A 72,089-nucleotide genomic window follows, 5' to 3' on the forward strand; every position below is an offset into this window, starting at 1 on the left:
CCAGTCCTGCCCCTCCTGCACCCACGTCTCACTGATTGCTACAATATCATAATTCCAGGTGCTGATTCAAGCCGTGAGCTCATCCGCCTTTCCTACAATACTTCGTGCATTGAAGTATAGACAGTTCAGGATACAATTTGCACCCTGCTCAAACTTCTGATGTCTGGAGTCTGTCTCCACAACCACTGTTCTGGCACCCTGGTTGTCATCCTCCTGCAACCCTAGTTTAACCCCCCTCTCCCAGCAGCACCAGCTGGAATACCAGGGGCAAAATTGGTCCTTTGGAAGATCAGAATGGTAGCCTATGCCTGGAGCTGGAAGTTACTCAGGAGATGGACACTGGGTCCATAGAAGTGAAGCAAAGCAGCACTGAGGTCATAGATCCCATACAGATTGCAGAGGAGGGGGTGTTTACTGTCTTGAGGCAAATTAGGGTGGATAAATCTCCAGGGCCTGACAAAGTGTTCATTCAGACCCTACGGGAGGCAAGGGCAGAAATTGCAGGGGCCCTAGCAGAGATATTTAACCCATCCTTTGTGGCAGTTGAGGTGTCAGAGTACTGATGGTTTGCTGATGTTGTTTTGCTGTTTAAGAAAGACTCTAAAAATAAACCAGGAAATTATAGGTCACAGTGCCTGACATCGGTAGTGAGAGGGTTATTCTAAGGGACCAGTATTGGCAGAGAGGATAGTCACCATGGCTTCATGCATGAAAGGTCACACCTAACCAACCTGATTGAGGAAGTTACCAGGAAAGTTGATGAAGGCAAGGCATGGACATTTGGTAAGGCTTTTGGCAAGGTCCCGCATAGCGGGTTGGTCAAGAAGGTCCAATTGCTCTGCATCCAAGATGAGGTATTATATTCAATTAGACATTGGCTTTGTGACATTGGCTTTGTGGCAGGGTGCAAATTGTGAAGTAGGTGGTTGCAGCTCTGACAGGTGACAGGAGGCCTGTGACTAGTGGTGCACCATAGGGATTAGTGCTGGGTCTATTGTCATCTATATTATTGATCTGGATGATCATGCGGTCAACTGGATCAGCAAATCTGCGGACTTTACCAAGACTGGGGATGTAATGGATAGTGAGGAAGCCTATCAAGCTTGCAGTGGGATCTGAACCAGCTGGAAAAACGGGGAGAAAACTGTCAGATGGGATTTAATGCAGACGAGTGTGAGGGTAGGTCATCCAGGGTGGGTCCCACACAGTGGACACCAGGGCACGGAGGAGTGTGGTGGAACAAAGGGATCCGGGAAGACAGGTACACAATTTGTGGAAAGTGATGTCACAGGCAGAGAAGCGTGCATAGAAAGCTTTTGGCACATTGGTCTTCATAAATCATAGTGTGGAGTACAGGAGATGGGATGTTATGTTGAAATTGTATAAGATGTTGATGAGGCATAATGTGGAGTATTGTGTGCAGTTTTGGTTACCTACCTTAAGGAAAGATGTAAATAAGATAAATATGATGGCAGAATATAGTATTAATGGTTAGACTCTTGGCAGTGTGGAGGATCAAAGGGATCTTGGGGTCCGAGTCCATAGGACACTCAAAGCAGCAGCGCAGATTTACGCTGTGGTTAAGAAGACATACGATGTATTGGCCTTCATCAACAATGGAATTGAATTCAGGAGCCGAGAGGTAATGTTGCAGCTATATAGGACCCTAGTCAGACCCCACTTGGAGTACTGTACCCAGTTCTGGTCACCTTACTACAGAAAGGATGTGGAAGCCATTGAAAGGGTGGAGAGGAAATTTACAAGGATGTTGTCTGGATTGGGGAGCATGCCTTATGAGAATAGGTCGAGTGAACTTGGCCTTTTCTCCTTGGAGCGACGGCGGATGAGAGGTGACCTGATAGAGGTGTATAAGATGAAGAGAGGCATTGATCATGTGGATAGTCAGAGGCTTTTTCCCAGTGTTACATACCCCATGGGTATCTTGTGATTGTCTTATGACCCTGATGTAATTGAGTATCTAGTGAGCATGATGATGGTGGGGTGATGTAATTTCCCTCCAGTGTGAGGTCTCATGATGTAATTTTCCCGCCAGTGAGAGGTCATGTGATGGCCTGTTCTAACAGGTATAAAATGGGAAGGGTTAGTTCATTGTTTAATTCATCAGTTACTCCGTTATGCTGCATATTCTTTTCATGATGCAGTTTTGTTTTAAAATGGAGTTTTAATTTCTATCTTAAGTCTCAAAGGTTATTGCTGGCAGTTTTGCTACAACGCTGCCAGTTTTAGTCCAGTCGGAGAGTGAAGAATTTACTGAAGTACGGAAAACTGGAAGGACTGAGAAAAGTTGGAGTAGTCGGCAGTTTACTACAGGATATACATTACTGAATCCTCGTTCAGAAGGTCATAACCTGCATTCGAGATAGCCCCTGCATTGTGAAAGCAGAAAGGGTTGGATGCAGTGTTATTCACCAAGGAAAAGGTCAGTTCCTTTAAGACATTTTTATTTCCTTCATCGTAAATCCTTCTGGCAAGGCATATTCCGTCTGGGATCAGCAGTAGCGTCACATCATCAAGGAATTTGTTACTTCAGGAAAGTCTCTCCTAATTGACTGTGTAAATCATTTAGACTTTTGCATTTACCACTTTTAAGAACTGTGTTCGCATTTATTGCTTTAAGAACTGTGTTTGCATTTATTGCTCTAAGAACTGTGTTTGCATTTATTGCTTTAAGAACTGTTTGAGTTGCCATATAGCAGTTAACTTCCTGTTAAGTTAGTCATTTGTTGACAGTGCTTCTCCTTATAGATGCTGCCTGGCCTGCTGTGTTCCACCAGCATTTTGTGTGTGTTATTTACTTTTAATTTGTTGTTGAGCTGAGTTTAAATAAATATTTCTTTGGTTATAAAAAACCAGTCCCAGTTCTATATTCATTGTTGCCGTACCATAACAATTGGGGGCTCGTCCGGGATATGTTCTGTTTTGCGTTTAAGTGCTTGTTTAATTATCAGTCTGATTTGAAAAGGGACATAACCAATTCTTTTGTTTGATTGGTTTCTGGGTGGTATTTGGCAACAATGAATATTGACGACTTTCTGGCATCACCAGACGTGGAGTTATTAGCGAAGGCAAAAAAGAGTGATGCATCTGAGATTGCTAGCAGGTTGAATTTAAAGGTATTCTGAAGGCTACAACAAAGCCTGCAATTCAGAGGAAAATTGTGGAACATTATATAGATTCTGGTGTTTTTGATGAAGCAGTGTTAGATAGGTTCCCTGTAAGTAAAGCAGTGATCCAGTTACACCTGGAACAGGTACAGTTAGAAAAGCTTAGGATAGAAGCTGAGTTAAAACAGAAACAATTGGAAGCTAACTTGGAACTAAGTTGGTTAGAAGCTGAAAATAAAAAAAGGGAATTTGAACTTCCGACGGCGAAATTAAGGTCTGGTAATCAGTCCTCTGGTTCTAGGAAAATGTTTGTTGTTAGTCAGGACATTAAATTGGTTCCTCCATTTAATGAAACTGAAGTAGGGAAATTTTTTCAACATTTTGAAACTGTTGCTCTGATTTCAGAGTGGCCAAAAGAGAAATGATCAGTGATGTTACAGAGTGTAATTAAAGGCAAGGCACAACAAGTTTATACAGCTTTAACTGCTGAGCAAGCACTTGATTACGATATTGTGAAACAGCATATACTGAAAGCGTATGAACTGGTTCCAGAAGCATACAGAGATAGATTCAGAAATTTGAAGTGTTATGATCTGGCAGCAATGAATATAGAATTGAGACAGGTTTTTTATAAGCAAATAAAACATTTATTAAATACTGCTCAATAAAAATGATAAGTAAACAAACGACTAACTTAACCGGAAGTTTATTGCTATATGGCAACTCAAACTGTCCTTAAAGTGATAAATGTGAACACAGTTCTTAAAGTGGTAAATATGAAAGTTCAAAATAATTTATACAGTCAATTAGGAGAGACTTTCCTGAAGTAACAAATTTCTCAATGGCGTGATGTTACTGCTGATCCCAGCCAAAATGCCTTGCCCGAAGGACTTACAATGAAGGAAATAAAAATGGCTTAAAGGCACTGACCTTTCCTTGGCCAAATACTGCGTCCAGCTCTTTCTGCTTTCACAATGCAGGCGCTATCTCAGATGCAGGCCACTACCCTCTGAATGAGGATTCAATAAGGTCACTGCTGTATTACTGATGACGACACCAACTTTACTTGTTCCTTTAGGTTTTCCATACTTTAGTAAATACTTCACTCTCTGACTGTACTGCAAAGGTAGGAACCAATAATGCCGGCAATAACCTTTGAAACTTAAGACAGAAAGCAAAACTCCACTTAAAAACAAAACTGCGTCATGAGATGAATACGCAGTATAAAGGAGTCACTGACGAATTAAACCATGGACTGACCTGCACCACCACAGGGCTTTCCCGTTATATACCTGTTGAAACAGGCCATCACATGACCTCTCACTGGCGGGAAAATTACATCATGTGACCTCACACTGGTGGGAAATTACATCACCCCACCATCACAAGAGCATTACATCATGCTCACCAGATACTCAATTACATTATGGTCATGTGACAGTCTCAAGATACCCATGGAGTATGTAACAGAAGAAATCCATGGAAAAAACTTACATGGAATTTGCCTACCATAAAGCTGTGTGTTTTGAGAGATGGGTTTCCTCTAAAAATGTGAATGGGGAGTATAATAAATTGAGTTGATTGTAATGGAAGAATTTAAAAGGAGCATCCCTGTTGAAGTAAGGACGTACTTTAAATGAGGGACACAGCTACGTTGCAGGAGTCTGCTCAATTAGCTGATGAGTAGGCTTTAATCCACAAGAATAAATTTTCTCAGGGTAGAACTTTTAAAAGGAAAAATAGCACAGAGAGTCAAGGTAAACCAGAAATTAAATCAGAAGTTAGTGAGAAAGGCAAGAATGAAGGAAAAATGTGAAGGAAAGACAGTTTGATCTCATTTGTAATTATTGTAAGAAACCTGGTCACGTAATAGCTAACTGTTTCCGATTGAAGAAGGAGAAGGAAGCAGTCCCAGATGCTTGTGTGCAACATACTGAAACACCTGTAAATCCACAGGGTTCGATAAACACAAATGAAGCTTTGTTAGAGTCTGACCAAGTGAAGGGGGGATATGATCATTTTATAACTGAAGGATTTGTATCCTTGAAAGACGGATCCACTCCGGTGCCATTAAAAATCCTTAGGGATACTGGAGCTTCTCAATCACTGATGTTAGACAGTGTGTTAAAGTTTAATGATGAGCCTGACACTGGTGAGGTAAACTATATACGAGGTGTTGGGAGTGCCCTTGTGCCTGAACATTTGCATAGAGTAAATTTGAGGTCAGGGATAGTTACAGGACTTGTTAAAGTAGGACGACAACCCAGCTTACCTGTGAATGGTGTTTCTCTATTGTTAGGCAATGACTTGGCAGATGGAGCATTTGACAATAAAGTCAGAGGAACCACGGATGGATTACAACACAGATTCCTCCTGTGTTGTAACTCGAGCTATGGCTATAAAAATTGATGTGCAGAATGAGGTTGTTACTTACTCATGACTGTTCAACTCAGGATTCGAGTTTTGAGGATGTGTCAGAAACTTTCTTACCTTCACTGTTTGAACAAGATTCTTAGAGTAAGTCTGACCATGAAGATTTGTCTCTGTCTCGGAAAGAGATGATAACAGAGCAGAGACTCTCAGATTATCAAATTAAAAGAACAAGCTCTTCCAGATAGTGAAATTGATAAGGTGCCAGTAGGATATTATTTTGAGAAAGGAGTATTGATGAGAAAGTGGAGATTGCCTACAATTCCTGCAAGTGATGATTGGAAGGTTGTTCACCAGGTAGTTGTTCCTAAAGTTTATCAAAATGAGATTTTAACTTTAGCTCATAGTGTGCCCTTGGGTGGACATCAAGGGGTGAAGAAAACTGTCGACAAAGTTTTTAAATATTTTTACTGGCCTGGTTTGATAAAAGACGTGGCGATGTTGAAGATGTGGCATTCAGTGAACCATTTTCCAAAATTATTATAGGTTGTGTAAGCCCATTACCAAAAACAAAAACTGGCCGTCAGTACTTGCTGACCATAATGTGCACTGCACGTAGGCCTCCAGAGGCAGGATCATGTGGGAATATAATGACTAAAACTGTAACAGAGGCTCTGATAAAATTGTTTACTTATTTTGGGTTGCCTATGGAAATACAATCTGATCAAGGTAGTAATTTTTATGTCTGGATTGTTTCAACAGATAGTTTATAAACTGGGAGCTAAGCAGATTACCTCGACTGCATATCATCCAGAATCGCAAGGAGCCTTGGAGAGGTTTCATACTACCCTGAAGACTATGATTAGGACATTTTGTGTAGAAAATGAAAATGATTGGGATGAGGGTATATGCTTACTTTTATTTGCAGTATGGGAGTCCTTAGGTTTCAGTCCATTTGAACATGTATTTGGGCATAGAATTAGAGGACCTTTGGCCTTATTAAAAGAACAATGGATTAATAAAGAGGTACACACTAATTTGCTGGATTATGTTTGAAAATTTAAGGACAGATTACATAAAGCTTGTAGCTTAGCCAGGGAAAATTCAAAATTGGCTCAGGAGAAAATGAAGACCTGGTATGATAGAGAAGCTAGGATGAAGACATGTCTAGGATAATCCAGCAATCCAGCAGGAGGGTGATGTGCACCTCCACAAAAAAGTAACTCGCGGTGTTGTGGCGACGCAGACCGCAACAACTCTGATTGGTCCGCTTGGTAGCATCGCACTTCTTCCTACGCATTTCCGGTTGCTTCTTCTCTGCCATGTCTGTACACCGACGCAAAATAGATGAACCAAATCATCAAATCTACCTGCCGACATGCGAAAATGTTTGAAATGCTTTTCCTCGTCTGTGTCTCTCATGAAGAAACTCAACACAGCGGCATAGAAACCCCACCGCCAACTAGTGTTTTGGCGCACAGCAACGCATGCTCGCTACGGCGTAGGCTGTGGCGTAGCCCATACGCACAAGTATAAATCAGCCTTAAAGTGGTGAGTAGGCTCTCACCTTTCTCCATGGTCTACTACAGCTACTCAGGGAAGCGGCCACTGGAAGTGGTGCACTCAGATGCAGAAGCACAGTAAGCACGACAGTTTTAAAGTGAGACTTAAAGTGGATCCCTACAGGCCTGCGCTCCTGTCAAACAAAGTGGATTACCTGCGCCTATTTCTGAACCAACGGGAGATGGTCTGGACAGAAGCGTGGTTTCAAGACACCATTCCAGACTCGGCCATCCAGCTGGAAGGCTCTCCTTTTGGGTGGACAGAAATGCTGCGACCTCCTGCAAACCAGCGGGGAAGGTCTGTGTGTCTACGTCGATAAGAACTGATGTGTGAATGCCTTGGTAGTAACGTCCCACTGCTCACTGCAGATGGTTCTTAATAGTGAAGTGCAGGCCCTTCTACTTAGCGAGTACGTTCACTGCCATTGTGATTATTGTTACTTAACACCCCCCCCCCCATCCCAGTGCTAGTGCTGGGGAAATGCTACAGGAGCTCTACGGTGCCATTTGCAATTCAAAACCACTCACACCGATGGCGTCTTCATTGTTGCTGGCGACTTCATCATGCCAACTTAAAAACAGTCCTGCAGCTTAAAAGCAACATGTCAACTTCACCACCAGTAGAGAGAATATATCAGACCTGGTTTCTACAAGGTTTATGGAGCCTAACAAATCTATACTCCCATTCGCCCCCACAGATGACATATCCATTTTGCTAATCCCTGCATACAGACCACTGGTTAAACGAGTCAAAGCAGTTCACAGGGAGATCAGGACCTGGCCAGAAGGAGCCAGCTCAGCACTACAGGACTGCTACAAAAGCACGGACTGGAGTATATTCAGGGAGGCCGCTGCCTGCGATCATCATGTCGACATTGATAAATACACAGGATCAGAGTCTGGCTACGTAGGAAAGCGCTTCGAGGGCGTTACTGTGCTTAAGCACTACACTGCTGGGGCAAACCAGAAACCATGGCTGACTGCAAAGGTTTAGGGTTTGGGATGCTGCCTACAGATCAGGGGACAGGACAACTCTAAGGTCAGCCAGAGCTACGCTGTGCCGTGCTATCAGGGAGGCAGAGTGTGAGCATGCACAGAAAATCCATGTTCACCTTTGTGATACCCAGGACACGCGGTGCATGGGGCAAGGTACACAAGTCCGTCCTGAGCTTAACGACAGCACCGCCTCCCTTCCTGATAGGCCGACAGCACGCTTTGACCAATTGAATGATGTGACATCAGGGAAAGCCCCCAGGCCTCCTGCTTCCTGAGGTCTTGCAGCCCAGGTGATGAAGTTCCTAGCCTGTAAACTGCAGGGCCGGACGACATACCTGGTCAGGTGCTGACGGGCTATGTGGCCCAGCTAACAATCAACTTCTTTCCTATCTCTCTGAAATGGCCCACTGTCCCTGCAGCCACCATCATTTTGGTGTCCACGATAACCTCCCAGTGGCATTGGCTCTGGTTTACTCACCACTCAAACTGGTCCACCGATGATGTCATAGCCTTGGCCCACCTGGAAAACGATTCTTTGTCCCCCAGGATGTTGTTCATCGACTTCAACTCGGCGTCTGACGTGGTCATCCTTTAGAGGCTGGTGGGTAAATGGAGCTGGCTGGTACTCAGCACCCCTCTCTGTAACTGAGCTTGGACTTCTTGTTGGAAAGATCCCAGTCAGTCTGAGTTAGCAGCAACACCTCAAGCTCCATCACTCTGAGCCCTGTGCCCCAGGGCTGTGTGCTCAGCCCACTGCTGTTCACACTACTGAAGCTCCACTGCGCTGCCAGACCCAGCTCAAACCGCATCATTGAGTTCCCTGATGATACAACGGTGATCGGGCTCATTGGCAATAATGATGAGTCGGCATACAGAGAGACCGTAGAGAGGCCTGTCAAATGGTGAACAACAACAACCTGACTCTCAACGTGGACAAGACAAAATGATCGTGGATTTCAGGAAGGCACATGTTGACTCCTCACCATTGCACATCAATGGCTCTGCCACGGAGAGAGCAAAAAGCACAAAGTTCCTTGGTGTGCACGTAACGGACGACCTAACCTCGACCCACACCACCACCTCACTAGTCAAGAAGGCACGGCAGCATCTGCACATTTCTGAATAGACTGGGGGATGCCAGGCTCCTGCCTCCATTCTCACAACTTTCTGCAGGAGAATCATCGAGAGTGTTCTGTCTGGCTGCGTCACTGTGTGGAATGGAACCTGCGTGACGTTGGACTACAAGATCCTATAGAGGATAATCAGTGTCTCCCTCCCACCCTATGTGTGACATTCACCAGGAACATTGTGGACGAAGAGCCCAAAGCATTGTTGAGGATCCCTTCCACCCATCTCACAATCTCTTTGACCCACTGCTTTACCCATAGCCCTCTATTTTTCTAAGCTCCATGTAGCCATCCAGGAGTCCATTCCATGCACTCATCACTCTCTGCGTAAAAAAACTTACCCCTGACATCTCCTTTGTACCTGCTTCCAAGCACCTTAAAACTATGCCCCCTTCTGCTAGCCATTTCAGCCCTGGGGAAAAGCCTCTGACTATCCACATGATCAATGCCTCTCATCATCTTGTACACCTCTATCAAGTCACCTCTCATCCTCCGTCGCTCCAAGGAGAAAAGGCCAAGTTCACTCAACCTATTCCCATAAGGCATGCTCCCCAATCCAGGCAACATCCTTGTAAGTCTCCTCTGCATCCTTCCTATGATTTCCACATCCTTCCTGTAGTGAGGCGACCAGAATCAAGCACAGTACTCCAAGTGGGGTCTGACCAGGGTCCTTTATAGCTGCAACAGTACCTTTTGGCTCTTAAACTCAATCCCACATCCCATTTTGAGAAAGAGTTTCCTTTGCTAAGATTCTGGCATAAGACTCATTGGAATCCCTAAAAGACAGTGTTAAACTTTAAGGGTTTTATCTCCTGGTTTCCACAACTTCCTCCAAGGAGCTGAATCCTTCAAGAAATTTATGTTCTCCAGTATCATGCTGGTGAAGAAAGATGCACGGTAGTACTGTCACTGACTCCAAACGTCATCATTTCGAGTGCAACTCCAGAGATGCAAGCACAAAGTTCTTTGCTGGCACTTTAGTGCTGCGTGATTCGAGGGATGTTTCAGTCTCAGAACAGTGATAAACTCAAACTGTCTGTTACAATAGGGAAGTACTCCCTTGTTCCTGACTAATATTCACTCAGTGGCCTCTTTATTATGTACAGGAATGAAACCTGGTGTGATCTTCTGCTGCTGTAGCCCATCCACTTCAGGGTCCAATGTGTTGTGCGTTCAGAGATGCTCTTCCACACCAGTTGTGACGTGGATACTTCAGTGACTGTTGCCTTCCTGTCAGCTTGAACCAGTCTGGCCATTCTCCACTGGCCTCTCTCATTAACAAGGTGTTTCCACCCACAGGATTGCCACTCACTGGATGCTTTTTTGTTTATCTGTAAACTCTAGAGACTGTCCTGCATGAAAATTCCAAGTGTTTCTGAGATACTCAAACCACCCCATCTGGCACCATTGTCAGAGTCACTTAGGTCTCAATTCTTCCCAATCTGATGTTTAATCTGAACAACAACTGAAACTCATGACCATGTCTGCATGCTTTTATGCATTGAGTTACTGCCATAAAATGATATTGGCATTAACAAGCAGGTGTACAGGTACACCGAATAAAGTGGCACTGGTTCCTCAGTCAACATCCAAAACAGATTACGGGTCAACCCTGGGTAACAAACAAGTTCTGTTTTTACAGATATCCATGTCAATATTACCCATAAGATGGAAAATATTCAAAAGTCACTCAATATGGCAACTACACCTCCACAGTATTGTAATGAATGGCCTAATTCTATTCCTATATCCTATAATCATATAAGACTGATAAAGAAAGAGGAACTAAAAGTGGAGAGGTTGAACGTCATTGTTCAGTACACAAGTGTAAAGGAGGATGAAATAATTGTTACTCCAGATCCAATGTAGCATAAAAAACCTAATAAACATGAGGTACACAATAAATAAAAATATAAAAGCAATCCTATAAAATGCAATGTGCAAGAAACTTATATACTACACTAATTAGTGTGCATTGACTTTTGAACTTCATAATATTATGGGGGCTTGTTTATACATAGGGGTATGCACATGTCAGTGTTCTTAGCCCAAAGGTGGCCTGACCTGATCAATACTTGTATTGCTGCTCCTGGGAGCTTGTTGTGCGCAAGGATTGTTGTCTTGCTGTATTTACAGTCGTGACTGTATTTGGAAAGTGCTTTGGGACATCCTGAGCTTTGGAGAAAATGCTAATCTTTTCAGCTGTAAACAATCAGAGCAGATGATGTAGTCTCTGATTACGTCAGTAGGGGGCAGCAGGAGTCTGTTGGCTGAGTTCACAAGCAGCGTGTAATATGAACAGCTTTAAGTCTGGACTTTTTTATTGCCTATATTACTCTCCAAGGTATGCAGTGAGCGTGGCACTTACAGGAAAAGAAACAAAAATTGGCTCAGATCTGCAAATGAAAGAGAGTGGAAGACTATTATTATCATGCAGGGGATAAAGATAAAGAACCTGCTGGAGGAACTCAGGAGATCGAGTAGCATCAGTGGGGGTAAATTGACAGTTGGAGGGGCTCAAGCTGAAAAAAAAAGTCTATTTCCCTCTACTGATACTGCTCAACTTGCTGAGTTCCTCCAGCAGTTTGTATTTGCTCCCGATTCCAGCATTTGTAGTCCCTTGTGTCTTCAGGGAATAGAGAGGTGCAGGGAGAGGGGATTGGTTTGGTTTGGCGTCGATCAGTGCAGAATTGTTGGGCTGAAGATTCCGTTCCAAGTGTCCTGTGTTCTATGTTCTGTATCACTTTGCACAAAGTGCAGAGCCCAAAATCCATGAGTGAAAGGTGCAGCCACAGCAATTAAAGATAGTTCATTCTTAGTGTCGTTTGTCTTGTTTTAAGATAACAAAACCTTTTCAAAATTGTGGTCTAAGGCATTAGTTCTTGTAAAAAGTACTTGCTGTAGCTGGAAGAGTCATGCAAGTTACAAATTAATACAGGCATACAGTTATTAAAAACTTTTTATAGATATAAAATACTGGAATATATTGTATTTTAACTGTAGGGGAAATGGATGTGGGTTTTTCCAACTGAGCTCGAGTGAGATTAGAACTACTCATCATCGGTTAATGGTGAAATGTTTAGGGGGAGCTTCACTGAGCATGGAATGAGCTGCCAGCGGAAGTGGTGAGTGCAGGCTTGATTTCAACATTGAAGAGAAGTTTGGATAAGTACGTGGATGGGAGCGGTATGGAAAGCTATGGTCTGCTTGCAAGTCAATGAGACTCGGGGAAAATAATAGTTCGGCACAGATTAGGAGGGCCAAAAGGCCCATTCCTGTGCTGTCATGCTCTATAACTCTAATAACAGGTGGTAGAAAATTATTATTTCATTTGTACTTGGGATGACAAAAGAATTGATCCAACTTCAATGGGATTTGTGACATTGAAATCTTCTTATCATATTATAACGTTTAACCTCAAGCCATTCATAATTCCACATTTATCTGTAGTATTACCAACAGTACAAAAGCATGTTTCACTCAGCAATATTCATAAACAACCCAATGCGACATCGACATTCATTTTAATGACATTCAGAAGGTAAGTGACAACAGCAATCAGAAAGAAGTGAAGCTGCAGAGAATCGGTTGGAAGCTTCCTGAGTTCACACTCCATCTGTAGTGCTCTGTAAATTCTGACCATGTCTAATGAGAGTGTGACCATTCTCTAACTGAGCAATCGTGACTTTCTGCATTTGGACTACAAATTCTATTTATTCTTCTTGTTTAGTTTATATCAGGTGCAAATTTTGAAGTGGGCATTTGGTAGAGAAGCAGAAAACTAAACAGGTGTTCAGTGATGCTTTAGTGCTGATCCCTGGATTGGCAGTATTTTAATGAAATATCTAATGCCTAATATAGAACTGTTCCATTATATACACACTGCAGTCTGATTTCCTCGAACCATTCAGTAATGAGATGATAAATTACTTCCTTAATAACATCATGAATAACATATTAATATCACAAGGACTGTTATTGATGTTATAAAAAGTAAGAAAAGATGGAGATGGAATGAAAACAAGTTGTATTAGGCATTTAGCCTGAAGCTGCAGTACTTTTTAATAGCATTAAAATCTTTTGCAGAGGTTTTATTATAACTCTCTCTTTCCATTCACCTATATTATCAACCCTTTATTTACAACCATATTTAGCATATCAAGGGAATACAATAGGAAACTAACATTCCTAAATCTCTATACATTGCGGAATAGTTTGATGAATAATGTCAACGAAATTGCCATGGCCATCATCTAGACAAAGGAAATACAAGACAAAGTTCATGATCTTGCATTAGGTCATTCTCACTGTCAAAGAAACAAATGCTGTATGTTTTGAGGACATTGTCAAAAGGCGATGCCGCAAAAAGATGGCATCCATCATTAAGCACCACCATCTCCAGGACATGCTCTTTTCTCATTGCTACCATCACACGGGGGTACATGAGCTCAAAGGCACAGCCTCAACATTTTAGGAGCACTTTCTTCCCCTTTGCTGGACATTGAACCAACCCATGAGCAGGTCGTCAGTATTTTTTGACTCGCTTTTTGCTGTACTTATATCAAAAATTACATAAAATTAATCAACTTATTGTAATTTATAGACTTTCGATGTATTGAACTGTACAGCTGCCACAAAACTACAGGTTTCCCAGGATATACCAGTGATATTAAACCTGATTCTGATTCTAAAGCATCAATATAAATGGTGGATCTGATATTTACTGCCATCGTTCACAGCATATGGAAGGGAAATAGCAGGTTAATATTTTGGGGGCAGAGCCTTTGTCATTTATCATATTTCTGTTTCAGGATCATCCACTGATTATCAGTCAAATTACATCAGTTGTAAAAGAAAAATGATTTCGAATTGAAGTTGCTTTAAAATTTTTACACTTTTCCTTTTGATTTTCCATCAAATCAGCAGCAGGATTTGGTAAAAAGTCAAGTGGCTCTACTCAGACTGTTTGAGGGCAACCGATTCTAGAGAACGTAGAACAATCTGCGGTGTTACAGCAGGACAGGCACTGGTGGGGGAGGTTTACCTTGGTGAAGAGGTGCCCTCCGCAGAAGGATCTCAGCACATTGATTTCCAGCTCTTAAAGTGAGAAAACAATGAACCAAAGACACCTGGGCTTCGGATACTGACAGATGTTCAGAAAACGGGCTGCTTTATATTTCTCAACTCCAAATACAACATGTTCTCACCAGGGAAAATGAACACTATTGCAAGTTGTTCCCCAGATCATTTTGAAGTAGGAAGTGGAGTGCATTCTGACTATCTGGAACGGAGGATTGGAAAAAGCTGCAGGAGGTTCATGGGCACCAGCATCAAAAACATCTTCAGCTGGCAATGCCTCAAAAAAGGTGGCGTTCATCATTAAGGACCCCTTCATACAGGACAGGCCAGCTTTTCATTTCAGAGAGGAGGTACAGAAGCCTGAAGATACACACTCAACGTTTCAGGAACAGCTTCCTCCCCTCTGTCATCACATTTCTGAATGAAAAACGATCCCATGTACACTCCCTCACGATTTCTGGCTTGCTTTTTGCACTACATATTTAATTCAATTTATTTATATAAATCCCTGCAATATCATTTTTCCTTTTAAAATGCTAATAAGTATCATCTTTTGCCATTGCCAGAGTTGCCTAATGCTGGTGGTTCGGAAAGAAAACCTGAAAATATTCAATACTTAAGCTATTGAAATCAAAGTCTAATTTTGTAATTTGAATTCCCTGTTGGCATGGTCTGGTAACGTTTCTTAACAACTAGGATCATTGACTAATTGCCTCTGGTGCTCCTCTTCCTTCCCTTTCTCCCATGGGTTATCTCCTCTCCAGTCAGATTCTTCCACCAATCACCTCCCAGCTTCTCACTTCATCCTCCCTTCCTCACCCCCTCACCTGACTTCATCTATCACTGCACTCCTTCCCCTCACCCACCTTATTATTCTGGCTTCTTCCCCCTTCTGTTCCAGTCCTGGTGAAGGGTCTTAGCCTGAAACATCCACTGTTTATTCCCATCCGTAGATGCTGCCCGACTAAGAGGGTCTTAATTGCCTTTCAGAGAAAGTGGAATGGAGAGGGCAAATTTCTACCCCGTGATTCTGCATAGATTCTCACTTGCATTGTGAACAGTTTGGTTCAGTATTGTAAAGAACGTCATTTTCTTTGTGTTTTGCTGCACGTGGAGCCCACCCATTTTATGCTGGCTCTCAGACCAAAGAGAAGCAACATAACCCATAAGGGAGAGAAGTGATTAGATTTATTTTTCACATGTACATCGAAGCATACAGAGAGACGTGGTTAAATCAAATCAGCAGGAATTGAGCTGGGCAGCCTGCAAGTGTCACCAAGCTTCTAGAGCCAACAGAACGTGCCCATAACTCACTAACCCTAACATGTATGTCTTTGGAATATGGGAGGAAACCGGAGCACCCGGAGGAAACCCACGCGGTCACGGGGAGAATAGACAGTGACAGGAATCGAACCCTGATCAGTAATCGCTGGCACTGTACTAGGTAAGGGATGTCTGCTGACTTTGGCCCAGGATAGTGCAGCGATGCTTCATGCAGACACATCACAGAATGTGTCTTGGGCAGCCTGGTGAGGTCAGTAAAAAGGTCGTGGCACTGGATAATTGATTGCCCGTGTTCCCTGCCTACAAAGCTGAAGCATATTCGTTTTATGCAGCAGAACAATCCCAACGGCCATGAGTCTCCTGGACCTTGTCCCTGCCAGTGTCAGGTGTTCCACATTGAGAGTTGTGGGGCCAGAATTTGTGAACCTCTCAGATGTGTTCCTGCTTACAGTTCTGCTTTGAAATGTTGAATCTCCCTCTGCACAGAAATCTGGTCAGCTGTCAGCAAGATAACATGGAAGGGTGGCACTTTAACCCTCACATTTTCACCAATACTGTCAGGAATCACGGCCCTTTAATGTGTCGAATGCTGTTATCACATCTTACCTGTATCAGACTGATTCCTATAGTAACACCACCAATGATAGAACTGTTCCTTTTGATCATTGAGGTTACAAAAGATAAACAGCCCTTAAAACAAATATAAAGAGTAAAATTAGCATCTTTGTCACGCAATTTAACAATAAAAAATCTGACTGTCAATTCCACCTTTGCTGACAGTTCACACGGACCCTGTACCTTTGTATAAATGACATTTGCTGATGCGGACAACCCATCACAATCTGCAGAAAATGGGTTTCGGCAGCAACTCTCAGGATACAGACGGCCCTTTTGTATTTGATAGTTTGATCCTTCAAAATCTGTGTAATTGTTTAACCCACAGCAGTGGAACTGAAATTACAAAGAGAACGTTATTTTTGTTTAGTAAAATCTTCACCCCTGTTGTAGACAGCATCTAAAACCAGCTCCATCCCAAAAACTCAAGAGTTCATTTATCTGTAAGCAAGTCCAAGCTTGTGGGAAAGGGAAGGTCTCTAGAATGTCACTGATTACATTCATAGAGCCGTAGAATAACAGTTGTCCAGTGCAGAAAGAGGCCCTTCAGCCCAACACATCCATGTGGACCTTTCTGCCCATCTACACTAATTCTATTTGCTCTTACTAGGTCCATAAACAAACAACAAAACAAATGATCTGCCCCAGCCTCATTGTCACCTGATAAGGAGGTGGAATATATCCAAACAACTGGGAGCTCCTGAAATTATAAAGATTCACAAAGTGGAAGTTAATGTGGAAATTTACAGCTTCAGCTCCCACAGTGAGAGGAGGAAGATGTGCTGTTGTGGTCCTGTAGATCTGCTGTAGGTGGACAAAGGAGGCAAAGGTGATTAGGTTAACTACAGAGCGTTTGTCAGCAATGATGAAAGTCTCTGCCTGGGCTCCTCCTCACCACTTCCTCCCAGAGGCTGAAGAACTGCACCCTAAGTCTCCCACTGGTTTCTCTTCACAGGGAGGCACAATTGGTAATTAGTTAATTGTCAATTAGTTCATTATTGTCACGAGTGCAGAGGAAAACCTTGTTGTGTGTGCCATCCAGAATCATTCCAAGCATTACTGTCGCATGTACTGAGAAATAATGGAAAACCTTGTCTTGCATGCCATCCTCAATCATTCCAACATAAGTAGCTCTCAGTAGTTGAAAGGGAAATGCAGTAACAGAATTGGAGGAATTTTAGACTGTAGTTATGGAGAAAGTGCATTGCCTGTGGGAAGGGGATTTGGAAGGAATCTCATTGAGACTTTGAAACAAATGTCCTTGATTCCATTCACAGGCTCACAGTTGACCATGTGCAGCATAGAAAGAGGCCTTTTGGCCCAGCACGTCCATGCAAATGGTGAGATAGGTTATGAAATCAAGAGTTTATCTTCATCAATCAAGAAGTCCATTCAAGAGTCTTATATTGGTGGGCTAGAAGCTGTCCTTGAGCTTGGTGGTGTGTGTTTTCTAGATTTGTACCCACTGCCCAATGGGAGGGGTTAGAAGAGAGTGCTGGACGGGGTGGGAGGGTTTATTTTTGATTATACTGACTGTTTTCCTGAGGCAGGGAAAGTGTAGACAGAGTCACGTACGGGGAAGTTGGTTTATGTTACGGACTGGGCTGCACACACAACTCTCATTCTATCAGAGGTGAAGCCCTGGTTTCAGTGAGGGAGCTGTGGCTGCAGTGCCCTGACCTTACACCGTGTAAACAGTGAGTTTGCCCCTGACCAAACCCCATCGTCGTTAGGAAGAACTGCACAAAAGAGCTTATTTGGAACCTGCAGTTGTACGGGGTTCTCGTTCCCCACAATTCCAACACACATTTTCCAATTGGATCTCTTCCCCTTTCCTGCTGCATCAGAAACTGACTGTAGATACTGGATTTTCCAAAATAACCTCAATACAGAATTAATCAATGGGTCTTTGTAACTTACTGTTTTCATAAGAGCATCCCATCCAGTACTTGCTAAGTTTTTATCACCAAATCCAGTGTAGTTGTTTTTTAATAATTTAAGGGCCTCATCTTGAAATAGTAACACAATCTAAAGGAAATACAGACACAGAGAGTTGGCAATTACATCTTCCTGAATATTGTTCCCACCTCTAGATCACAAGGTCAATATTTATTGTCCAACCTTACTTACTAAATTGACTTGCCCGGCTACTTCAGAGGCAATTTCATTGTTCACCACATTGATAAGGGATTGGAGGCAGATAGAGAGCCAGATTGGGTAGGGAAAACAGAAATACACTGCACTAATATTTTTTCTACAGCTATTTTATTTTAACAGTATTAAAAATTAATAATTGGAATAGGCCTCTGGAATATTATGTAGTTCAGTAACAACCACAGCTATAGCTCCTTTGATGAACTGTGCAGGCAGTGACAATCAATTTTATAAAAGTCTAGGCCTTTGACAGTCTATTGAAGAATTATTGTAATATGCAGGATGCGGAAAGGTAGATGATAAAAAGTAACCAAAACTCGTGTGTTTTATTTAAAAAAGTGATTTCTTTCTGCATGATAGTGACAATAATTTGCATTTCTTCAGGACTTTTTCTGACGGAAGATGCCACATAAAAATGGACAATATTAAAGAAGTGGAGTGAAAGGGGCAAGTAGAGAGAACAGACACTGTCACTTGTGCAGACAGGAAAGTTGGGCCCTGAGGTAACAGATCTACGGACTAAGATTTAAAAGTTGTGGAGATGGAGACAGAGGCAAACAATTCTATGCACATAGAAGAAATCTGTACTAATGAACACGGGCATGAAGCATAAAGTCGAGGAGATTAAGAATAGATTTGCTCACAGGCAGTGTGTATAAATTACATATGAGAGAAAAGAAAATAACATAAATGATTCTGCTGATACTAGAAATCCAGACCAACATTCAGGAAATGCAAAAAGAGTGATACTGAAAGGCCCGGCTAAAAAGGATGTTTCATTAATAGGAGAGTCCTGGATCCAAAGGAACACCCTCAGAAGGGCAACCTTTGAGAACTGAGATGAGGAGGAATTTCTTCAGCCAGTGAGCGGTGAATCTGTGGAATTTGTTGCTGCAGAGAACTGGTGAAGACAAATCATTGGGTGTACTTAAGGCAGAGATTGATAGATTCTTGATTGTTAAGGGGAGAAGGGAAAAGGCAGGAGAATGGGGTTGAAAAAAAACAGCCATGATTAAGTGGCTGAGAAGTCCTGAGGGGTCAACTGGCCTGATTCTCATCCTATATCTTATGATGTAATAAACACAAGAGATTCTGCAGACTAGCAGATACAAAATTCTGGAGGAACTCAGCAGGTCAGGCAGCATCTATGGAGATGGCAGTCAACGTTCTGGGCTGAGACACTTCATTAGGATTTAGCAGTAATAATAATGGCCTGTTGAGTTCCTCCAGCTTTTTGTGTGTGTAGTGATGTGATTGAAAGTGTAAGCTGACTCAGGTTTTGCCTTTAGAAGAGGACTGAAACCATTGAGTTGTTCAGAGATGACAGACTAAACAATGGTATCAATAGCAATAGAGGGAGCAAGAAAGGGGAAGGTCCATAGGGTGGATAATACAGCTGAGGTCTGTGACAGTCTATTGCTGACAATCATTTCAGAGGAGTGAAAACCAAATTGAGAAAGGAGGGAGTCTTGAATAACAAAAAGAAAAATCTGTGCATGGATAAAAATATGTTCCAAATCTTCATAGGCTGAAAAAAAACTGGGAAGTAAGAAATGAGATATGGAAGGAAGGGGAGATTCAAAACCTTTCTACACTCTGCTTGTAAGCATTTAGCTTGTGAATTATCACACCACTTTGTCATGTGTCTTTTATCTAATGAAAATCAACATTTCTATAAATTGGATGGTAATATTTATTGCAGAGGAATTAGTATTGAAATTATCTTCATTGCAAATCAAATTAGATTGTGAAATGCAATGTACTGCAGGTTGTAAGAATGATGCCAGAGTTTGTATGTTCTGTATTTGGAAATGAATGGGTTGGCTCTGCCTTTAACAATTCAGTTATGTGTGGCATTGAAAGAGTTTTCTTACAATATTACTGTGCTACTACTGATTCCAGAGTTAGAGTCATACAATACAGAAAGAGGCCCTTCAGCCCAGTTCATCCATGCTAACTAAGAAGTCTATCTGACCTAGTCCCATTAGTTGCATTTGGTTCACATCCCTCCAGGCCTTTTCTATCCATGCCTAAATGTCCTCTAAAAATTGTAATTCTACCCACTTCTACAGCTTCCTCTAGCAGCTTGTTACAGATACCCACTACCCTCTACATGAAAAAGTCAACCACAGGTTCCTCTTAAATCTTAGCCCTCTCACCTTAAATCTATGCCCTAGGACCATAAGACCGAGGAGAAAAAGGCCCACTGAGTCTGCTACACCACTCAGCCATGACAAATTTATTTAATTATCTCTCTCAGTCCAATTCACCTGGCTTCTCCCCATAGACTTTGCAGAACCTATCAATTTCCACTTTAAATATACCCACTGACTGGTCCTCCCCCAGCCATCTGTGGCAATGAATTCCATCTGCTCCTCATCTCTGTCCTAAAACAATGTCCTCATAATCTGAGGCTGTACTTTCTGGTCCCTCATTTTAGGAAACATCCTCTCCATGGTCACTCTTTCTAGGCTTTTCAATATTCAATGAGATTCTCCACCCCCCCCCCCCCCCCAACCTCATTCTCCTAAACTCCAGTGAGTACAACCCCAGAGTAACTTGCATTAACCCTTTCATTCCCGGGATCTTTCTTGTGAACCTTCTTTAGATGGCAGCACATCTTTCCTTAGATTGTTACTGCCTGCTATGCCACTACTATTTAGGGTAGCAATGAAGGTCTTTCATCTCTGTCTGTCCTTGGCCATCTTCTCTACTGAGCCCCGCGCGTGGTTCAGGGTCCTCATTTCTGCCTCTATGGTACAGTGCCAAGTTGCCTTTGGTGTCCTGCATTCCCTCCGTCCTTCAGGATTCCAGTCTAGGCTTGCCATCTTGAGAAAAAAATTGTCATCACCCACTTTATCTATGTCTCTCAAGGATTTATGTACTTTTACAAGGTTACCCTTCAACCTGATACGGTCCAGGAATAATACCCTAGTCAGACTCACTGGGGAGTGTACAGAAGACAGAGTGTCATAGGTAGTAGTTTCAAGGAGGTTGTTGCAACAAAGTTTCAGTCAGGTTCATGGATAACTTAAAAAGAAATAATATAGGTGACTAGTTTGGAGAAGCATTATTTTATCCATTGGATGAGATTGATGTGAATCCGGTGCAGATCCCTCTCATTCCAAAAGAGGACTGGGATTGTGAAAATGTAATTTTAAAGGTCTGCAATCAAACAGCATATAATTTCAGAGGAAACTGGTATTTTTCACTTAATATTGTAAATAACTGGACTTGTAAAAAGTCTGTTAAAAATGTAGAGAATTGACCCGGGAACTTTGTGTGAGCTCACTGGCCATCGTGGGTTTACTTTGGATGCTCCATTGGATCAGCGTGGTCTCCGAGGAACTGCATCGGACACACTCCCTGCAAACTTAGACACCGGGGTACCTGACTGCTCCCTGATCTCCAACATCGGCCAATTGCAGCAGCTCGTACTTTACTCCCATAGCATGAAATCTCAAGGATCAACATTTACATCGATTGGGAATTTGCTGTGGTGTGTTGGCGCAACATGCAACGTAAAACAACATTCAGCAATGATAAGAAATAAAGAATTATATAAAGTTAGAGGTTAAAGTATGGATATGGAATAAAATGTACATAAATACACAAATACCAGCATGTATTTAAAATATAACCAACATTATAATATGTGCTTTAAAGTGTTTACAGTGCAGTGTTTCTTAGGGAACTATGTATGTCAAAGGCCTTATTAAAATCTAATTACACTACATCCACTCCACTATTTTACCTTTTACCACATGGTCAAGAGGAAATAAAACATTGAAAAGCTCTTTCATTTCAACTCTTTGACCCTATACTTATGAACATTTTTCATAGGTAAATCACAATGGATAATGACCTCACGTATAGTTCCTGAGTCAATTCTGTCAATCTTTTTAATGGATTCTTTGCAAGTCCAGTTATTTATTTTAACCCCTTTGAATAAAAAAAAATGATTCCCACTGAAATTAAGTGCAGCAACCGTGTTGTTTGGCTGTAGACTTTTAGAAATTGTATTGAAATGATCGGAGTTGTATTTTACAGAGAATGTTTAGAATGAAAGGGACCCAAACTGGATTCATATCAATCTGATCCAATTAATTGAATTCAAGGGATGTGAGATAGCGTTGCAGCTCTATAAAACCCTGGTTAGATCACAGTAGGAATATCATGTTCAGTTCAGGGTAGCCTTGTTTTAGGAAGGATTTCAAGATGGTGCAGAGGAGATTTACCAGGATGCTGCCTGGATTAGAGAGAATGTGTTATGAGGACACACTGAAAGGGCTAGGGCTTTTCTCTTTGGAGCAAAGGAGAATGGGAGGTGACATGATAGAGATGTACAAGTCGATAGGAGTGGACAGCCAGAGACAGTTTCCCAGGGCAGAAACTACTAGTATGATGGGGTATAATTTTAAGGTGAGTGGAGGAATGTAATTGGGAATATCCAGAGAGTGGTGAGTGGGAGAGGCAGATACATTAGGGATATTTAAAAAACCATTAGAAAAGCACATGGATGATAGAAAATGGAGGACTATGTAGGAGGGAAGGGTTAGATTGAGTGGGTTAAAAGGGTGGGCACAACATCTTGGGCCAAAGGACCCATACTGTGCTGTACTGTTCTACTGTTCTATGAATGAAATACCACTGTTCTAAACTAGTTACTTATTTATTTTTAAGTGAGGAAAATTGTGTGTGTATGTGTGTGTGTGTGTGTGTGTGTGTGTGTGTGTGTGTGTGTGTGTGTGTGTGTGTGTGTGTGTGTGTGTGTGTGTGTGTGTGTGTGTGTGTGTGTGTGTGTGTGTGTGTTGGGTTTACTGGACAAAAGTTAGATTCATTTAACTTTTCACAGGATTTCTTTCCATTAGTTGAGGAACAATGAATGCTGGAAGAGAATCTGTTGTGAGATCAGTCCATCAAATACAGTTGCAGAAGAGACATGAATTTGTTTCACATTTGCTTTTTATAAGACCATGAGGTATAGGAGCAGAATTAGTTGGCCCATTGAGTCTGCTCCACCATTTTATCATGGCTGATCCACTTTCCCTCTCAGCTTCAGTCTCCTGCCTTCTCCCTGTATCCCTTCTTGCCTGACCAATCAAGAATCTATCAATCTCTGCCTTAAGTATACATAAAGACTTGGCTTCCACAGCCACCTGTGGCAACAGATTCCACAGATTCACCATCCTCTGGCTAGAGAAATTCCTCATCGTCTCTGTTCTAAAAGGTTACCCCTCTATTTGGAGGCTGCGTCCTCTGGTCTTAGACACACCCACCGTAGAAAACATCCTCTCCACATCCACCTTGATAGGTTTCAATGAGGTCACCCCTAATTCTTCTGAATTCGAGTGAATACAGGCCCAGAGCCATCAAACCCTCTTCATATGAAGCCATTCAATCCTGGAATCATTTTGTGAATCTCCATTAAACCCACTCCAGTTTCAGCACATCCTTTTTAAGATAAGGGACACAAAACTGCTCACACTACTCCAAGTCGGGCCTCACCAGTGTTTCAACATTACATCTTTGCTCTTATATTCTGGTCCTCTTGAAATGAATGCTAATGTTGCATTTTCCTTCCGAACCACAGCCTCAACCTGCAAATTAACCTTCGAGGAATCCTGCACAAGGACTCCCATGTCCCTTTGCACATCAGGTTTTAGTATTTTCTCTCCATTTAAAAATAGTCTATCTTTTCATTTTGTTTACCGAAGTGCATGACCATACATTTACCAACACTGTATTCCGTCTGCCATTTCTTTGTCCATTCTCCTAATATGTCTAAGTCCTTCTGTAACCTCTCCCTCAAAACTACCTACCCCTCCACCTATCTTCATATCATCTGCAAACTTTGCAATAAAACAATCAATTCCATCATCCAAATCATTGACATATAACGAAAAATAATTGGTTCTGACACAGACCCCCGTGGAATACCATTAGTCATTAGTAGCCAGCCTGAAAAGGCTCCCTTTATTCCCATTCTTTGCCTCTTGCCAATCAGCCACTGCTTTATCAATGCTAGAATTTTTCCTGTAATACCGTGAGCTCATAGCTCGTTTAAGATGCCTCATGTGTGGCACCTTGTCGAAGGTCTTCTGAAAATCTAGATATAAGACATCAATCGATCCTTCTTTGTCAATTCTGCTTGGTATTTCTTCAAATAATCCAACAGATTTGTCAGGCAAGATTTTCCCTTGAGAAAATCATGTGCCTTCAAGTTCCCTAAGACCTCATCCTTAATAATCGACTCCAACATCTTTCCACCAATCAGAATAACTGGCCTAAAATTTCCTTTCTTCTGCCCCTCTCCCATCTTGAAGAGTGGAGTGACATTTGACATTTTCCCATCTTCCGTAACCATTTCAGAATCTAGTGATTCTCGAAAAATCATTGCTACTGCCTCCACGATCTCTTCAGCCACCTCTGCTAGTGTTTTCCACAGTGAAGCAAAATAGTTATTCAGTTCATCCATCATTTCATTGTCCCCCTTTCCTACCTCTCCAGCATTATTTTCCAGCAGTCCAATATGCACTCTTGCCTCTCTTTTACACTTTATGTATCTGATGAACCTCCGGCATCCTCTTTAATATTATTGGCTAGCTTACTTTTGTATCTCATCTTTACCTTCTTAATGACTTTTTTAGTTGCCTTCTTTCAGTTTTTAAAAGCTTCCCAATCCTCTAACTTTGCACTATTTTTTGCTCTATTATATGCCCTCTCTTTGGCTTTTATTTTGGCTTTGACTTCTCTGGTTAGCCACAGTTGTGTCATCTTTCCTTGAGAATACTTCTTCCTCTTTGGGACATATATATCCTATGCCTTCCAGAATTGATTCCAGAAATTCCAGCCATTGGTGCTCTGCCATCATCCCTGCCAGTGTTCTTTCCCAATCAATTCTGACCACCTCCTCTCTCATGCCTCTCATGCTCTCATGCCTTTACTCCTCAGTAATACTGATACATCTGACTTTAGCTTCTCCTTCTCAAACTTCATGATGAATTTGATCATATTATGATCACTTTCACCTAAGGATTCTTTAACCTTCAGCTCTCCAATCAATTCTGGTTCATTGCACAATACTCAATCCAGAATCGCTGATCCTCTTGTGGGATCAATTGTGATTTGCTCTAAAAAGCCATCTCATTGGCACTCTAGAAACTCCCCCTCCTGTAATCCAGCACCAACCTGATTTTCCCAATCTACCTGTATATTGAATCCCCCATGACTATTGTAACATTGCCCTTTTGGCACGCATTTTGTATCTCCCATTGCAATTTGTAGGCCATATCCTTACCACTGTTTGGTAGTAAAGGTCTTTTTACCCTTGCAGTTGCTTAGCTCTATCCACAATGATTCAACACCTTCCACTCTGTCACCTCATTCTAATGATTAGATTTCATTTTTTATCAACAGAGCAATGCCAGCCCCTCTGCCTTCCTGCCTATCCTTGTGATACAATATGTATTTTTGGAGATTAACCCCTCAGCTATAATCTTTCAGTCATGATTCTATGATGCCTACATCATACCTGCCAATCTGCAACTGTGAAGTGTTGAGATGTTTTGTTCAGATATTAGTGCAAAACAACTTCATGTTTTACTGATTATAATCATAATTTGACCTTGGTGACATCATGGAAGGGCACCAAAGATTTGAAACATATAGATTACATTTTAAGGCAAAACTGGGCAGGAAAATAGAAAGGGAGAAGCAGATCACTTTTAGGACATGGACATTATTATAGACATTCCACCAGTAAGCATCACTATTATTATTAACTGAAACAAAGGGATTGATACTTACAATTGATTTAAAGATCAAAATAACAATTGCACATATTATTTCTCCAATGAAAATCATTGATATAGCTATGAAGTACTGCAGGTTAAAAAGAGAAAAATGTTAATTTTACATAATTTTATTGCTCTTTAACAGTTTACTATTTTATAAATAACTTGCTTACAAGCCATTATTCCAACACAAAATGGAGACGCAGATTCATCTCTTGTACTTCTGAGCTGGAAGAAATATTTGGATGGATAAAAGAGCACTAAGGAAGTTCATTACAGATGAAGGGTCTCGAATGGAAACTTTGTATGTCCATTTCCCCCCACAGATGCTGCTCAACCCACTAAGGTTGCTCTTTGCTTAGATTCCAGTATCTGCAGACTCTTGTATCATCACAATAACGGGCAGTATGGCAGTTTAGAGGTTAGTGTAACATTACAGCACCAGTGAGCTGTGTTCAATTCCCACTGTTATTGTAACATTGAATCTGTATCTGTAAGAATCTGTACATTCTCCCCATGCCCATGTGGGTTTCCTCTGGGTGCTCAGGTTTTTTCCCACATTCCAAAGGCGTACAGGTAGATGGTTATTTGGTCATGTGAGTGTAATTGGGCAGTGCCAGGCCTGTTGGGCCAGAAGAGTCTGTTACCGTTCTGTATCTCTGAAAACAATAAAGAGTAAGGAAGGAAGTGAAAGCATTTTGCAACATTTGCGATGAGATATTTTTCATAACAGCTACTTAGTAAAGTGATACTCAAGGTGTTCAGGTATATTTCTATAACATCTGAGAGGCTCTTGGCACGTGAGAGGGGAGATTATACACTCCATGGCCACTTTATTAAGTACAGGAGTGGAACCTGGTGTGGCCTTCTGCTGCTGTAGTCCATCCACATCAAGCTTCACCATGTTGTATGTTCAGAGATGCTCTTCTGCACACCACTGTTGTAATGTGCAGTTATTTGAGTTATTGCTGCCTTCCTGTCAGCTTGAACCAGTCTGGCCATTCTCCTCTGGTCTTCCTCATTAACAAGGCATCTTCACCCACAGAATTATCACTCACTGTTTCTTGTTCTTCACAGCATTCTCTGTAAATCTAGAGGCTGTTGTGCACAACAGTCCCAGGAGATCATCAGTTTCTGAGATACGCAAACCACACCTCTGGCACCAACAATTGTTCCTCAGTCAAAGTGACTTAGACCTCTTGACCATGTCTGCATGCTTTTATGCATTGAGTTGCTGCCACGTGATTGATTGATTATAAATTTGCATTGACAACCAGAAGTACAGGTGTAACTAATAAAATGTATTTCAAAGGAAATTTATGACCTAAGTATGTATGTGCTACCATTTATTACCTTTTAGATTCATTTCCTTGCAGGCACTTGAAAGGAAAAAGTAATATAATAGAATTTATGAAAAACTATATGTGAACAGACATAGACTGATAAACAACCAACGTGGAGAAGAAGACAAACTGTGCAATATAAAACATGACTGGCAAACCTTGAAAGTGACCTCCAGATCATAGAATCAGATTCGTAATGATTGATGTTATCCATGCTGGTTCAGGAGCCTGACGGTTGTGGGGTAATAACTGTTCCTGGACCTTATGCTGTGGGGCCTAAGGTTTCTGTGCCTCCTGCCTAATTCTTTAATATTTCTGGTAACAAACAAGGTCCAGGGAGAGGGCACAGAAGGGAGTTATGCCTGTATACAAAGAGGAAGGTGACATTACTGCTGGTAATTGGACCAGAGATATATGACATACTAGTGAGTCACAACCTACGGATGAAATTTCTTCTTTTAAACCTTGTCCAAAGCTTGCACACAAGGATAAGAGATGACTTGATACAGAAATATAAGATTAAAAGAGACATCGATAAAATGGACAGGCCGTGCCCTTTGCCCAAGGCAGCAAGGCTAATTCCAGAGGAGATGTAAGAAGTAAGTTTTTTTTACACTGAGATTGGTAAGTGCCTGTAATGCTTTGCTGGGTGTGGTGATAGAGATTAATACAGTAGGGACATTTAAGAGACTCTTAGGCAGGCATATGGATGTAAGAAAAGTGTGGGATTATGGACTGCGTGGGAGGAAGGGTTGGATTGATCAGGGAGTACGTTCAAAGGCTGGTAGAATATGGTGGGCTGAAGAGCCTGTACTCTTCTCATTTCTCTGTTGTGACCTACAATCCAGTGTCTTCTGAGATTTGAAAGCCACAGATCCGTCACGTCCAACCATGGATCAGCGGAAGTGGTCAGTTGGTAGGCCATCAGGTTAATGGTTCTGGCAGAGCAGAGCAATTCCCAAACCTGTTGGGGGTTAGGAGCTGGGATACCATGCTGGCTGAAGGAAGCATTCAGGGGAAATGATCCAGTGTAGGGCAATTGGCAGTGCTTGCTTGACTATCATTCTGAAGTTCAGGGGTCAGACAAGCTTGACACATCACCCTTGAAGCACAGTGAAAAACCCTTGGGTTATGAAGGCAGGACAGGTGGAAACTGCTCTTATGGCCATGACAGAGGGTTGCTTCACAGACTGCTGCAAGCACTGAGCATCCATAAAATGTAAAGGGATTATTTATTAGTGTGGACACAGACCTCCAGCACTTTGGTGTTTACAGGGCACAGCCTCAGAATACAAGGACATTCTGATAAAACACATAGAAGGTGGGATATCCTTAGCCATTGGATGGGAATCTGTGGAGTTCATTTCCATAGATGGATGCGGAGGCTAAATCATCGGTAAAAGGTTAAAATGTTCTTACTTTTTGTTAAAATAGTGGTGTGCTTGATGCAGCAGCCTCTCCGTGTCCAATAAGTGGTGCAAATGCTTTTCTTAAGCGTTTTCCTTATTAGCTATTGGACATTAGTAGTACAAAAACCACAAATCCACTTCATTGGTAAGACCAATGGTGGGGGAAGCTGGGTGGCCTCAATTCTTGCGTGGACAATATGCTCACGTGTGGCGTCAACTGTTACAGCTACCCGGTGAGGAGAACAGAGACATGGTGGGTATACTGATTGGGAGTTGGCCCCTGCAAGCTGGCTTCCCCATCAGTACTCTCTCCAGTGTTCGCCCTGGAAGATACCCTGTATTGCCTTCATCTGTGGTTGACCCAGCTCGAAATGAGGAACTGCTGCGTACTTGTTCTTGCAGAAACATGGCTCTAGGACAACATCCATGTACCATCAATCTTCAGGCCATCACTCAGGGACTTGTAATAATGTTATTCTGTGACTGTATGTGCTGTCATAACTTCATGTACTGCTTTGCACCTTGGCCCCAGTTTCACTTAGCTGTATACATGTATATGGTTGAATGACAATAAACTTGATCTTCAACTTGGACTTTATTAGTAAGGGTATCAAAAGTTACGGGAAGAAGGCAGCAGATTGGGATAGAGAGGGATGATATATCAGTCATGATGAAATGGGCTGGGCTGAATGGCCAATTTCTACTATGTCATATGGGTCATAGCAGTTGTACAGTGTGACTCCATTGAAAAGTTGGTAGTACTCTCTTAGGGCTGAAACCTGACAAGTTGCAACATCTTGGGGAAGTGCTGTGCAGAGGGCAGAGTGTGAACATGCTGATATCTGTTAGAGATGGGGAATTACTGTTCACAAGACACTGCACTAAAGATAGATGGTCATGCCTGGCGTTGGTACAACACCCGAGGTTCAGTAGTTTTTTGGGTTGTACAAGAACCTGTTCACCAATTTGAACTATGGCATCGTTGGGTATGTGGGGTACACGCACACCTATCCGGGAGTCAAAGCCATTTATTGTTGACTGAGTTTAGTTTATGTCTAAGCTGCAGAGGAATGAGGAGTTGCAAAAGTTATAAATGAATGGGATACTGTTGGAGATCTAGCTCAGTGATTGGACTACCCCTCTGGTTGTGGTTACCAAGGTCACCTGAACCTTGATTCACTAAGTTGTGGTTAACTGTAGAGGACACCTGTGGAATGACGGAGTCATCTTTGTGGTAAAAGAAGATCTGGAGATTAACTGAATCTATAAATGATTGAGTTGATAACTGTGTATATACAGTGTACTTCTGTAAATAATCCCTAAAAATATAATAGTAGTGGTTGTGTGATCGCCCGAGTCGAGTACAATGCTCTCCTAAGGATTTGTCTATTGGTGGCTGTGGAAGCTGATACAGGATCCACACATTTTGGTGCAGTGTTGGAAAGAGGAACTGGTGGCTGTGGTTAGTGGTTGAGTCTCTCCTTTTGCAGCTGCTGCTTGTTCTTGGAGGCACAGCGGAGATTTCAATAGTTTCAACTGGTACATTTAAAGTCGGAGAAAAGTATACAATATACATCCCGAAATTCTTTTTCTTCACAAACATCCACGAAAACAGAGGAGTGCCTCAAAGAATGACTGACAGTTAAATGGTAGAACCCCAAAGGCCCCCAGCTTCTCCCTCCGTGCACAGGCAGATATAGAAATAGAGCTGTTTCTGAAGATGCAAGAAGAGTCGTTGTTAGGTGCCATCGTCCTAAGCTCTGCCCTCCGATCTGATGTAGCACTGTTCCCTCTCGGACATATTTCATCCAGTTGTATCTATTGAGTGAAATATCTTCCCAGTTGTTAGATGTCATGCAGAATTTCCTCAGGCTGGTTTTGATGTTATCTTTGAAGCGATTCCTTGCCCATTAGGAGTTTTCTGACCTTCCTTCAGCTGGGAGAAAAGGATCTGTTTGGGGAGTTAGGCACTCAGATAACGTGACCTATCCATCGGAATTGGTGTTGCTTTATCACAGTGGAAATGCTGCTCATGTTGGTCTCATGTGCTCGTGTGAGTGACCTTCTAGCTGGTGCTCAAAATCTTCTGGCAAAACAGTACAACTGTGGCTGAGAAGAGAAGTTAAAGCTAATATAAAAGCAAAAGAGAGGGCATACAACAAAGCAAAAGTTAGTGGGAAGACAGAGGATTGGGAAACCTACAGAGAGCAACTAAAAGAATCATTAGGAGGGAAACGATAAAATATGAAAGCAAGCTAGCAAGCAATATCAAAGTGGATAGTAAAAGCTTTTCGAAGTATGTAAAAAATAAAACAGAGATGAGAGTGGATATAGTACCTCTAGAAAATGAGGCGGAGAAATAATTACAGGGGCAAAGGAGGTGGCAGATGAACTGAGTGAGTATTTTGCATCAGTCCTCACTGTGGAAGACAGTAGCAGTGTGCCAGATGTTGAAGGGTGCGAGGGAAGAGAAGTGGGCACAGTTACTGTTACAAGGGTGAAGGTACTCAAAAAACTGAAAAACTTAATGGTACATAAGTCACTCTGACCACATGAACTGCACCCGAGGGTTCTGAGAGAGGTATCAGTAGAGATGGTGGAGGCATTAGTAAAGGTCTTTCAAAAGTCATTGGACTGGCAAGGTGCTAGAGGACTGGAAAATTGCAAGTGTCACTCCACTCTTTAAGAAAAGAGGAAGGCAGTAGAAAGGAAATTATAGAATCAGTTAGCCTGACCTCAGTGGTTGGGAAGATGTTGGAATCAATTGTAAAAGATGAGGTTATGGAGTACTTGATGACACAGGACAAGATAGGACAAAGTCAACATGGTATCCTTCAGGGAAAATCCTGCCTGTTGAGCCTGTTGGAATTCTTTGAGGAGATTACAAGTAGGATAGATAAAGGGAATGCAGTGGATGTTATGTTTTTGGACTTTCAGAGGGTTTTTAACAAGGTGTCACACACAAGGCTGCTTACCAAGTTAAGAGCCCATGGTATTACATGAAAGTTACATGGTTATTGCATTGGCTGATTGATGAGAGACAGTGAGTGGGAATAAAAGGATCCTTGTCTGGTTGGCTGCCAGTGACTGGTGGTGTTCCGCAGGGATTGGTGTTGGGACTGCTTCTTTTTATGTATATCAATGATTTAGATGATGAAAAAGATGGCTTTGTTGCCAAGTTTGCAGATGACATGAAGATTGGTGGAGGGACAGGTAGTGTTGAGGAAACAGGCAGGATGCAGAAGGACTTAGACAGATTAGGAGAATGGGCAAGAAAGTGGCAAATGAGATACAATGTTGGAAAATGTCTGGTCATGCACCTTGGCAGTAGAAAAAAATGTGTAGATTATGTTCTAAACAGGGAGAAAATCCAAAAATCTGAGCTGGAAAGGGACTTGGGAGTCCTTGTGCAGAATACCCTAAAGGTTACCTTGCAGGTTGAGTTGGTGGTGAGGAAGGCAAATGCAATGTTAGCATTCATTTCAAGAGGTCTAGAATATAAGAGCAGGGATGTGATACTGAGGCTTTATAAACCACTCATGAAGCCTCTGCTTGAGTATTGTGAACAGTTTTGGGTTCCCCATTTTGAGAAAAGATGTGCTGGCATTGGAAAGGGTTCACAGGGGGTTCACAAGGATGATTCTGGGAATGAAAGGGTTAACATATGAGGAGTGTTTGATGGCTCTGGGTCTGTACTCGCTGGAATTCAGAAAGATGGGGGGGCGGGGTCTCATTGAAACCTATCGAATGTTGAAAAGCCTAGACAGTAGATGTGGAAAGGATGTTTCCCATAGTGGAAGAGAGCACAGCCTCAGGATAGAAGGGAATTCATTTAAAACAGAGATGCAGAGAAATTTCTTTAGCCAGAAGGTGGTGAATTTGTGGAACAGGCAATTGTGGAGGCCAGATCGTTGGATGTATTTAAAGTGGAGATTGAAAGGTTCCTGATTAGATACGGCATCAAAGGTTACGGGGAGAAGGCAGGGGAGTGGGGTGAGGAGGTGAAATAAGGGTTGGCCATGATGGAATGGTGGAGCAGACTTGATGGGCTGAATGGCTAATTTCTGTTCCTATGTCTTATGGTATTGTTCCAGGGCTTTCAGGTGCCTGCTGTAGGTGGTCCAAGACTTTGCTCCATACAGTAATGTATGAACGATGATGGCTCTATAAACCAGAAGTTTTGTTTGGATCTATAGGATGTGGTCTTTAAAACCGCTTTTACTAAAACTGAATATGAATGTTATCACTATAATTGGTAGCTTGAATGGCAGCCCAGAAACAAAATCTGTTATCTAATGTGGCTAAGAGGACACCCGAACAAACTTCAGGATACAAGTTTAAACACAAGGAGGCTTTCCGTGACCCTATAGTAAACCAGCCCGAGCATATTTGTTTACAACTTGACGTTTCAGTTAAAGGAGCATTGGATGAGTCTTTATAAAATAACACATTAGCAGAAATAGGAGAACAAGCTGGAAATATTTAGTAGGTCAGGCTGCATCTGTGGAGAGGAGAAACAGAATGAAAATTTCAGATCAAAGACCTTTCATCAGAACAAGGAATTTGTTTTTCTCTCCATTAGTGAGATCTAACCACTTTTTATTAATTCCATTTTTATTTCAGATTTCCATCAATGGGAGCTTTTGTCCTTTATGATTAACCCTTTTCATGATTAGTTTGGTTATATCTAATCAAAACTTAGCAATATTGTTTTTCACTGGCTCACACGCATAGTTTCACAGATCTGGCATGCAATTCCCTGCCACAAGTTAAGAAGTTTATCATCTCTGAAAGACTAGACTGCTTGGGATCCAAGGACTTCATTGCAGGCCAGACATGGTAAAACTACTTCAGTTTCAAAATCTCTCCTTGCAACAATATCATCAGTCTTGGCTCAGAACGTTGAGTCTTTATGCGTGTGGTATCGTCTCCGAAGATCAATCCTGGGCTCAACCTATTGATGCAATTGCAAAGAAGGCACACCAGCATCTATATTTCATTAGGAGTTTGCGATTTGGTATTTTCATCAAATTTCTACAGAGAGCATTCTAACTGGTTGAATCATCATTTGGTATGGAGGGGCCACTACACAGGATCAGAAAAAGTTACAAACTCAGCCAGCTCCAATATGGGCACTAGCCTCCCCAGCATCGAGGACAATGCAAACATGTATAATATAAAAGCAACAAATTTCACGACATATGCTAATGATATATAAAATAATACTGATTCTGGATTTCTAGCTTCTGCAGAATGTCTCATGAATATGATTAACTTACTATCATCAAAAGTACTTTGCTCTCCTTGATGGTACCACAGCAGCCAAAGATGCCAAACAGTGCGAGGAAGCACCCCCCTATAATACAGAAGTAGCCGACGTTCAGCATATGTCCTGCACGTGATCCCAGAATTTGTAGGATAGCATCACCGTGCACTTTTATCCAGACACCAAATCCAAGAAGTACTAAACCAGCCACCTAGAAAGAAAAATTTCAATATCATAGCCTTATCCATCACAGTAGCTTCTGTGCGTAGTCTTTTTGCATCAGTTCATTTTGCTGTATGTTTATAGAGACTAGAGTACCCTCTGATTTCATACGTCAGTTTTTGATGTTGCACCACCAAGCATACAGAAGCTTTAAAAACACATAGAACATAAAAGCTTGTTCTATGTGTACAGTAAGACCCTTTGGCCCATAACGTTGTGCCAAAATTTAAACCTGCACTATTGTTAATCTCAACCTTCTCCCCCTAAATAGCCCTTCATTTTTCTATCATCATATGCCTATCTAAGAGTTTCTTAACTGCCCCTAATGAATCTGCTTCTATCTCCACCCCGACAGGGCTCTCCATGAACTCGACACTCTCTGCATAAAGAATTTACTTCTGACGTCCACCCCCTACTCTTTCCTCCAATCACCTTAAAATTATGCCTGCTGCTTATGTTTGAGATTGGAGCTTATTAGCTTAAGATAACTGAGAGAAATTCTGTTCCTAGATTCTGTTGTTTCAGTTCGCTTTTCTAAACAACATCGGAACTCACTGGCAAACCAACGATAGGTTTAGAACATGTGCCTGTGCTCTCAAAGAAATGGGATTAGATCACCCCTTCATTATGCAAGCAGGTCGAAGACGTTCATTAGTCTTGACTGGCCTCAGAGCTGTAGTTACCACTCAGACAGCGAATGCCTCTCACCATACTCTACTCTTGGCTTCACAGATTTAATTTCATCGCACATTTGGAGAAGTCTTCTTTGATTTAAAAATAAGCTAGTAAAATTTAATATGCAAATATCATGTTAAAATCAATAAAAAACAAGTTATGATTAAAATATGCCTACAAAATTATATGGGATCTACATTCACAGATGTAAAAACTAATCTGATGTAAAAATTAATATAAATTAATTAATTTACATTCACAGATGTAAAAATCAATCCAAATTAGTTTTAATTATCATTAGCTGCATGCCATTTGAGTATGTAAAGTTTTTCCATCAGCTCTGTAATAAATTAAAAGGTGTCTAAGATATTCTACCTGACAGACGTTGTTAGGTTTTTCTTACATTAAGGAACAACTCTATTAAACCAGTACTTGGAAAACAGGTCTGGAATGTTAATAATTAGATTGTAATTCAGACGATAGCTGATGTATGAATACTATTGAGAATATTGTGATAAATAAAAGAATGCCTTTTTTTAACCCATTCACTCAAATCACTCAAAACTTCCCTTTATAAGATCGTAAGATCATTGTGAGCAGCAGCAGGTCAGATGATTGTTGAGCCATTCATTAGGATCCTGACTGTTCTCACTGTCCATTTTCCAGCACTCTTACTGTAAACCCTTGTTCTGTCAATCTATGTTTTGACTGAATATACTGCTTCCATAACTGTCCAGGATAGAGAACACCAAAGGTTGCCACCCTCTGAGTGAAAGAAAAATCTGATCTCATCTTAATCCTAAATACCCTACTCTTATTGTCAAACTACAACCTCTTTATTCTAGACTTCATAGGCTAAGAAAAATTCACCTCTGCATTTAGCACATCAAGGTCTTTAAAATTCTGTAAGCTTTGATAAGATCTCCCCTCATACTTCCAAACACAAAAGGACTCGATCCTGGTCTACACAATTGTCCGATTTATGGCAAACTCATTTTCCCTGGAATCAGTCTGAGATCATCACTGAATGTCCTCTGTAGGCCATATATAATTTTGCAGGTATAGAGACTAACAATGTACATGATACTTTGGGTCCAGTCTCACTATGGTCTCTTGTAAGTACAGTTAATACTTGGGAAATCAACCAAAAGCTAACATTTCACCTGCACTTTGACCTTCAGTATTCTGTTCTGTTCACCAAAGTGGATCATCTCACGTTTTGCCATCTTTTATATAAATGTGCGATGGCCAGTCTCCTCTTCATGCCAGTTTACCATTCGTCCCTGGTCTTCCTGTCTACCCACCTAAATTAGAGACAAGTGCAAACTTGGAAATATGCCATTTTCTCCTCTTGGCCAAATCATTGACATTGGTTATGATCATCTGGAACTGATGATATACTGACATCTGCGATACTCATTGGTCACATCCTAACAGCCTGGGGATACGTTTATTACCACTTTTTGCTTTCCCTCCAATAATTACTTCTCATGCCTGTGCTCCTATATTTTCCTTAATTCTCTATGCACTGAAAGGACATGCGGTTAGCACAGGCCCTGTGGGCTGAAGGGACTCTTCCTTTGCTGTACTGTATTCGAGATAGCTACTATTTTCTTCTCCTTGTTATATTTCTGTAAAATCCTTTACATACTAATAGGATGGAAGAGAACATCAGGTTAGGTAGCAGAGACACAATTGATGGGTCCACGTCCATCGATCCCTCAAAGTTGCCCCGCATGTTGATAGAGTGATAAAAATGGCATATGGAGTGTTGACCTTCATTTCTTTCTGGGACTTTGTTCACTGGATGATTCAGAAGTTGTATAGGCTCCGTGAGAACCATATAGTGTTGTCTTATAGGTGGAAGACATGACCTGATAAACCTCTGAGATAGATAGATTTAGCGATGAATTGATTTAGGAGAAACTCATTATGTTACAAAGCCAGGCACAGGATGAAATGACACAATAGAGCTTGTCTCTCAACAGGCATCATCTTATGTAAAACTAATTAACAATACGCTAGCATAGTTATCCTGAACTACTTACAGAAATAATCGTATTGACCACAATCATAAATATTTTTATACAAATGAAAGTATTGATGGCATGTGACTCTGCATTTTCAGTTTTCAAGGTCTAGTTAAAAAAATGAAAACAAAATTAGTAAAATATATTTTACTAATGGACAGAGCACACTTTGAAACATTGCTTACTTTAGAGGTACCATGCAGAACAAGTCCTTTTGGCACAACAAGCTACCTTGCCCAGCAACCCATCTATTAACAGCCTAATCATGGGGTGACTTACAATGACCAATTAACCTACTAACTGGGATGTCTTGGACTGTGGAAGGAAACTGGAGCATGCAGAAACCCACACAGTCACTGGGAGAACATACAGACTCCTTACAGATGTCATTGGAATTGAACGAAAAGGACTGTAACAGTACACTACCGTCCTTCAATTGCTGAATCTAATAAATCAATTTACAAATACGTTGTCGGTAGAGATCATGCTTGTATCCATGAGAGTGCCAATCAAAACAATCTTTGAAATGGGAATACAGCCATTAAAAGACAGATGAGACAATAGACCACAGATAATGACAAGGAAAGGAATATTAAATTGAGATTGAACAGGTGGATGTTATATTGAATGACGAGACAGATGGATTGGGATACACAGTGTAATGGTTCAGTAACTGGATATGCAAGCATTGATTTGGAAACATGAGCGTGAATCCCATGAAAGGAAGTGGGAATTTAAATTGAAGTGAAAATTGGGGAAGATTGCGAATACCGAGGAGTCCTCTTGAATATTAACAATTTTCTCTTCTGAAATTAGAAACATAGAAAACCTACAGCACAATACAGGCCCTTTGGCCCACAAAGTTGTGCCAAACACGTTACTGCCTTAGAAATTACTAGGCTTACCTATAGCCCTCTATTTTACTAAGCTCCACGTACCTATCTAAAAGCCTCTTAAAAGACCCTATCGTATCCGCCTCCACCACCGTTGCCGGCAGCTCATTCCAAGCACTCACCTCTCTCTGAGTAAGAAACTCACCCCTGACATCTCCTCTGTACCTACTCCCCAGCACCTTAAACCTGTGTCCTCTTGTGGCAACCATTTCAGCCCTGGGAAAAAGCCTCTGACTATCCACACGTTCAATGCCTCTCATCATCTTGTACACCTCTATCAGGTCACCTCTCACCCTCCTCCATGCTGACTTTTCATTATTATACCTTTCCTTTTTATAGACCTTTTCTTCATTGGCCATCAGCTGATTCGTTGCCAATTCCCTGATCTCTCATGATTGCCTGTATTACAATTTGCAAATGGACAACTAACTAGTAAATGAAGTTCTACTTTTGATCGGGAAAGTTGTAGAGGCTCAAACAGGAAATGTAAGTGTGAGGATGGAATGGTGGGGCTGAACTATGATGTATATCTTATTAGTCCTATGCTATTTAATATAAAGATCTGTGATGGGTGCACATGGTACACGGAGCTTAGTAGAATAGAGGGCTAGAGCCTAATAATTTGTAAGGTTTGGCATTTGTACTTGTTACTGTTCCAACTTCCCTACTTTCAGGTGTGAGTTTATGTCTGACAAAATAGTTGCAGCCAACTTTTATATTGAGTTGGACCCATCAGAATACAAACTTCAGTCAGACTTCTGTAAATGGGATGGGGCTGGAAGGAGCTGTTATCACTAGGAAGGACTAAGTAAGTAAATTGTGTTAGATTTTAAACTGGGTAACCGATTTTAAAATAAGCACTTAGTAATCTATACTTTTTAATAGTACCCACTCCAAGTGGAAAACTTGGAAAAAAAATATTTAAATTTAAATTTAAATCTGTTTAAATTGAGGCGTTAAGGTATACATTTCCCATAATTTTACGATCTAGTACTAAAGTTTCTTGTTTTAAATCTATAAAAAGGGTCATTTCTAAATTAGTACAATTAACCTATTTCCAAAGTTACCTTATCTTCCATTGTGACGAATTGGAGGAAAATATTAAAGATGTGGATTTCTTTTTTACAAGTAAATAGGTTTAAGAGCTGAATTTGTAGTCCTGCATCAGATACAACTGCATTGGTGGCGAATGGGTAAAGGAACAGGGTAATCCGGAGCAGAGAGAACTGAGCGCTAATGGTGCTGTAAGTTTGTCCGAAGGAGGGATTAACGTGGTGGTGCTGAACCCTGGTTGCAGTTACTGGAACAGAACCCCCACGCCGTTTCAAACGGGGCGAGCTCGAACGCCGGCCCCGCCCACCGAGCCAGACCCGGCCCCGCCTCTCGGCTCTAGTCCCACCCCCCAACACGCTGTCGGACCGACCCGGCAGTGAGCGTTGAAACATAGAAAACGTGCAGCAATAGTCGGGGAAAAGGGAAGCGGGAGTGGTGGGAGGCGGGGGGAAATGGGCGAAGGGGCGGAAGGAGGTGGAGGAAGAGGATCATGAGGAATTTGAAAGAGGATGACGAAGGAATGGGGAGAAGAGGAGGAAGAGAGATAGAGGACAGGGGAGGAAAATGATAATTGAATGAGAAGAGGGTGAAAATGCAGGAGAGAGGACAAAGAGGGAGGGCAGTACTGAAATAAGAATCAGGCGCAGACGTAGGCTCCTCGGCCTCTCAAAGTGTTCTGCCATTCAATAAAATCACCACATAACCTCTGCAGTCTGGTCCACAATCTACTCTCTCTGCCTTAAACAACTTATTGAAAGACTCTTTGATTCCTGCCCCTGGGCGAAGAGAATTCCAAACACCACTGATCCTGGGAAATCACTTCATCTGTTTTAACTAGGTGAGCTATTGTTTTAAACAACGATTTCTAGGTCTAGATTTTCCTACAAAAGGAAGTGTCCCCTGGACTTCCGCTCTTTCCAGATCCCCCGAGATCTTGTACGTCTCAAACTAGCCATCTATTATACTAATTGACTGGAGTACAGAGGAATTCATCCATTGTAAATGAACAAAATCAGTGGAGACACCTAGTGCAGATAATGGACTGCCTTCATTGCCTTCCTGCATGAAGTAGTGTCATAATGCAATAATAAATTACGGGCATCCTGTGTAGTCACTTGTTCAAGTTCAGATGTGTCATCTTCATCGCCTTCAGATCAGAATCAGGTTTATTATCACCAGCATGTGTCGTGAAATTTGTAACTTAGTAGTAGCAGTACAATGCAATATAGGATAATATTAGAAAGAGTATATTAAATAGATAATATATCTGTACCTCCTTCCTGATGGCACCGCCTGCATGGAACTGACGCAACTGTTCGGCAAGCCTTCTGTCCCAATTCAGCGGCAGTTTCCCAAATAAACACAGGGTATCCCGGCTATTTTCTCGATTAGTTTTTAATTCTTTGTCCCAAATAAGGGGCTGCCCCAATTAACCGATGGCCAATGAACAGGAATTGTTTAAGTTCCCCGACAGCCTGAGCAGTTGAACCTCAGCTGAGGGGAGAGCTAAAGGCTGTTAAATATAAAATAAAGGGAGAGAGTTAACTTTCTGAAGGTAACTCCCGCAGGGACAAAAAATGGACATTGATGATCAGAAAATAAGCTGGTCCATAATGGTAAAAAAAAACCCTCCTCAAATTAGGTCACCTTGACCTATGTTCCCTCTAAACTGCGCGTGCACACGTTTTTCAACCAGCGCACAAAGGAAATTAATGTGCGCACAAAACAATGTAGTAATTAATAATTATACTTATTGTTAGTCTAGACAGAGTTTACAAAGAATGGGTAAATGCCAAAGACAGGAGAGAGAAAAAATAACTGAGTGACTTAAATATGTATGTTATTTTGTTGTTATTCTGTGCAGTTTTATGTCAAATACTTTGTAAACCTACATAAACTGTGCCGTGTGTGCGTTCAGTGCGTACATACTTCTGTCACAGGAAAAAAAATTGCACAACATGAGATTTTTGCACACACTACTAAAAATTAGAGGGAACATTGATCTTGACCAATGATAATTAACTCTTTCCAGTGGCAAGTATCCATATCTAGTGGCAGAAAATCCTGTCCATGGTAGGTAACCCTGTCCAGTGGTCTGTGTCCTTGTCCAGTGTTAGATAGCCTGTCTTGTGGCAGATAGCCCTGCCCATGGTAAATTGCCTTGTCCAGTGGCAAATAATGCTGTCCGTGATAGGTAACCCTACCCAGTGGCAGATAGCACTCCAGATAGACAGATAGCCTGTCCAGTGGTAGATAGCCTACCCAGTGGCAGATAGCCTGTCCAGTGGTAGATAGTGTTATCCAGTGGTGGATAACACTCAGCAATTTTGAGACCAGAACATAATTACATTTGGATGAAGCTAAATGCCTGGAACCAGACACTAGCCACTTAGTCACAGTGATTTAATATGTTTGTCAGTTTAGCAGTGAATTATCTCTCTGCCCTTATAAATTAGGCATCTGGTCTTTCTGCAGAACAGATTTGTATATGGAAGTTGTTTGCAACCACACTCAAATGTGAAAGGGCAATAATTTGAATCTGTAGGATTCAGACTCTCTAATAGGCAGAGTTAGGAGCTGACGCTGGAAGAATCGATACGACTTACAGTACTGTGTGAGGGAGAAGCACATCTGCACCAGATGCACTGAGCTGCAGCTCAGAAAAGAAAGTTTCTTGAACCCAAGAGGGTCCAATATCCTTGCGGGCCGGTTGGCTCGAGTTGCTCGGGTGGGTTTAAGCTCATTTGCTGGGGGGGGGGCGGGAACTGGACTGATAGTGCTGAGGATGAGGTAGTCGGGTTACAGACAGAAGCAGTGTGTATGGAGAATCCTAGTAATAAGAGGCTGAAGACAGGGCAAAATTGCAGCCAACAGGATGAGTTTCAATGTAATAGGTAGACAAAATCAAAAAAGGTGAATACAGAACTGAAGGTGCTATATTTGAATGGACGCAGTTTATGAAATAAGGTGGATAAACTTGTTGCACAGTTAAGAAAGACAAGTGTTCTGTTATGGGCATCAATGAATCATGGCTCAAAGAAGATTATAACTGGAAGCTTAATGTCCAAGGATACACATTGTATCGAAAAGACAGGCAGGAAGGCAGAGGGCGTGGCATGACTCGGATGATAAAAAATGAAATTAAATCATTAGAAGGAGATAACATAGGGTGGGAAGGTGTTGAATTGTTGTGAATAGACCCAAGGAACTGCAACAGTAAAAGGACCACGATGGGAGTTATATACGGACTCCCAAACAGTAGTATGGATGCGGTCTACAAGTTACATTGGGAGATAGAAAATGCATGCTAAAAGGGAAATGATACAAGAGTCATGGGGGATTTCAATACGCAGGTAGGTTGGGAAGATCAAGTTGGTGCTGATCCAAAAGGGATAATTTCTAGAATGCCTCCGAGATTGCTTTTCAGAGCAGCTCATGGTTGAACCCACTGGGGGATCAGCTCTTCTGGATTGGGTGTCGTGCATTGAACTGGAATTGGTCAGGGAGCTTAAGGTAAAAGAATTCTTAACAGCAATTTTGATCATAGTATGATTTCACCATAAAATTTGAGGAGAAGCAAAAGTCAGATGTATCATCGTTTCAGTGGAGTAAAGGAAATTACAGAGGCACGAGAGGGCATTGGCCAGACTTGATTGGAAAAGAACACTGGCAGGGATGGCAGCAGAGCAGCAATGGCTGGAATTTCTGGAAGCAATCCGGAAGGCACAGGATGTATACATTCCAAGGAGGAAGAAGTATGCCAAAGGCAAGGCGACGCAATTACGACTAATAAGGGAAGAGAGGGCATATAATAGAGCAAAAATTAGTGGGAAGTTAGGAAAACCAACAGAAGGCAATTAAAAAGGACATTAAGAAGGTAAAGATGGAATATGAAAGTAAGCTAACTAATAATATTGATGAGGATATCAAAGCTTTTTTCAGATACATAAGGTGTATAAGAGAGATAAGCGTGGATATTGGACTGCTAGAAAACAATGCTGGAGAGCTAGTAATAGGGACAACCAAAAAGGCAGACAAACTGACTAAGTATTTTGCATCAGTCTTCATTATGGAAGTCACTAGCAGTAAGATGGACATTCCAGGTGTCAGGGGTCACAAAGTGTGTGAAGTTACCATAACTAGAGAGAAGTTTCTTGGGAAACTGAAAGGTCTGAAGGTAGACAAGTCAACTGGACCAGATAATGTGCACTGCAGGGTTCTGAAAGGGATGGCTGAAGAGATTGTGAAGGCCTAAACAATGATCTTTCAAGAATCACTAGACACTGGAATGGTTCCAGAAGATTGGAAAATTGAAAATGTCACTCCAAGAAGGGAGAGGAGCAGAAGAAAGGAAATGATAGACCAGTTAGTCTGACCTCAGTGGTTGGGAGTCGATTATTAAGGATGAGGTCTCTGTGTGTTTGGAGGCGCCTGATAAAATAGGCCATAGTCAGTATAGCTTCCTCAAGGGAAAATCTTGCCTGACAAATTTATTGGAATTCTTTTAAGAAATACTAGCCAAAGGAGAATTGGTTGTGTATTTGGATTTTCAGAAGGCCTTTGGCAAGGTGCTGCACACGAGGGTGCTTTGACCCCATGGTATTTCATAGAAACATAGAAAATCTACAGCACAATACAGGCCCTTCGGCCCACAAAACTGTGCCAAACATGTCCTTACCTCAGGACAACCTAGGCTTACCCATAGCCCTCTATTTTTCTAAGATCCATGTATCCATCCAGGAGTCTCTTAAAAGACCCTATTGTTTCTGCCTCCACTGCTGCCACCAGAAAGATGACAGGAAAGATTCTCACATGGCTGATTGGCAGGAGGCAAAGCAAGGGAATGGCTGTCGGTGACTAGTGGTGTTCCACAGGGATCTGTGATGGGACTGATTCTTTCTACTTTATATATCAATAATTTGAATGATGGAATTGATGGCTCTGTTGCAAAATTTGCAGACAATATGGAGATAGGTGAAGGGGCAGATAGTTTTGAGGAAATAGGGAAGCTACAGAAGGCCTTAGATGGATTAGGAGAATGGGCAAAGAAGCGGCAGATGGAATACAGTGTTGGGAAGTGTATGGTCATGGCCTTTGGTAGAAGAAAAGATGGGGTTGGCTATTTGTTAAATGGAGAGAAAATTTAAAAATCTGAGGTGTAAACATATGTGGGAGTACTTGTGCAGGATTCCCTAAAGGTTAATTTGCATGATGAGTCTGGTGAGGGAGGCAAATGCTATATTAGCATTCATTTCAAGAGGATTAGAATATAAAAGCAATGATGTAATGTTGAGACTTTATAAAATACTGGTGAGGCCTCCCTTGGAGTACTGTGAGCAATTTTGGGCCCCTAATCTTAGAAAGGATGTGCTGAAACTGGAGAGAGTTCAAAGGAGGTTCACAGAAATGATTCCAGGATTGAGTGGGTTGTCATATAAAGAGTGTTTAATGGCTCTTGGTCTCTATTCAGTAGAATTCAGAAGAATGGGGTGACCTAATTGAAATGTATTGAATGGCGAAAGGTCTTGATGGAGTGGATGTGGAAAGGATGTTTCCTACGGTGGGAGTGTCTGAGACCGGGGACACAGCCTCAGAATAAAGGGTGTCTTTTTAGAATGGAGATGAAGAGGAATCTCCTGTTGAATCTGTGGAATTCTTTGCCACAGGCAGCTATGGAGGCCAAGTCTTTATGTATATTTAAGGCCAAGATGGATAGATTCTTGATTGGTCAGGGGATGAAGGGATACGGGGGGGGAAGGCAGGAGAATGGGGTTCAGAGAAAAATGGATCAGTTGTGATGAAATGGCAGAGCAGGCACGATGGGCCAAATGGCCTCATTCTGCTCTTATATCTTGTGGTCTTATGGATTAGAATTGCATCATAAGGGAATAATAGGCCAGAGTTATGGTAGAAATTAGTACTTCCTTTCACTCAGGGAGATGTAAATCTTCTGAATTCTCAGTCCTTTGTGCATTTTCAAGGTTGCAATCATTAGATTTCTAAATGTGAATGGAGTTTGAGGATGAGACAGGAAGGTTATGCAACTCTGATCTCACTCATTAGCACAGCAAGCAGTACAAGGAATGGTTGTTAAGACAAGCACTCATAGAGCAGGTGTGAGATGTTGCGTTTTACTTTGCAAAATGCTCTTGGACTTTGTATGCTGGTTTCAAGCTGTTATTGCCACATCGTGCAGAGCATCTTGGGATCAAGATCAAGGCTTTCAGTCAGCTTCATGCAGATAATGCTGATCAGGCATTCAAAAGCCTGCTTCAAGTTAATGTTTTCCTTTGCACTTGCCTCAAAAAAATGTCAAATCTTGCTTAAAAACTATCAGAGAAGAAATTGAGAGCATCAGCCTACCTCCCACCAATTCACTGACATATGTCCCGTGGCTCAGACAAAGAGCTGGAATCTTATCAAAGGGTTTGGAGCAGTTGACTTCTCTGTTGAGAATTTATTCCAATGTCCTTTGTAAACATGAGCTCATCCAAAACCCTGCTTCCCATTCCCTACTAAATCCCATCACTCCTTTCCTCATCAACCTTCCAGTGCAGTGTTCTGCTGTAATAGTTCTGTTGGTGACTAAGAATTGGGATTCTATTCTTCAATTCCCTCTCAAGCAACACACAGAAGTGCCAGAGGAACTTGATGGAGCATCTATGGAGGGAAATGGATAGTTGATGTTTCGGGTCGAGACCTTTCATTTGCATAGGAAAGAAAGAGTGATGGCCAGTATAAAAATAGGCAGGGAAGGGATGAAATGAAAGCAAGCTGCTGATAGGTGGATCAAAGGTGGGGGGGGGGGGGTTTATAGGCAGATGAGGTAGGAGATGTTTTTCCACCAATTGTTGGCTCTCCACAGATGCTGCCTGATCGGCTAAGTTCTTCCAGTGCCTTTGCACGTTGCTCCTGTTTTCCACCATCTACAGTCCTGGTTGCGTCTTCGCCCACCCTCTGGTGGCTGGATGAAAGAGACTGGTAGGCTGAATTGTGGGTCTTAATTATTTTATTTAGAGATACAGCTTGGATCAGGCCCTGCTGGCGCGACAATCTGCACTGCCCAGCAACCCACCTATTTAACCACAGTCTAATACTCTGAACCGTTACAGCATCATGTTAACTGCTGTGCTACCATGGCACCAACGATAGGCATACCTTCTTCACTCCACTAAACAGAATGGTGCTATTATGGTAGATATACTTCAATCTCACTTTTCTCTGTTCCATCATAGGCAACTCAAATTAAGCTGCCAAAACCCTAAGCTCTAGCATTCCCTTGTATTATCCCTTAAAAGGAATATTAAGCATTGTTTTAAATAGCAAAACTCTCTAACGTACCTGGTTGTATTTTGAGTTTGTGTATTTTTATCTCTGCAGGAGGAGGAGTCTCATCTTAAAGCGGTTTTCCAGGGTCCAGTGCCCCGAATTCCTCAGTTGCAATCCCCACCATATTTGACCAGATAAATTAAGAATTCAAACAGCTGTTAAGTTATTGAGCATATAGATTCTTGCTTACTAAGGACATCAAAGGGTTTGGGGAGAATGCAGGAGAATGGGGTCAAAGAAAAAAATAAATCCCTACCATTTGAGTTAATTGATAGATTTCCTCCATGATCTAATTGTAAATTTTGGTATAATTTTTTTTGCTGGCAGTTTGATGTTTATCTCTGCCTGTTCTCCATCTCCCTCTGGTGCTCCACCCCCTTTCTTTCTCCCTAGGCCTCCTGTCCCATGTTCCTTTCCCTTCTCCAGTTCTGTATCACTTTTGCCAATCACCTTTCCGGCACTCGGCTTCACTCCACCCCCTCCGGTCTTCTCTTATCATTTCGCATTTTTCCCTCCCCCCACTACTTTCAAATCTCTTACTATCTTTCCTTTCAGTTAGTCCTGACGAAGGGTCTCGGCCCGAAACGTGGACAGTGCTTCTCCTTATAGATGCTGCCTGGCCTGCTGTGTTCCACCAGCATTTTGTGTGTGTTGTTGTTTGAATTTCCAGCATCTGCAGCTTTCCTCATGTTGGATGTTTATCTTTAGAAGCTTTTTGTATGACGCTTGGCTCCGGGGTCGAACACCTCATGAGGTCTTTTTTTCTTCCTCACTTTTTTCTTGCTTTAGTACGGTTTTTTTCCTTTTCTCCTTTTTTTTGTGTCACCATATTTTTCAACCTTTAGTATTGTTTTTTTTCTCTTTTGAGACATTGTAGTGTTACTTACTTTGATGCACTCTTGTATTTTGAATAATAATAATAATAAAAAGATTTGAAAAGAAAGAAAAAATAAATCTGCCATGATAGAATCGTGGAGCAGTCACGATGGGCTGAAAGGCCTGGTTCTGCTCCAATGGCTTAAGGACCCAGCAGCCTCTACAGGCTGACCCTGAAGCTGCAATGTCAGTGCAAGTCATAAAGCACTACAGCACAGAATAAATGTACCTCAGCCCGTCCAGTCTGTGCTGAAGTTATTCAGCCTAGTCCCATCAACTTGCACCTGGACTATAGTCCTCCAGAACCCTCCCATCCATGTACGCATCCAAACTCAAAAGTTGCAAGTCAACACATAACCACCACTTCCAGTGGCAGCTTGTTCCACACTCTCGCAACCCTCTGAGTGAATAAGTTTTCCAGCAGTTTACCTTTCACCCTTAACCTACGACCTTATACTCAGCTTATACTTTTGAGTATATTTATACTCAACCTCAGAGCAAAAGGCCTGCTTGCATTTACCCTATCTACACTCCTCACTATTTTATATACCTCTATCAAATTTCTCCTCAGTCTCTTTTGCTCCAGGGAATAAAGTCCTAACCAATTCAACCTTTCCTTTGAACTCAGTCCTGGCAACATCCTTGTAAATTTTCTTTGTAGCCTTTCAATCTTATTGATACCCTTCCTGTAGGTTGGTGATCAGAACTCCTGATTTGGCTTCACCAATGTTCTAGACGACATCACCATAACATTTTGCTCTGATACTCAATTATCTGATTTATGGAAACCAATGTGCATGGAGAAGATTATGAAGTTAAACGTTGCTTCTTGTGGACACGTTATGCGGAGAGTTGTCGGACTTGTTAGATGGAAAGGCGGAGGGAAAGAAAGGAAGAGGGAGGCAAAGAACAACTAGCTAGATAACATCAAGGATTGGACCAAGCTGGACAAGTGTCGGAACAGAACGGCGTGGAGGGAAATCGTCCGCCAACTGGAAATTCCAGTTGTGACCTAACGATGACGATGAATGTGCCAAGATCAGCACACTGCCGCCTGATGGGAACATCTCACTGTCCTCTCTGGCTCACGCTCCGTCACCCACACACCCCAGCTCCCCCTTTCCCCTACCCTCCACCCTCCACTCAATGGACAGCTCCAACACCTCCCAGACCTTTCACGTCAAGCTCCACTCGTAGACTCCGGTAGTCCGCGTTGCAATAATGCGTCTCCCTGCTGAAGAGGGTGTAGTCTGCTGAAAAGCTCTCCATGTCTCTCGCTTTCATGGTGGCGATATGCAAGCAGGGGTTCCCACTTGGACTTCTGGAGGAGGCAGCTGCCCGCCGGTCGGGTCAGAGAGGGAGGTTCTGGTGTTGAGTGCCAATGGCAGTGAAGTTGGACCCTTCAGGCCGTGAGGAAGCTGGGGAGACAGGAGTCTCCAATAATCGATTGAGATATATTCTCCAGCATCGGGCAATAGAGGGGAGAAGGACTTGGCCCTGAAAAAGAGCTGGAAGTTAAGAACAACGATCATGAGGAAGGGGTCAAAGTTGACTGAGAAGAAGCAAAGAGGTCCTGGTCTACAGTGCTCTCGGTCTATGATGGGACCAAGGATGTTGCAAAAGGCAGGGAAAACCCAGGAAGGGATTGTACATTCTCCCTGTGCCTCATTCTGCCTGTACTTGCAGGCTCGGTATCTCCTAGATCGTAAGACCAGAAAAGACAGGAGCAGAATTAGACCATTCGGCCCATCGTGTCTGCTCTGCCATTCGATCATGACGGACTCATTATCCCTCTTAACCCCAGTCCCCTGCCTTCCCCTCGGAACATTTGACTCTTACCGCGGGGCCGCCACGGTAGCGTTATGGTTTGTAACATCAAGACATTAAACTAATCAAAATAAAAACAAGAGTCTGGAATAACGTATTTAAATTCGCGTTTACTTTAAACCAGGTGAGCACGTATCACGTGTTAGCGTCATGACGTATGCAATTTATTTATTATTACATCTAACCCGTAATGACTAATTTAAACAAACAAGAATGCTTTATCAAATATATTTACAATATTACTCAAATACTACCGAAGTACTAAATACACAACGCACCTCCCTGCTCAGCTATAAACTCCAATCAATACAGAATGCATCTCAACTTAAACACGGTATTCTATATAATACAACAAGAATACACACATCCACAGCATAGTAAATTTTTAATTGTCCCATTCAGATTTAAAGATTTAATCGCCGTGGAGGCTTTCTTTATCTTGTGGGATAACGTCTTTCCTGACAAAGGGATCACCGTTTGGCCGGTGAGAACTGCGGTCCTGAGGTCTCCGGGGTTGTCGGAGTTGGCTCTGGGGCTGCAGGAAGCGACCTGACTGTTCTGGAAACAATTGCCTTCGCGCTCCACAGCTGGTGTGGGAGAGTGGCCGGTTCTGTGCTTGATCTATGCAAATACCCAGTCTTGATCAGCCCTCTAGTCCCTCATCAGACCTGCTTGTCCCAAGAGTGAAGTATCGAACCTCCTTGTTCCAGGAGCCCTCAGCTTGTCTCGGCTGTTTGTCTCGCATAATTCGAGTGTGAATGTAACGGCCAGGCAGTTGTTGGTTACGGAGTGTATGATATACAAGAAGGAAATCGGTGAGCTTCTGGTTCAGAGAATTGAATTGACTTTTATTTTTTACTTCCTTCACATACGTAAGGATTACGTTACTTATGTTAGTTCTGACATTTCTTGCAGTCCGGTTTTAGTGAAATTTAAAAGACTACTAGACAGGTATATGGAGGAATTTAAGGTGGAGGGTTATATGGGAGGCAGGGTTTAAGGATTGGCTCAACATTGTGGGCCGAATGGCCTGTTATTTGTTCTTTACACAGGGCAAACCTTTCCCTCAAACCATTTGTAGCTGGGTGGTATGGTGCAGATGTAGTAAGTCTTATTCCATTAAATTCAGGAAAGATTTTTCAGTCATCTCGCTACAAACTCTGGAACATTGTCTTTGACTAGGCTACGTCCACACTACGCCGGATAAATCCGTAACCGAAGCTTTTTCTCTTTGTTTTTACCCTCTGTCTACACTAAAGCGGCGTTTTCGTCTCCTGAAACCGGAGCCTTTCAAGGTGAAAACACTGCTCGGGCAGATCAGCGTGGACAGCGTAACCGGAGACTTCTGAACGGCAGCGCGCCTTTTCATTGTTTTCTTGAACGCAACCTAACAATTTCAGAACTGACGGCAACGAGACTGAAGCCAGAAGAGTTAGAAATGTACTCGCCAAATACTTTGACCCATAACTTACTGAATAAATAGGTATTACTCACTTTGCCCTGTTTTCTGTCCTCGTTCTTATGAAGGTTTACCTATTTATGCAAGTACTTCTCTGACAATAGATGTGTAACAGCCTAATGTAACATTGTATGGAAGTACAAGATAATACTGATGCAGACATGTTTTATACATTTAACAAGGGGCTTTATTAATGCAACAGAGTTAGTCTGCTTTTCTATGTTCGTCGTCAGCCGGCTCAATCTGCCCATGAACTCCCTGTCGGTTGCCGCCGTACGCTCCAGTATTTGTTTTTAAGTTTTAAGTTCTCCTGCGCGAGAGCCAACAGCTGTCCGTCGTTTTAAGTTTTTCTAGTCTGTAACCGAACAAACGTGCACCAAGTCTTTCACGGCGAGATTCGACACCAAACTTGTCGCTTGTTTTGGGTAGACGTGTCCTGCGCATGCGCAGCAGTTGGAGCTTCGTCGAAATCTCCGTTTCAATGTGGATTGAGATATTTCCAAAAAACGCATAGTGTGGACGCCTATTGTTTTTATGCGAAACCGGCGGTTTCAAAATTATCCGATCTAGTGTGGATGTAGCCGACACGAGTCCTTGACCATATCGACAGATGTAACTAGTAGAGTGGATAGGGGAGAGCCAGTGGATGTGGTATATTTAGATTTTCAAAAGGCTTTTGACAAGGTCCCACCCAGGAGATTAGTGCGCAAACTTAAAGCACACGGTATTGGGGGTATGGTATTGATGTGAATAGAGAACTGGTTGGCAGACAGGAAGCAAAGAATGGGAGTAAACGGGACCTTTTCAGAATGGCAGGCAGTGACTAGTGGGGTACCGCAAGGTTCAGTACTGGGACCCCAGTTGTTTACAATATATGTTAATGATTTAGATGAGGGAATTAAATGCAGCATCTCCAAGTTTGCGGATGACAAGAAGCTGGGCGGCGGTGTTAGCTGTGAGGAGGATGTTAAGAGGGTGCAGGGTGACTTGGATAGGTTAGATGAGTGGGCAAATTTATGGCAGATGCAATTTAATGTGGATAAATGTGAGGTTATCCACTTTGGTTGCAAGAACAGGAAAACAGATTATTATCTGAAAGGTGGCCAATTAGGAAAAGGGGAGATGCAACGAGACCTGGGTGTCATTGTACACCAGTCATTGAAGGTGGGCATGCAGGTACAGCAGGCGGTGAAAAAGGCAAATGGTATGTTGGCATTCATAGCAAAAGGATTTGAGTACAGGAGCAGGGAGGTTTTACTGCAGTTGTACAAGGCCTTAGTGAGACCGCACCTAGAATATTGTGTGCAGTTTTGGTCCCCTAATCTGAGGAAAGACATTCTTGCCATAGAGGGAGTACAAAGAAGGTTCACCAGATTGATTCCTGGGATGGCAGGACTTTCATATGAAGAAAGACTGGATCGACTAGGCTTATACTCACTGGAATTTAGAAGATTGAGGGGGGATCTTATTGAAACGTATAAAATTCTAAAGGGATTGGACAGGCTAGATGCAGGAAGATTATTTCCGATGTTGGGGAAGTCCAGAACAAGGGGTCACAGTTTAAGGATAAAGGGGAAGCCTTTTAGGACTGAGATGAGGAAAAACTTCTTCACACAGAGAGTGGTGAATCTGTGGAATTCTCTGCCACAGGAAACAGTTGAGGCCGGTTCATTGGCTAAATTTAAGAGGAGGTTAGATATGGCCCTTGTGGCTAAAGGGATCAGGGGGTATGGAGAGAAGGCAGGTACAGTGTTCTGAGTTGGATGATCAGCCATGACCATACTGAATGGTGGTGCAGGCTCAAAGGGCCGAATGACCTACTCCTGCACCTATTTTCTATGTTTCTATGACAGTGTGCGAGGCTGTAGTGGAGGCTACAGGGAACTCTTCTGGCTAATATGTTGTAGCATCCACTCCTACTAAGAAACTTGCCTCCATGAATGGTCTGGCAAAATCCAGATGATTGCTCTGCGAGGATAACGCAGGCCATTCCCAGCGATGTGGAGAAGCTGCTCTTGGCATCTTCTGCAAGTATTTTTTAAAACTTGATTGTCTTTCCTTTTGCAAAGACATTGTGCTGCTCCAAAGGAATAAAAATGTGCTGCGCTTTTTAAAAAACTCATGCCATTTTCGCTGGCTTGTTAAAAACACGAACGTTTCACTGTGTTTCAACAGGTAGGTAAGCATCTCAGGTGCATTTTAAAAATACCTTGTCACCACTGTTGTGTTTTGTAATTAAACAAAATAAACTAATTGAAATAAACCAAGGAAGTCTGGAATATCAGATCCATCTTTGGGTTTGCTTTAAATGAGGCGCGTATGTATCATGTGGCCAGTAGCGGCATGATGTCACTTATTTTTGCTGATAACCGTAATGAGTTATTTAAACAAACAAGAAAGTTTAATCCGACAATGTATTCGCAATATTACTGAAATATCAAATTCACAACAGGTAGCATTGCGGTTAGCGCGATGCGATTACAGCTCTGGGGTGTCGGAGTTCAATTCCGAGGTCATCTGTACCAGTGGGTTTTCTCTGGGTCCTCCGGTTTCCTCCCGCTGTCCAAAGACGTACCGGTTAGTATTTTGATTGGTCATTGCAAATTGTCCCTTGATGAGACTAGGAGGTGCGGCTGAAAGGGGAGGGAGGGTCAGTCCTACCTCAATAAATAAATAATCAGGAACCTATCAACCTCCACTTTAAATATGCCCAATTATTTGGCCTCCACAAACCTCTGGCTAAATAAACTCCTTATCTCTGTTCAAAATGGACGTTTTTGGAACCTGAGGCCCTGCCCTCTGGTCCTGGTCTCTCTATAACCACATCCATTCTATTTCGGCCTTTAAATATTCAGTAAGTTTCAATGAGATTCGTCCTGGTGTTTCTAAACTGCAGTGAGTACAGGTGCAGGGGCACCAAATGCGCTTCATACATTATCCCTTTCATTGATGGGGTCATTCTCGTGGACCTCCTCTGGACCCTCTGAGGCGTTACTTTAAAACATTATAAACCCTTAGGTTACCCTACAGTCCTGTCATCCATTCTTTCCAACCCAAGGCTTTAAATGTTTGGAATCTGGCAGCACAAACAACGTTAATCAACAAAGAAAGAAAGCGAAAACCAGGCTATACCTTTTAATTAGAACATTGTTATGGAGAAATACATTCTAGTGAAATCAAAACCTTCAGCATCTTGCAAGGTTTTTTTTTGGGGAACCATCTGGAAGGTTTGTACGAAACATATGCAGCTACTTAACACGGTACCATGGATCCAGATCCAAGCTGGACATTTTCCAGTGTATTTCCCAAAAACAATGGGTATGATATTTAGTTGTTTTCAGCATTGTAAGAAAAGAGAGATTGAATAGTTGTCCACAGTTTATATGTTAATGCATGTTTTAATCAGCCATTCACACACATTACTGCCACTTCCCTGGATCCAGTCGTGAGCAGGTGGACTGGGGGAAGGTTGATTGGAACCCCTATCTTCTGCTATCTCTCACAGGAACCACACCAATAATCTGATGTAAGGTAATTAAAGGTTCTATAAAACCTCAGTTATACAAAGTATAACCCAAACTGTTGCCTCTTACATTAATGAGTTAGTTCTGAAGAAAAATATTATTTAACCTGCAATAAATCCTTTAGTGACCCTTTGTGATCCAATCAGTGTACACTCAGTAGTCACTTTATTAGGTCTCTCTGTACTAATAAAGTGGCCACTGAGGTATGTTCCTAAGCTTCTGCTGCTGTAGCCCGCCCATAGGAGCAGAATTAGGCCATTTGGTCCATTGAATCTGCTCTGCCAATCAATCATGGCTGACCCTTTCTTCCTCTTCTCAGCCCCACTCCCCAAGGTCCCCCTGTAACCTTGGATGCTGTATTCAATAAAGAACCTATCAAGCTCTGTCCTAAATACACACAATGACCTGGTCTCCGGAGGTGCCTGTGGTAATAAATTCCACAAATTCACCACCCTCTGGCTAAAGAAGTTTCCCCACCTCTCTGCTTTAAATGGACGCCCCTCTAACTTGAGGTTGTGCCCTCTTTTCCTGGACTTTTCCACCATGGGAAACATCCTTTCCACATCTACTCTGTCTAAGCCTTTCAACATTCAATAGGTTTCAAAGAGATCCCCCTCAGCCTTCTAAATTCCAGCGAGTACAGACCCAGAGCTATCAAACGTTCCTCGTATGATAACCCTTTCATTCCTGGAATCATCCTTGTGAACCTCCTCTGGACCCTCCCCAATGCCAGCTCACCTCTTCTTCGATGAGGGGCCCAAAACTGTTCACAGTACTCAAGGTGAGGCCTCACTGGTGCCTTATAAAACCTCAGCATCACATCCCTGTTCTTGTATTCTAGAACACTTGAAATGAATGTTAACATTGCATTTACCTTCCTCACCACTGACTCAACCCACAAATTAACCTTTAGGGTGTTCTGCACAAGGACTCCAAAATCTCTTTGCATCTTAGATTTTTGGAATTTCTCCCTGTTTAGAACACAGTCTGCACGTTTATTTCTACTACCAAAGTGCATGACCATGCATCTTCCAACATTGTATTTCATTTGCAACTCTCTTGTCCGTTCTCCTAATCTGAGTCCTTCTGCTGCCTACCTATTTCCTCAACACTGCCTGCCCCTCCAGTAGACTTTGTATCATCTGCAAACTTGGCAACAAAGCCAGCTATTTCATCTAAATCATTGATACACAGCATAATAAGTATCAGTCCCACACTGATCCCTGTAGAACACCACTAGTCACTGACAGCCAACCAGAAAAGGATCCTTGTATTCCCACTTGCTGCCTCCTACTAATCAGCCAATACTCTAACCATGCCAGTAACTTTCCTGTAATACCATGGGCTCTTAACTTGGTAAGCAGCCTCATGTGTGGAACCTTGTCAAAGGCTTTCTGAAAGTACAAATATACAACATCCACTACATCCCCTTTATCCATCCTACTTGTAAACTCCTCAAAGAATTCCAACAGGCTCAGCAGGCAGGATTTTTCCCTGTTGACTTTGTTCTATCTTGTCCTGTGTCAACAAGTACTCCATAATCTGATCCTTAACAATCGACTCCAACATCTTCCCAACCACTGAGGTCAGGCTAACTGTCTGTAATTTCCTGTCTGCTGCTTTCCTCCTTTCATAAAGAGTGGAGTGACATGAGCAATTTTCCAGTCCTCTAGCACCATGCCAGAGCCCAGTGATTTCTGAAAAATCATTACTAATGTGTGGTGAATTACATATTAGTTCTGCTGTCTGCTACCTCCTGCCCCATCTGTGGAAGGGAGCACTCTCCTCACCCCACTATGGATCACCAACCACTCTGAAATCTACATTTCAGGAGAGGAGTAACCAATGAACTGTCACAGCCGAGTCAAGGGTTATCTTGCAAAATATTATTTTGCAAATTCAAAAACAGCTTTATCAGATATTCCAGTGTTGTTGATATTGCTTCCTGCAAAACATGGCAGTCAACCAGTGAGGTGAAAATGCAAAGATGATTCAGAACCTCCCCCCAGAGAAAAGAGGAAGAGATTGGGAGATCAGGTGTAGAGAAGCAGTCTTTCCACCTGGGCATTTCCATGAGCACAAAAAGCCATTTTCTTTCAGACGTTTAAAACAACAAGACTCCAGCATTGAAAATTAGATTTTGAACTGAATGTAGACACAAAATTCCTAGTTGGAGGTTTGTAGGAAGACCAACTCACCTTTACATTTGAGAGGACTTAGTTTTAACCAGGTATGTAAGCATGTTCTTTTTCTTTTCCCCGACACTAGTAGTTTTAGGATGCAATGCAAATGATGTATTCTTTTGGACCGAGTAATTTCCTATGATGTGCATTCATTTTAATTACATGATTTGTGATTTTTGTTTCTTGTCTTGAAAACGTATATTGATTTCTACTTTACCTGATTTTATCATAGAGCAGGTTTCCAAGTTGATCAGGAAACATTAGGTATAAATTGAGTAGATAATCCTTTAACTCCCTCATCCTCAAAATCTGACCAGTTCCTAAACGCCAGTGAGATTGGTTGGGGCTGGAAAAACAGCACTGTCCTCTTATTCAGAGAGCATTATGTTTCTTCTGATGGCTCAGAAGAGGCCGAGGACTGTTCATCTTACTTGGGCGGTAAAGAGAATTAAAGAGAGAGAAAAATTAAGTTGAATGTGAGAAGGAAAATTCTACACGGCATTTAATGTCACAGAATGCCTTTAGATTGAGGTACAGTCCGGTAATATTACACTATAGATTGTGCAATAGCATTAGAATGTTTGTTTTAAACTGTCAAGGCAATTTAATTTATTTGGTTAGCTTAAAAAAAAGAAGTAAAATGTTCGTCTAAACTCTTACTAAATCTTTGTATGTCCAGGTGATAGCAAGATTAAATATTAATTCAATTTATTTACAATGATTTCCTACTCTGGAAAGGATTTCAAAGCAAAATGGCCCTCAAGTGTTCGTGGAATAGTAGAGAGTGTTTATCTACACTTCAGCAAAGTCTGGGCACCAGTGGTGGATGGGAATTGTTGATGTGTCTGATGTAGGGTTTCAACCTGAAGCATCGACAATTTCCTATTCTCACTGAAGACGATTCTCAAGCTGCTGAGTTTATCTAGCAGATAGCTGATTGCTCCAGATTCCAGTTTCTGACATTAAAGTTGCTGAATGTTGTTTTTGTTTAAGTCAAGTCACTTTTATTGTCATTTCAACCATAACTGCTGGTACAGTACATAGGGAAAATGAGACAACATTTTTCAGGACCATGGTGTTACATGACACAGTGCAAAAAACTAGACTGAACTACATAAAAAGACAACACAGAAAAAGCTACGCTAGACTACAGACCTATACAGGACGCATAAAGTGCACAAAAACAGTGCAGGCATTACGATAAATAATAAACAGGACAATTGTTGCATGTTGCACCAATGCACCGCAGCAAATTGTTAATACATGTAGATGTATATGGCCAATAAAGCTGGTCCTTTATCTGTAGTCCCCTTTGTCTCCAGTAACTTAAGAATTTTGACCCATTTCTGAGTGTTTTCTTCAGGAAAAGCAAACAAAAATAGATAGGCCAAATGCAACAAATTTAAAAAAAATATTAAGTACTTCATCCAATTATAAAACAAGAAGAAATTGTAAATGTTTTATTTCTGCTTAATTATCACAAATTATTATACTCTGTAAAGAGGTGGAATGTTATGAAGTGCTTTTGCAATTGACAAACAATGCAAAGACAATTGTTAATTTTAAATCAGAGGCTGAGAGAAGCAGGGGAAGTTTGTAATGTCAAAGGACAATGTTTAACCATTATGCTCTAAAGATAGTCTGCACATTCTAATCCCACGGTCTAGGATTTGAATTAAAGTCACCCACTGTTCTACTAATACATATACAAGGAATCTGTCAATGGGAGGAGGCTTTCTCTTATTTATTACTATTTATTCTTTTCCATAGATGCTGCCTGACCTGCTGAGTTCCTCCAGCATTTTTCTGTGTTACACTGGAATCCAGCATCTGTAGAATCTCTTGTGTCTATATTTTCTGCCTCCATCTCCCTTTTAGAAAGGGATTTGCAAATCCTTGCTCCAGTTTGAGAGTATTTATCTTCCTCCCCATAAGTCTTTCCCTAATTAATTTGTCTTTGTATTTCCTTACCTCTCTGCACAGAGAAACACAGGCAGGAAAGTATAGTTTTAAACTAATTTTAAACACCTCAGTTAAGTTTTTTTCTCAGCCTTCTCTGGTCCAACAGAATCAATTCCAGCTCCTCCAATGATCCCTCATGGCTAAAATTTTCCAGTCTTGGCAATCTCCTTGCAGTACAATCACATCTTTTATAATTTTTATGTTATTTGGAGGAACAGCATGGAACCCAATGAACTACACTGTCCAGCAGCTCACTCTAGCCTAATCACAGGACAATTTAAAATGACCATCTCAACCTTGGACCACAGGGAGAAGGTACAAACTCCTTACAGACGGTGCAAGAATTGAACTCTGAAGTGTAGTAGTCTTGCTCTTTGATCTTTAATCTATAAAGCAGTTGTGTTAACCGTTGTTATTAGGGTAAAGGCAGATGTATGATCTTACAGCAGCAGATTGGCAGTGGTCTCATAGAACAACAAAAACAGGCTCCTCCACCCTTGTTCTTGCTTCCTCACGCAATAGTATTTCAAAGGCAAAGATCAAATTAAATTTATTATCAAAGTACATATATTATATGTCATCATATACAACCCTGAGTTGCTTTGCAGGCATTGACAATAGAAGAAATACAATTGATTCCATGAAAAATTTTACACAAAGACTGATGAACAACCAATGTCTAACAGAAGACAAGCTGTGTAAGTAAACAAAAATAATAAATAGGTAAAACAGTGAACAAGAGTCCTAAAAAGTGAGTCCATAGCTGGTGGATTCAGTTCAATGCGGAGGTGAGTGAAGTAATCCACACTGGTTCAGGCGACTGATGCTTGCAGAGTAATGACTGTTCCTGAACTGATGGTGACTGGTTTGATGTGGTGAAGACTGGTGAAGAGAAATATTTCTGACATTCTGATGTTACATTCTAGTTGCTCAGTATTACATGAAGATTAATTTTCCATACTTCATTGAGTCCTAAGCTGCAACCAGTGTGACAGTCACTATATTTAAATTTTAAATGAGATGTATTTATACCCTAACTAATAGCTCTCAACTATTGCAGCAGGTAGATTCTCATCCCTTTCCTAAAGGACAAAACAGCACATAAGTTGGCTTCATTCAGTAAAGTTGGGCTGCTGCTGAATGTACAAGGTGATAAATTATACAAAAACGGGAAATGTGCCAAGTAAAAGCATTTCATTACTGCATCAAAATATTTTTGCTCTTTCTCGTTCTTGATTTCATCTTGAATGGGTAAGCAGATGGAAAGTCCTAAAAAGCCGTATAATCCTTTGAATTTGCTTCACACTTCTATTAGACCATGACCTACCTTCAGTGGCCAGTTTGTTAAGTACACTTGTATACCTGCTCGTTAAGCAAGTATCAAATCAAATCATGTGGCAGCAGCTCAATTCATAAAAGCATACAGGCATAGTCAAGAGGTTCAATTGATATTCAGACCAAACATCAAAAGGGGAAAAGTTAGATCTATGTGACTTTGATCGTGGAATGATTGTTGGTGCCAGACGGGATGGTTTGAATACCTCAGAAACAGTTGATCTCTGAGATTTTCATGCACAACATCTCTGGAGTTTACAGAGAATGGTGTGATATATATTTCTTATTAATAGGTAGTGCAAAAGGAGACCAGAATAGTGAGATAGTACTATTTATGGATTGGTTCATTGTCTGTACAGAAATATGATGGTGGAGGAGAGGAAGCAGTTCCTAACACTTTGAGTGTTTATCTTTAGGTTCTACTTTCTGCGAAGGCTGAGGAAAGTCTATCTCCCCCCCCCCCCCGCCCCATCCTCATCACATTCTACAGGGGTTGTACCGAGAGCATCCTGAGCAGCTGGTTCGGGAATTGCACCGTCTCGGATCGTAAGACTCTGCAGCGGATAGTGAGGTCAGCTGAGAAGATCATCGGGGTCTCTCTTCCCGCCATTACGGAGATTTATACTACACGCTGCATCCACAAAGCAAACAGCATTATGAAGGACCCCACGCACCCCTCATACAAACTCTTCTCCCTCCTGCCATCTGGCAAAAGGTACTGAAGCATTCGGGCTCTCACGACCAGACTATGTAACAGTTTCTTCCCCCAAGCTATCAGACTCCTCAATACCCAGAGTCTAGATTGACATCTACATCATTTATTATTATATTGAAATTTGTCCTCTACTGTGCCTATTGTCTTGTTTATTATTTATTTATTAATTAATTGTGTACTGCCCTGCACTGTTTTGTGCACTTTATGTAATCCCGTGTAGGTCTGTCGTCTAGTGTAGTTTTTGTGTTGTTTTCATGTAGTCTAGTGTTGCCTCGAGTTGTCTCACATAGTCTAGTGTAGTTTTGTGTTTCATGTAGCACCATGGTCCTGGAGGAACGTTGTTTCGTTTTTACTGTGTACTGTACCAGCAGTTTATGGTCAAAATGACAATAAAAAGTGACTTGACTTGACTCGTACTTCCTTCCTGGTGGTAGCAATGCAAAGAGAGCATGTGCCCGGGCTGATGGGGATCCTCAGCAATGAAGTTTGAGGCATCACCTTTTGAAGACGCTGGGGAGACTCGTGCCTATGACAGATTTGGCTGAGTTGTCTCTGTAACTTTTTCCAGCCCTGTGCACTGGCTCTCCAGAACAAATGCTGATGCAACCAGTCAGAATGTTCTCCACGTCCATATCTTCACAGGCTAGTCATATGATGAGAAGATAGAAACAGGGCGTGAAAAATATATATTAGTGTGCATTTTGAGAATACAATAACCTATTGGTAGGAACCTTTTAAGGAACATCACCCCACAGTGTGATTTATCCAATCGCATTGAATAATTAGACAGCTGTTGTGTCCCTTCATTTACACAGTAATCTTAAGGGGATATATTCATAAAATTCATTATTAAGTTGTAAAATGATCCATGGTTTAAAAGATGTTCTTTAAACAATGGGTGCTATTTTGCAATGGGATATCATGTGATTTTCATATTTCATGTTTAGTAAAATGCTGCTGTACCAGGAAGTCGAGTGTTGTACCGCCCCACGGGATCGAGTCATTCCGCAACAGTTCACCAACACCATGACTGTAAATAATAAAAAAAATAACAACACTGTTTGTTCAATTTAAATTGGACCTAGATGCCTGTGTGATTCTAGGTAGAAATAATAAGGTAGCCATGTGTAATTAACATTCAAAGGAATTCCAACAACTAAAAGTGACTCATGTTTCTTCAAAGGGATAAATAAAAAGTCATGACAAATATTTTTGTGTACAAAGAAATGGCAGAAGGTGCTGAGTCCTTAATTCTTTCTCCTCCCCAACACGTTGAGTCTTTACGAATTTTACTGCTTTTAGAGTCATAGAGAACTGTAAAGCACTGAAACAAACCTTTCGGCCCATCACATCTATGCTGACTGTTGGGCTCCCATCTGTATTCATTGAATCTTCTAGTACTTGCCCAGAGCCTTCAAGGTCTGGACAAATCAGGTGCTCATCGAGATTCTGCTATCAACTCTGCTTTCATTGCTCTCTTAGGCAGTGTCCATCAGGTCCTCACTCTCTGGGTGAAAAAGCACCCCCTCCCTGGCAAATCCCCTCTAAATTTCTCACTCCTTTACCTTAGATCTATGGCCTCCAATTGTATTATATTGGTGTATTAAGTGAGAGTAAGCATTCGGCACGGACTAGAAGGGCCGAGATGCCCTGTTTCCGTGCTGTAATTGTTATGTGGTTATATATTTACTATACCACTGATAGGGAAATAATTTCTGTTGTCCATCCTATCCACACCCCTCAGAAATTTAGATACCATAATCATGTTCCCACTTCACCCCCTCTGCTCTAGGGAAAAATGGCCCAGCCTCTTCAGACTCATAAGTAAAGCATGCCCTCATAGGCAACATCCGGCTGAATCTCCTCTGCACCCTGATTATTTCAGATATCCAAATTGATTGATAAAGAAAGGACAATGGATTTCATCATGTTCAATGCCCTCCTGCCAAAAATGTTGCAGAATTTTTTTACAATTCTCATGTGTTCTATGGTGGGACTAGTGTAAATTGTCATCGTGGACTCAATGGACTGCAAGGCCCGCTGGAGCCCTTTATGTCTCCATGGATCTCTTTACCTCTAATATTAGAACAGCAGCCAGAGATCTTGGCCATTGACTCAGAGTCATGAGTTCAAATCCCACTCTGGGAGCTGGTGAATTTAAATGTGTGTGTGTTCAGGTGCCTTGGCGTTCAGCCTGCGTGATCATGTCTCTCCATCCATCACGGTCCCTGACCCTCCGAATTGTAGTTGTTGCCTCCCCTGTTTCTAACCGTGATGTTAATCTATCTCTCATTCTCACTCTCTGTCTGCCTCTGCTTCTTTTTCCTTTCAGCTTTCCAGTTGTAACTAAATGTTCTAATGTCTCTCTTTGCATGATGTGTCCAAAGAATTTTGATTGCTGTTTTCTGATTTTTTTTTTAAAGTCATGTATATTTAGTTTTCATTCTCTGTAGAACTTCTCCGTTGGTGATCCTGTCCGTATATGATATGCAGAGCATTCTTCTGAGGAACCACATCTCTGCTGTGTTGATTCTTTTTTCTATTGCATTTATGATGGTCCATGACTCGCAGTCATACATCGATATAGAAAGAATGTAGCAGCTGAGAGTTCCAAGGCGGATGTCAATTGCTATTTTCTTTTCGTTAGGATGTTTCTCATTTCTGCAAATGCTATTCTTGCTTTTATGTCTGTTTCGTATTTGCCATCAGATGTTACCCATGATCCAAGGTACTTGAAGTTGTGAACTTGTTTCAGGATTTCATTTGCCGACACAATCCTACAGTTTGGGGTATCAGGTTTCTTTGCTATTACCATTACTTCAGTTTTCTTTTTGTTTAAGGTTAGGCCAAGTCTTTCGCTCTCTGTGTTGATGGTAGATACTAGTTTCTGTAAATTTACTTCACTGTTTGCTGTCAGTACTGTATCATCCACATAGCGGAGGTTGTTGATATTGTATCCTCCTGTACTTATTCCAGGTAGGTCCTGTACAGTTCTCATGATGTTTTCACTGTACAGGGAGAACAGGTCTGGTGATAGAACACAACCCTGTCTGACTCCTCAATTTATTGGCTGATATTCACCAATCTCGTTGTCTATCTGTATGGCTGCACTTTGTTGCCAGTAGAAAATCCTGATTATTCTTAGATCTTTTCTGTCGATATCAATATCTTTAAACATTTTCATGATGACTTGGTGTTTCACTGTGTCAAAGGCTTTTGTGTAGTCAATGAAACAGGAGTATAGGTCTTGTTGTACTCCTGTTGACCTTTCGATAATATTCCTGAGAATACAAGTTGTGTTTGCCCCCGGAAAAGCCGCACTGTTCATCACTGATCTCTGGTTTAATTTTCTTTCTTATTCTGAGCATGATGATTCTAAGTAGAATTGTTGTGAGGTGGCTCATTAAACTCATTGTTCTGAGTTGTCTGCACTCTGTTGCACCCAGTTTCTTTGGCAGTTCAATGAATAATGTCTTTAAAAGATCTTCTGGTGCTTTGCCACTGTTGTATATTCTATTTGATAAGATTGTTAATTTCTCTACACCAAAATCTTCTAGCGCTTCATACAATTCAACCGGAATGTTATCTGGTCCTGATGATTTCCCCTTTCGCATTTTCTTCATAACATGTTCCACTTCTTCTTTCAGTATTGCTAGGCTCTCGTTGTTGTTGCCAATATCAAAGCTGTCTTCTCGGTCTTTGTTGTCGTATAGGTCTTTGATGTATTCTGACCATCTTTGCATTATTTTTCCTTTTTCCATAATTGTGGATCTGTCTTTAAATTTGTCAAACTAAATAACAGGATTTGAAATAAATATTTGGTTCCTGGTAAATTGAACAATGAAGCAGCCAGGTTGTTGTAAAAATCATCTAGTTCACAAATGTCCTTCAGGAAACAACATCTCAGATGGTTGAAATAACCCATCTACTGTAGTTCGCTAATGTCCTAAAAGGAACAACATTTGTGATCCTTATATAAAATGGCGGAGGTACTCAGCAGGTTAGGCAGCATCTATGGAAAGGAATGAGCAGTCAACGTTTCGGGCCGAGATCTTTCTTCAGGTTTGTTCTTCTCCGTAGATGCTGCCTGACCTGCAGAGCACCTCATACTCTTTGTGTGTGTTGCTCTGGATTTCCAGCATCTGTAGAATCTCTAGTGTTTATTTACAATCCTTACCAGGTTTGGCCTATAAGTCACTTCAGACCCATTCTGAAAGGTTTCCATAGTGAGAGATAGACAAGAAACAAGTACTTGGAATAAATGATCTGAAAAAAAGACGTTTTTTAATCTGGGATTACTAAAAACAAAACTGCTATAACTATTACACAAGGCATGTTGTTAACACAAGCAATTCTGTAGATACTGGAAATCCCAAGCAAGACACACAAAATGATGGAGGAACTCAGCAGGTCAGGCAGCATCTATGAAGGGAAATAAACAGTCAATGCTTTAGGCTGAAACCTTTCACCAGGACTGAAAGGAAGGGAGGCAAGAAGCCAGAGTACATTTTTTTTGGAGCTAAAGAACAACTTGCTGGAGAAGAACAACGTGTTATACCACATCTGTGGAAGGAATGAACTGGAAAGGATGGGGAGATGTCAGAGTAAAGATGAGGGAGGAGGGGAGGAAGACGTACAAGATGGCAAGTAATAGGTGAAACTGGGAGGGGGAAGGGGTGAAGTAAAGAGCTGGGAAGTTGATTGATGAAGGAGATGAAGGGCTGCAGAAGGGGGAATCTGACAGGAGAAGACAGAGGACCATGGAAGGAAGAGAAGGGGGAGGAGCAACAGAGGGAGTATTAGGCAGGTGAGGAGATATGGTGAGAGAGGGAAACAGGAATGGGGAATGGTGAAGGAGACAATTACCAGAAGTTCGAGCTTTCAGGTTAGAGGCTACCCAGATGGAATATAAGGTGTTGTTCCTCCAACTTGAATGTGCTCTCAGCCTGGCAGTAGAGGAGGCCATAGACAGACATGTCCAATTGGGAATGGGAAGTAGAATTGAAATGGGTGGCCACTGGGAGATCCTTCTTTTTGTGACGGCCAGAATGAAGGCGCTCGGCAAAGCAGTCTCCCAATCTATGTTGTGCCTCACTGATATACAGGAGGCCACATCGGAAGCACCAGACACAGGACGCGACTCCAACTGATTCGCAGTTGAAGTGTTGCCTCATCTGGAAGGACTGTTTGGGGCCCTGAATGGTAGTGTGGGAGGAACTGTAGGGGCAGGTGTAGCACCTGTTGCTCTTGCAAGGGTAAGTACTAGGAGGGAGATCAGTAGGGAAGGATGAATGGACAAGGGAGTCGTGCAGGGAGCGATCCCTGCAGAAAGCAGGAAGGTGTGCTTGGTGGTGGACCCCATCGGAGATGGCTGGACACGGAGGCTAGTGGGGTGGTAAGTGAGGACAAGAGGAACCAGGGGGAGGATGAAGTGAGGACAGATGTGCGTGAAGTGGAAGAGATAAGAGATATGAGTGAGGGCAGCATCGATGGTGAAGGAAGGGAAGCATCCTTCTCTGAAGAAGAAGGACACCTCCGTTGTTCTGGAATTAAGAGCCTCATCCTGAGAGCAGATGCGGTGGAGATGGAGGAACTGAGAGAAGGGGGTGGTGTTTTAGAAGTTACAGGTTGGAGGACGTATAATCCAGATAGCTGTGAGGGTTAGTGGGTTTATAAAATCTACTGATATCCCCTCCACCAGCTGTCCATCATCGGCCTCCTCAACTGGTTCCACCTTTAACCTGCCAGTTGCTCTCTCCTCCCCCCATCCCAGCACCGGGTTCCACCTATCACCTGCCAGCTTCAGGGTCTCGACTAGTGCTCGGCCTGTACAGACACTGCCTGACGTATCGAGTCCTTTCTGCATTGGATTCCAGCTTTATTTAGTTATTTATTGAGCTACAGCACGGAGTAGGCCCTTCGAAACACACCGCCTGGCGGGTCCCGGATTTTAACCCTAGCCTAATCACGGGACAATTTACAACGACAAATTAACCTACTGAACAGTACGTCTTTGGACCGTGGGAGAAAACTGAAGCGCCTAGAGGAAACTCACTCGGTCCCGAGAGGCAGTGGTGGGAAATGAGCCCGTGTTGCTGCCACCATAAAGTGTTGTGCTGACCACTAGGCTACTATGCCACTTCTGCGTCTCCACTTTCTTCTTATTCATAGGGTGGGGTCTCCAACCAACCAGTAAAATTAACCGTTAATATTCTAGCTGAACTTCCATCACATATCATACACAGGTCAAAGACGTCCAGCTCAGCACACAGCTTATGCTCAGTCCATCTCCCTGATCCCTGACACACCCTGGATCAGATTTACACCCTCTTGGCCACTCCTACAAGCCCCACCCTGCAGGCTTCCTGCCTTTACTCATGGGCGATACCTGTTCATTGGTATCCAGTGGTTCCTTCTTATATTTACCCTATCTATACAACCATATAACCATTACAGCACAGAAACAGGCCATCTCGGCCCATCTAGTCTCACCTAGTCTCACCTACCTGCACTCAGCCCATAACCCTCCATTCCTTTCTTGTCCATATACCTATCCAATTTTTTTAAAATGACAAAATCGAATCTGCCCCTACCACTTCTACTGGAAGCTTGTTCCATACAGCTACCACTCTCTGAGTAAAGAAGTTCCCCCTCCTGTTACCCCTAAACTTTTGCCCCTTAACTCTCAACTCATGTCCTCTTGTTTGAATCTCCCCTTCTCCCAATGGAAAAAGCCTATCCACGTCAACTCTATCTATCCCCCTCATAATTTTAAATACCTCTATCAAGTCCCCCCTCAACCTTCTACACTCCAAAGAATAAAGACCTAACTTGTTCAACCTTCCTCTGTAACTTAGGTGCTGAAACCCAGGTAACATTCTAGTAAATCTCCTCTGTACTCTTGCTATTTTGTTGACATCTTTCCTATAATTCGGTGACCAGAACTGTACACAATACTTCAAATTTGGCCTCACCAATGCCCCTCATAATTTTATATACCTCTATTAAATCACCCCTTATTCTCCTATGGAATAAAGTTCTAACATATTCCATTTTTCCCTGTTACTCACGTCCTCACAAACTGGCAACATCCTTGTGAAGTTTCCCTATACTCTTTCAATCTTAATTGCTATCTTTCTTGTAGGTAGGTGGTAAGAACTGCACACAATACTCCAAATTAGGCCTCATCAATGTCTTATACTGTAAGGTCATGTAATAACAGGTGGAAAAGTACATAATTAACAACCATCGACATTGACTAGGGGCTCATCTTAAGAGGCTGGTCTGACGTTATGATGTAATTATGTGAAGTTCGGTTGCCGCACTTTGAGTTCAGAGTTAGGAGTACAATATATAAGTTGATAAGTTTTTTTCCTAAACATAAGACGCCTCACACTGTTTTATTTGCGTAAGCCTACATTGGTAAATTCGATGCTCTAGGACGATCCCTAAATTATTCAACATGCCAGCCAATGCAGTCGCTTTGAAACTGCTGGAGTTTTGGGAGGAAAATGCTATTGTTTGGATAGTACAAGTTGAGGCTCAATTTGTGCTGTGAGAATCTCCACCAACGCCAATACTACTATGTGGTAGGGTCGCTCAGCAACTCCACGACTGCGAGAGTGGTGAGTCTTCTAGAACACCCACCTGAGCACGTTAAATACCGATCGCTGAAAGCTTACCTTTTGCAGACTTTTGGACTATTGGAGTCTGAACGCGCCAAACAGTTGCTGTCCTTACTCAGGGATGTCAGAACGAATGGACCACCTGCTGCTTCTCCTGGGAAATCACCATCCTTCTTTTATTTTCAATGAACTCCTCATGCAGCAAAAGCGTGATCAAGTGTGCATGGCCCTCACTAATGCACCCATGAAGGATGATAGGGAGGTTGGAAAAATGGCAGATAGCCTACCCTTAGCCAGGCAGAGGTGCATCATTCCCCCTCCTTTTCCTGCCTCAGTAAGCCTGGTCAGCAAGGCTCATGGCTGAAGGATGCCTGCAGCTACAAACAGACAATGCCGGCTCTGTGTTTTTACCACACTCACTTCGGTATGAATGCTAGGAAGTGCTGACCGCCACACTGCTTTGGCAGAGTCAGCGCATCGGGACGTCAGAGGTCTGTGAACACCATGGGGTCCTGCTGCCGGGGTGGTCTACTGTTCATTATGGACACCCTTCCAGGGTGAGGTTTCTGTGTGACACTGGTGCCCAAGTGAGTGTGCTGCCTATAGATGAGAAGGGAAAGAGTGACAGAACCTCGCTGAAGGTCGTCAATGGCAGCAGGATCCAGACTCACAGGTCATGATGGGTGATGATCTGCTTCAGTGGGATTTCGTCCTGGCTAAGGTGGCTAGACCTCTGCTTGGTACAGATTTCCTGTGTGCCCAAGGACTATTAGTTGATTTTAAGAACCGCCGGCTTGTGGTTGCCAAGGACTTTGGGTCAATACCCTGCTCCCCCAGCAAGTTCCTCACGATTCTGTCAAGCGCTTGCATCACCGCATGAGAGTTTACTCGACTGCAGGGTGAACTCCCCAGCCTCACCCAGCCTACGATCTCCACTACAATCATAAAACATGGGGTCGAGCACCACGGTCCCACAACTGGCCCGCCAGTCCATGCCTGCACACGTAGACTGGACCCAAACAAGCTGGTCATCGCAAAGACCTGGCATTGTACACCGGTTGAATATCCCCTGGACTTCATCCTCCATATGGTCCCTAAGTCTGATGATGGTCGCTGCCCATGTGGCAATTACCGACACCTTTATGAGGTCACCAGTCCCAATTGTTATCTGGTCCCACACATCCAAGATAATTCAGCACGTTTGGCTGAACGTTAAGTTTTCCTAAAGTCAGCAGAGGTATGGGCTACCATCAGGTGCCTGTGTGCTCAGAGGACATTCCTAAAATGGCTCTGATAACCCCGTTTGGCCTCTTTGAGATACTGCTCATGTCGCTCGGGCTGAAAAATGCAGCACAGGCTTTCCAACGGCTGATGGACTCTGTGTTAAAAGACTTGGACTTTCTTTTCGTCTACTGGATAGCACACTTGTCACCAGGGAATTAAAGCTTCGACATGTTTCTCATCTCCACACACAGTTTGAGTGCAAGCCAACACGGGTTGATTATTAAATCTGCTAAATGCCAGTTTGGGTCGTCAACCACTGACGTTCTTGGCCTTCGCATCTCCACAGAAGGTGTGAAACCACTCCCACCAAAGGCAGGCTCTGTTATGGATTTCCCACCATCCCACACTACTAAGAATCTACAGAAGTTTTTAGATATTGTTATTTTTTTATCACGGCCTCATTCGACAAGCTGCTGAACTTGTGCTCCCCCTGTATAGTGCACTTAAAGACAATACCACTAATGACGTGCTTGACTGGTCATTGAACGTGACCAGGGCACTTGATGATACCAAAGAAGCTCTTCCTAGCTTGAGCCCACTGGTACACCTACTCCCAAATGCACCCGTAGACATCACTGCTGACATGTCGGACTATGCTGTGGCTACTGTACGCAAATGGTTGGATGGAGGTGTGTGGTACCCTCTCGCCTACTACAGCCAGCAGCTTCATCCCCCACCGACAGGAAGTACGGCACGAGTTTCTCAGTCTCTAACTGGCTGTCCACCATTTCAATTTTTCATCTAGCGGGTCGCCATTTCACAGCTTTCATTGACCACAAGCCCCTTCTGCATGTTTTGGCCAAAATATCAGACCCCTGATCTGCATGGCAGCAATACCGCCTGGCCTGCATATCAGTGTTCACATAGATATGCAACATATCAAGGGGAAAAATAATGCTGTGGCAGATTGCCTCTCTCAGCCAACCCGTACACATAAGGGTTGACTACGCTGGCATGCCAACAGACCAAGCTGCTGACCCAGAGGTCTGGGCTTATCGAATATCAGCAACAGACATGCAGTTTGCGGACGCTAAGTTCAGGGAAGCTAGGACTTCTCTCCTGTGTGATATCTTAAACGGCCCTTCAGGCTCATATGATGGCCCGTTTTGCGTTTTGGAATGGAGAGAAAAGGTTTTTGTCATATATGAGAGGTAGACCTGAATGTATTCTGGTAGACTGCCTTAAACCAGCCCGCCAAGATATGGAGGATTCTGCTATCATGCCCCTGCTGTTCCTTCACCCAGGGAACGTAGGACCTGAGCTGAGCGGCTCATCCAGGCTCAGGACAGGCTTGTGGTTTTAGTGAATTCTGGGGGGCGGGGGAGCTTGGAGTGAGTCCTGCGCAGGGTAATGTAATTGGTGGAAATGTCCATAAGACGTCTTCAAGGAAAAGTGCCTCGGAAAGGCAGCATCCATTGTTAAGGATCCCATCACCCAGGACATGCCCTCTTCTCATTGTTACCGTCAGAGAGGAGGTACAGAAGCCTGAAGGCACACACTCAGTGATTCAGAAACAGCTTCTTACCCTCTGCCATTCAATTCCTAAATGGTCATTGAATCCATGAGCCCTACCTCACTCTTACATTTTATTTTGCTTTTGCACTGTTTTTGTCTTTTTTTCCCCTATATTTGTCATGTATTGCAATGTACCGCCACTGCTAAGTTAACACATTTCACGACATACGCCAGTGACATTAAGCCTGATTTTGATTCAGATTCACAACCAGTGATATTCAGTTGGGGTTTATCTTGAGAGGCTGGTCTGATGTGATGATGTAATTATGTGAAGTTCGGTTATTGTGCTTTGTGTTCAGTGTTTGGAGTACAATAAATGAGTTGATACGGTTTTTCTTAAGAATGAACCACCTCACATCATTTTATTTATGAAAAGCTACAATAGAACTTCAACTATCTGATGTGTTGTTATTGTATTTTGATAATCATTTATTGGGGTATTATTCATTACAAAGTATAACATAGATGAATGCATGTATTCTGTTTTCCACTGTTTCATGTCTCCGTCATCTTCCTTGTGAGTAAAATTGCTCTTGCTGGGTGCGGGTTTAAGACAACTCCATGGTGCAGCTAGCAGAGCCTGCTTCACAGCTTCAGTGATTCTGATGCTGTCTGTGTGGTGTTTGCATGATCTCCTGTGATTGTGTAGGTCAAAGTTGGAAGTAAATTTATCATCAAAGTTTGTATATGTCGCAATATACACCCTGAGATTAACTTTATTGCAGGAATTTGCAGGAATGTAATGAAATACAATAGAATTTATAAATAAAGACTGACAGATGTACAAAAGCAGACAAAATTGTACAATTAAAAAATAAATCCATAAGACTGAGAACATCAGTTGGAGAGTCCTTGAAAGTGAGGCTGTGGGTTGTGGAATCAATTGGAGTTGAGCTGAGTGAGGATTTCCATGGGTCTCCCAAAGACGTGCAGGTTGACAGTAAAATGGCTGCTCCATAGCCCCTAGTGTGAATAAGTGGACTGGGTGAATGATGGAATCTGGGTGGGGATTGGTGTAATGAGGGGAGATTGGGTTAATAGGAAATTTTTTTAGTGTTATTGCATTGCTTTGAGTCAGCACGGGCTCGATGGGCCAAATGACTTCTTCCTGCGTTGTAATGGGATCTGTAAACAGTCAGGTCACAAGAAAATATTGCTTTGCCTGTTGAGTCTATGCCAGCTCCTCATGGAATTGCTTTGTTGCTGTCACACATACCAAGATACAGTGAAAAGCTAGTCTTTCACGGTGCATTGAGGTGGAACAAAGTAAAGCAATAACAATGTAGAATAAAGTCTAACAGCTACAGAGAAAGTGCAGTACACAATAAAGTGCAAGGCCAAGAGTCCAACTGTTTAATAGTTTCTAACAGCAGGGTAGAAGCTATCCTTGAGCCTGGTGGTACGGGCTTTTGGGCTTTTATGGCTTCTTTTGAGCTCGATGGGAGAGAGGAGAGAA

The 72,089-nt window shown here is 42.2% G+C and overlaps 1 protein-coding gene across 1 annotated transcript; it reads right to left on the reverse strand.

The window, feature by feature from the left end:
• Nucleotides 1-11,570: 11,570 nt before the first annotated feature.
• Nucleotides 11,571-48,488, reverse strand: LOC132405911 (tetraspanin-16-like). Its single transcript, XM_059990890.1, has 5 exons — nt 48,384-48,488; nt 34,140-34,337; nt 26,122-26,196; nt 16,342-16,494; nt 11,571-11,576 (listed from the first exon to the last, which is right to left on the reverse strand). Exons 1-5 carry the CDS (start codon nt 48,486-48,488, stop codon nt 11,571-11,573), a joined length of 537 nt encoding a protein of 178 aa, XP_059846873.1.
• Nucleotides 48,489-72,089: the final 23,601 nt, after the last annotated feature.

Source organism: Hypanus sabinus, chromosome 16, assembly GCF_030144855.1.
Source record: "Hypanus sabinus isolate sHypSab1 chromosome 16, sHypSab1.hap1, whole genome shotgun sequence".
In the NCBI taxonomy this organism is placed as follows: Eukaryota; Metazoa; Chordata; class Chondrichthyes; order Myliobatiformes; family Dasyatidae; genus Hypanus; species Hypanus sabinus.

Bases quoted from the DNA above. Each gene is read 5' to 3' on its own strand.
- LOC132405911 (XM_059990890.1), bottom strand. From the start codon at position 48,488: ATGAAAGCGAGAGACATGGAGAGCTTTTCAGCAGACTACACCCTCTTC. The intron at 26,197-34,139 runs GTAAGTTAATCA...TTTAACCTGCAG, and splicing joins GCAAAGTACTTTTGATGATA to TACTTCATAGCTATATCAAT. The intron at 16,495-26,121 runs GTAAGTATCAAT...TTGTAATTTCAG, and splicing joins TTTTGATCTTTAAATCAATT to TTCCACTGCTGTGGGTTAAA.